The sequence below is a fragment of the Ochotona princeps genome, chromosome 17, assembly GCF_030435755.1.
Source record: "Ochotona princeps isolate mOchPri1 chromosome 17, mOchPri1.hap1, whole genome shotgun sequence".
NCBI lineage: Eukaryota > Metazoa > Chordata > Mammalia > Lagomorpha > Ochotonidae > Ochotona > Ochotona princeps.
Genome location: NC_080848.1, coordinates 46,059,291 through 46,111,308, shown reverse-complemented (window position 1 = coordinate 46,111,308; position 52,018 = coordinate 46,059,291). Strand labels below are relative to the sequence as shown.

The window sequence follows — 52,018 nt, the reverse complement described above, 5'->3', positions numbered from 1 at the left end:
TCTGTCCAATGGTTCACTCCCCAAGTAGCCACAATGGCCAGAGCTGAGCCAATCCAAAGCCAGGAACCAGGAGCTTCTTCCAAGTCTTCCAAGCAAGTGCAGGATCCCAAGGCTTTGGGCCATCCCCTACTGCTTTTCCAGGCCATAAGCTGGAGCTGGATGGGAAGTAGAGCAGCCAGGACATGAACTGGTGCCCTTATGGGATCCCGGCACATGCAATGTGAGGACTTCAGCCACTAGACCATCGTGCTGGTCCCGTCTCTCTGCTTTTCAAACAAAAATAAATAAATGGATTTTAAAATAATTATTTATACACTGATACTATGAAAGTTTGAGGAAACTGCACAAAAATATAAAAAAGAAAATTAAAATCGCCAGTAATTTCACAGCTATAAGAGCAAAGGGATCCCAGTGCATTCTGCTCCAGTATTGTTCTCCGTGGACCAGAAATGTGCAGGCATATTCACAACTCACCGGTAGGCCCATGGCCAATCCCTGGCTCCCCACTGCTTTACCCAACGGGTTTGAAGAACATCTAACCTGGCATGCGTATTTCCCACCCACAGGCCTCTGGGCGGGACTCATGGGGTGTGTGTTTGTTCAAGCCCTTTTCCACCTGCTACATGTTCGAGCGTGAACTGGACACGAGTTACACAGCAGGTAACAGGTGGTGTTGTTTTGAAGATGGGCTCTGCATGATCTCCACACACATTGAGGACTCTCTCTGGGGTGGGAAACACATGGTACAGGCTGGAATAGATGGAAGAGTGTCGCAGTAGGCCCTGCTCCCACCGTGTAGCTGAGTTAACACCTACGAGCCAGGGAACACACTTCACAAATAAGCAACAACTAACCAAAGGAATTAGGTTAACAAATATTTTCCTGTCTCAGTGTAATAGTGTCAGAAAAATTGCAGTGTGTGCCTATATACACAGATTACTTATTTTTTAGTTTTTTTTCCTCTGATTTTTTTTTTCCCTTACTAAAAGATCGCACGTGACCTATCTGTGATTTGTGGAACACACTTCGGAGGATCCCACAGTGTAGGGATAGAGGGTCAAGATCATGAGGAATGCATCTGTGACGACCTGATAGCCCTTTGAATATTTGAAGCCCGAGAGGAGATGGGGAGGGGGTGTGTCGTGGGCTTGGGGTGGGATTGTTGTCGGGAACATTGGGGATAAGTTTGTGGGCATAGCTGTCACCATCAGCTGTACCCAGTTTCAAGTTTTGAAGCCCTTTGGTTTGCCTAATTGACATTTATTTTGTCAAGCCCGTGTTCAGTTTGAGCTCCAGGGTGAGTCAAGTATACAGGACTGTCAGTTGGGCCATCAGCTGATTATTACACAATGGCACCATTCATCGTTGGAACTTATTCCTTTGATCTGGGTTTAGGAATACTGAATGTACAGCGTACTTGGAATGCGCAGCAGCAAGTTTTGTGGGTTGTCATTGTATGCTGAGCCAAGGGAGGGATTGCTGAAGGTGTTGTGATCTATTGACTTGTGGCATTTTCAGGACTAAGAAAGTCCATGTCGGATAATGTCATCCACCAGCAGTAGCTTTAAACCAAAACAAAAGACGACTAGCCTGACTGACTCACACTCCCTGTACTCAACGTGACACTTGGTTTTAGGCACAGGTTCGAGCTGGGCTAAAAGGGAATAAAGAGACCATATCTGCCCCAACAGGTAATGGCAGCATTTCTTTAGCGTCCTCTGTTTCTCTTGGAAGATTAAAATTTAGTGTAGCCAGAGTTGCTTCTTCTGAAAAAGCCTGCTCTCTTGTTGAACCATACTTGGCATTGTCCTAACACTTGGCTGGCTTGACTTTGGGTTCTCCTGTGAAAGGTTTTCTTGACGGGATTGCAATGCGTACTAACTGGTGATTGGAGACCGCTGCTCACCAGGCTTTCTCATACACTCTTCATTGGCAGTCCCCTGCCTGAGCCGTTCTGTGAGCTAACGCCCTCCCCCCACCCATTCTTTGCAAACAGTTGTACCAGTTGTGGAAACAAAAGCACCCGGTGGAGTGATTTTGCCTGATATCATCAGACCAGAGAGCCAGACAACCCGGCTGATGGGCCTGGGAGAAAGCATGCAGTCTGTGGTGCCCCCCAACAGGGAGGTCTTGACAGTGAGACAGCTGATTTTCTACCGTGGTGTGGCATTAGCTGGTGCTGTTACTGTCCTTTTGGTGGGAATTTTTGCAAGAGTTTTCAGTGACCGCGGCCAAAAGACACTCATAACCCATCTACGAGCAACTAGGAATGGTAGTCAGATGGCACCAGCGCAGCATGGAAAGTCATTTTGCCATTTGGTCAATGGTTTCCATGTCCCAGTTCCTAGTACTATGCCTTGGTTACTCTGAGAAAGTACACTCTCCTGAGGCAGTCAGGAACAGAGCCAGCATTTTAAGGAAACTTTTCTCTGTTGAGTCGCTCATATTTTCTAAATCCGAAAGTTTGAGTTTCCCCATTTCCTTTTCCCTTTAATATTGTGTTTATTTAGAAAGCAGAGTGAAAAAAAAGAAGGCGAGAGAGACAGAAAGAGACCTACCATCTGTCTGCTGGCTCATTCTTTGAGTGGCCACAGTGGCCGGGCCTGGCCCAAGTCAAAACCTGGAGCCTGGATCACCATCCAGGTGTCCCACATGAATGACAGCAAGAAACTCAGGCACTTGGCCATCTTCTGCTGCTTTCCCAGTTGTGTTAGCAGGGAGCTGGATGGGAAGTGGAGCAACCGGGACTTGAACTGGTGCCCCTGGGATGCAGGCGTCACAGGCAGCAGCTCATCTGGCCCCTCCTCTTTCTGTGTTGCATCAGTTTCCTCTTCCAGGAGAGTGGCTTCTTGTCCTGTACAACAGGATTGCCAACCTCGTTTAGCTTGTCTTTGTGGGTGAGTGTAGCATCAGTGACGGGTCAAGTCCTGCCCCGAGTGCTTCCATAGAGGCATTTATCAAACATACGGCTTAAAACTGAAGTGTGCCTGGCAATATGTGGAGAACATAAAATCAATTAAAAAAAATCATTTCTCTTTTTTCCCCCTTCTAACAAATTGTTATGGTGATGTTTATTTAATGACCAGAAATGTGGTTTCTGTTCTTGTTACTCAGATCCTATGGTGCTGGCAGCTATGGTGGCTTGACTTTTCAGACAAAAGATAGTAAGAGCGTTTTCTGTAGAATTTGGCCAAACCAAAAGAAATCCCCCCAAATCCCCAGTGTTAGTGTTTAGCGATACTGAGCCTACCAGGGCCTGAGCCCTGGGATGGCAGCAGTTCCATTAGCTTGCTTGACTCTGTCTCTTGAATGTGCCTGCGGTGCTGAGATTCCCGTGAAAAGCCAGTGTAGGGGAAGACCACGGAGAGCCAGTGTGACTGCACTGGGGAGAACATTCCAGGAGATAAAACCATGACAGCAACGCCATGGAACAGGACTCTGTAAGATACAACCTTCAGGAAATTTCACCAAGATGAAACTTACACGGTAGCAATCCAGCCCCACCCAAGTGACGCTCAACACCTTTGTGATGTCACCCATCCACTACCACTCTTTGCTTCCAACGATCTCCTCTGTGCCACAAAGAACCCCACAAGTGGTGACCTGTGCCCCCGGGAACCCCAGGCACACCTTCATCCTTTTTCTCTTTCTTTCTTTTTTTTTTTTTTAATTTTTTATTACAAAGTCAGATGTACAGAGAGGAGGAGAGACAGAGGGGAAGATCTTCCATCTGATGATTCACTCCCCAAGTGACCGCAACGGCCAGTGCTGTGCCGATCTGAAGCCAGGAGTCAGGAACTTCCTCCAGGTCTCCCATGCGGGTGCAGGGTCCCAAGGCTTTGGGCCGTCCTTGACTGCTTTCCCAGGCCACAAGCAGGGAGCTGGATGGGAAGTGGAGCTGCCGGGATTAGAACTGGCGCCCATATGGGATCCCGGCATTCAAGGCGAGGACTTCAGCCACTAGGCCATGCCACCGGGCCCCTCTTTCCTCTTTCACTGTACTGATGTCACCTGATGCGAAGCCTCTTGAGTCCAGTTTTGTTCAATGGGCACGATGTTTTTCCAAGGCTGACCCATTCACTACCACAGATTGGATCCCATTTCCTGTCCATGGCTGACTGGGTCTCCCTGGATGGCAGGCACTTCCTGTTGATGCGGTCATTGCCGTTACCTTTTGATTGCTGTGGTGTGGCTGTGGATGTTCGTGGGCAAGTTCTTGTCTGACTCCTTGTGACTATTTACACTGGAGTAGAATTGTCAGGTCCCACGGTTGCTGTGTGTTTTTGAGGAACCACCAAGTATTTTCCACAGCAGCAGCAGCTTCTATGTTTTCATCAGCCATGTGCAAGATCTCTGTTTCCACCACATTCTTATTGACACTGTGTTGTTGTTGTTGTTGTTGTTTTTTCAAAAGATTTATCTGTTTTTGAAAGGCAGAGTTACAGAGAGAAGGAGATTTTTCCATCCACTGGTTCCCTCCCGGAGTGGCCACAAAAGCTTGAGCTGAACTCATCAGGAGCCAGGAACATCCTCTGGGTCTCCCACATCCTTGTAGGGTCTTAAGGGCTTGAGCCATCCTCTTCTGCTTTCCCAGGTCCTAAGCAGGGAGCTGGATGGGAAGCAGAGCAGCCAGAATACAAATTGTGTTCTGGAATGCCAGCATTGCAGGTGGGGGATCAGCTCACTACACCGTGATGTCAGCCACAGAACATAGGAAGAATTTTTACATGTCAACACTGATGAAAAACCGCCCAATTAGAATCAGCGTGGGGTGAAGATGGCAATTGTTTGGCTCAGGCATTCAACTGGTTCTTAGGATAATTACATCCCATGTCAGAGGGCCTGGATCAGGTTTCAGCTTGGGACAGCCACAATCGCACACTAGTGTGGATGGTTCAGGTCTCAGCTTTTGGGCCGTCAGGTCTCAGCTTTGGGCCGTCTTTCCCAGGCCACAAGCAGGGAGCTGAAGAGGAAACGTGGTCACTGGGACGCAAACCACTGCCTGTATGGGATCCCAGTGTGTGCAAAGCGAGGACTTTAGCCACTAAGCTACTATGCTGGGCCCGTGAAAACCACTTCTTTTCATGCGCTTGGGTATACTAGATTTTCACCAAAGCAGATCCAGATAAAGGACATTGGCAAACTGATTCTGACCTTCCCAGGGGAAGGCCGAAGCTCAGACGAGCCAATATTCTGAAGAGCACGGTTTGAACACTGACTGTTGACCTTTGACATTATAGCGTGCTCTTGGTGAGAAGACATAGATACACCAATGGGAGAGACTGCAAAGGGCAAAATGGACGTGCACTAATGTAATCAACTAATGTCCGCTGGAGAAAAGGCAGATTTTTTGTTTTTTGTTTCAACTCTTTTAAAAAAATTTTAAAGTTTACTTTTAATGATGTTCACATAATTGATTAGGGTGGGAAGGGTCGAGGAATAGAGCAAAATGGGTGAGACAGACCATTGTTTCCATATTTTTCTTTTCCTTCTTCCTGTATTTGTGGGTAGGGGGGAATTAAGGGAAGACACAACACCCAGCCCCCCAACCACCTCACTACCTGGGGATGGGGAACGTCTACCCGATGTCTTGCCAGGGTCCCCAAGGTGGAGCATGCACCAAGGGTTCTGCTCAAATGGTTCAATAGTTCTGAAATGCTGTCAGTCTCACCAATGCAAGGATGAGCAAATCCTTCCAAGGTCCACTGGCTGACATAACCTACCTTAGAATCTTCGTTCACCCAGATGTTTGCTGTCAGCGCTTGGCTGGGGTAGTTTACCAATTTGTTCTGCCCTCCTTCCTCTTCTAAGGTCCCAGATGTTCCCTGCAGGCTCTGATGGTCTGCCAAATCCTCCATGTGGGTATGCACCTACTACTCCGCCTTAGCCACTGAGGAGGCTCAATTCTGACGCGTGCTCTCCACTGTCAGACCAGAGGTCCTGCCTCTCTCCCCATGCTTTGAGTTCTGAGTCTAGCGGTTTAGTTGGGGAGATCCTCAAAGAAATCTTGTCTGAGGTGATCCCAGATCTGACTCCTGTGTGCACCTGCCAGTATGGAGTCCGGCTTATTCTGTCACCCACATCAGCCTACACACACATTGGTAGATACAATCACTAGGTCAGTTCTATCTCCAGCCCCATCTCTTACACAAACCAAGAGGTGCTGCGGCCCAGCCCACCACAGGCTTGGCCCACATGTACACCAGTGATAGCTGCAGCCCAGTCAGTGTGACCCCAATAACTCTCACTGGGCTAGCCTCTAGCCGTGGTTCCTGTGCCTGCCAGCATATACAGTGGACTGAACTGGTCTGTCCTACAATGCATTCAGCTCTTGCACACATCATGGTGTGTTGAAGCCTAACTCCACCCAACTGATTCCACCCTTCAGCCCACACTCATTAAGTGGGTGCCACCACCTGTCTAGCCAGGCCTTTCCCTGGTCCTGGTTCTCATGCTCACCAGTGGGAGTTGCAGCCCACCAGAGAGGTGAAAAGGCAAATTTGAAGAAAAATATTTGTTCACTTATTTGAAAGGCCAAGTTACCAGGAAAGGAGAGAGCGAGACAGAGGGAGAGATCTTCCATCTACAGTTCACCTCCCAGGTGGCTGCAATGACCAGGACTGGGCCAGGCTGAAGTCTGGAACCTCAGACTTCGTCTGGGTCTCCCACGTGGGTGGCAGGAATCCATGGATTGGTCCATCATCTGCTGCCTTCTCAGGTGCATTCCCATGACGCTGGATCAGGAGGAGAGCAGGTGCAATTTGCATTGGTGCTCATATGGGATGTGGGCATTCCAGGTGGCAGATTAACCCACTGTGTGTATTTTTTAAGTGGACAAAAGATCTGAATCAACACTTCTCCACATAAATGCTAAAATGGCCAGGTAGCCCATGAAACCACTCAAGGGATTATCCACTAGACACACGCAAGGGAAAAACCACATTGCACACATCACACGCACAACAGGTGGCCGTGATGAAAAAGAACAGATACAAATGTCAGCATAGACATGAAGAAATTGGAACATTTATACTTAGAGGTTAGAAATGTTAAATAGGGCAGCCCTTGTGGAAGAGAAGTTAGAGTTCCTGAAAAATTAAATACACTTTTACCATATGACTGAACAATTCCATTCCCAGGTGAAGTGGAATATAAACACGTAGAAATGTGTACCCAAATCTTCCGAGTAGCACCACTCTCAACCATCAAAGTGTGGGTCATTAGTTGACCACCAGCAAAACGGGGCAGAGGCTTAAGTAGCCACAGAGAAGTGGCACTATCCTAACAGACATGGCTTAATGTGACAGGACAAACAGCCAGCAACAATCTTTCACAAGCAGCAATGACCAACTGAGGGGAGTGAGGAAAATGTGATTTCTGAAGTTGCCATGTATACTATTTTTTAAAAAAATCTTTATTCTTGGGAGAAAGAGAGAAAGAAAGATCTTTCATATGCTGCTTCACTCCCCAAATACTTGCAACAGTGAGAGCTGGGCTAGGTCCAAGACAGGAGCCAGGATTTCTATCTGAGACCACCACATGAGCAATAGGGATTCATGTACTTGAGCCATCTTCGGCCGCCTCCCAGGTGAACATTAGCAAGGAGCTGGGTTAGATATAGAATGGGGGCTGAAACCAGGCGCTCCAATATGGAATGGGGTATCTCAAGTAGTGGCTTAACTCCCTGTATCACAATGCCTTCCTTGACATATCTACTAGTCAACTTGCTCAGTTTTCAAAACAAAATCATTAGACACACAGAGTCAGGAACCTGTGGTCCACTCAAAGCCCAAGAAGCAGGAGCAGAAACTGCCCCTGGAGACTCTCAGCCAGGGTCTCAAAATCAGTGACAGAAACCATTGACAAACAGCCGAAGGACACCAGGAGTTCTCAGTCTCTACAAACAGCACATCAATAAGAAGCGGGACTCATCAGAAAAGAACCAAGTAACTACAAATGGGAGTTTTTCCAAACCCCCTCAGCTTTGCTAATTCACTACTACAGGTCACAGAACTCTGAAAACAGGGTACTCATAATCACAGCTTTACTGTAAAGGATGCAACCTAGAAACTAACAAATGAAAAAGTCCCATAAGCCGGGTACAGAGGGCAAGCTGACCAGGGGGTTGCAGGCCTTCTTCTCTTGAAGTCTAAGTGCAGCACCTGCCCAGTTGTTTAATATCGTTTACTAACAGGAAGCTCTCCTGGCCATTGTAGTCCAGATTTGCTTTTTTAAAAAAAATTAGTCTAGTATATTTACTATTTTAAAAAAGATTTTTTTAATTGGAAAGTTAGATATAAGAGAGGAGAGACAGAGAGGCAGATCTTCTACCCGCTGGCTCACTCCCCAAGTGGTCACAATAGCCAGAGCTAAGCCGATCTGAAGCCAGAAGCCAGAGCCAGGAGCTTCTTCTGGGTCTCCCAGGTGGATGCAGGGTCCCAAGGCTTTGGGCCATCCTCTATGGCTTTCCCAGGACACAAGCAGGGAGCTGGATGGGAAATGGGGCTGCTAGGATTAAAACTGGAGTCCATATGCAATCCCAGCAGATGCAAGGCGAGGACTTTAGCCACTAGGCTACTGCACCAGGCCCGAGTAGTATATTTACTATTTACCATGTTACTGTTTGTAGGTATAGGAGTCATTCCCTTCCCCTCTCTTTTCTTCCTTCCTCTCCACCCCCTTTACGCTATTATTCCCCCAAAACATCAAGGTAATATAGTAACAGTTATAAGATTAACTTTCTGCTAGTTAAGTGTATCATGCTGTGGTAGGTATAGGCAAAGTTAGAAAAATATAATATCATACTATACAGGTTATTTACATGTTATACAGGTTGTTTATATGACTGTTTTTATTCACGAGTAGAGATGCATACTGCAACATAACTTTACTTCCCAGTATGCTAGTCTTTGTTACACAGTTTATCTGTGAGAATTCATGCATACACTTGATTATCTGTGTATCTATTTATTTCATGCTTTGCATAAAGTCTATCTGATATCAGAGAAAACCTTTCATATTTGTCCACTTGGGAGTAGTCTAGATTTTCATGTGTAGGCCTGAGTGATTACATTATTGGCCCTGTGATTAAAATCAGTCTCCACTTTCTCTCCCTTCCTCAGATGCTGTAGGGTGGGGCTGAAATGTCTAACTTTCCAATTGAATGCTTGTTTTTCTGGGTCATCTCCTTAGGCACTGCCCAGCCCTGTGGCAGAGTAAGTAAAGTTGTGGCTTGTGATGTTGGCTTCTCATGTGGATATCGGTTCAAGTCCTGGCTGCTCCACTTCCAATCCAACTTCCTGTGAATAGCCTGGGAAAGCAGCAGCTGAGTGCCTACATGCTTGGGGCGCTACGTACGTGTGGGAGAGTCAGAAGCAGCTCCTGCCTCCTGGCTTTGGCCTGGCTGTTGTGGCCACTTGGGGCGTGAACTAGGAAATGGAAGATCTCTCTGTCTCTCCCCTCCTCTATAACTCTGACTTTCAAATAGACAGATAAAAATGTTTAATTTTTTTTAAAGGGAAATTTGGCAAAGAGCTTAACCATTCCTGTTGGCAACATTCAATGAAATAAGAACCCATGGGGGCCTGGCGTGATAGCGTAGTGGTTAAATTCCTCTCCTTGCACGCACCAGGATCCCATATGGTCACCAGTTCTAATCCCGGCTGCCCTGCTTCCCTTCTACCTCCCTGCTTGTGGCCTGGGAAAGCAGTCGAGGACGGCCCAAAGCCTCGGGACCCTGTACCCGCGTGGGAGACCCGGAAGAGCTCCTGGCTCCTGGCTTCGTATTAACTCAGCTCCAGCCGTTGTGGTCACTTGGGGAGTGAATCATCGGATGGAAGATCTTCATCTGTGTCTCCTCCTCTCTGTATATCCGCCTTTCCAATAAAAATAAATAAATCTTTTTAAAAAAGACCCCATGGATACTTCCTGAACATGAGATTTTTAAAAATGCACAGACATCCATATTTGCAGCATGCTATTTGGTAGACAAGCATTGGGCGCGCTATCACTGAGGTCCTGAATGTGACTAGAATTTCCACTCATATCAGAGGCATTAGACAAATGAAAAAAAAAAAAAAAAGAAACTAGTGCTAAAACCAACCAAACAAACATAATGGAGGGGCTGGTGCATTGGCTCAACAGGCTAATTTTCTGCCTGCAAGTGCCAGTATCCCTGGGCTTTAGTTTGAGTTCTGACTGCTCCATTTCTGATCCAGCTCCCTGCTTACGGCCTGGGAAAGCAGTGCAGGACGGCCTAAGACCTTGGAACCATGCCCCTGTGTGGGAGACCCGGAAGATGCTCCTGGCTTCAGGTCAGCTCAGCTCCTGCTGCTCTGGCTGTTGCAACTATTTGGGGAGTGAACCAGTGGATGAAAGACTTCTCCCTCTCTCCTTCTCTCTGTAAATCCGCATTTCAAATACAAAAGTAAATCTTTAAAGAAAAGCTGTAAAGGAGCATATATTAAGCTTTTTTTTTTTTGCAAACTATTGTAAGCAAAAACAGGAATCCAAAATTGTAACAAGACAAAAATTCAGTTAGAGTGCAAAAAGAAACTTTAGACGGTTGGGAGTGAAAAAAAAAAAAAAAAACTTCAGACAGTCGGTATTCAGCAACACTTATTTGTACAAAGAATCATTCACGAATTGGGCTGCGTCCAACCCGATGTAGAACTCCACCCCACAGCAGGAACAGAGAGCTCCTCACAGAAGCAAACCCCGCCCTCAGCCAGGCCTGCCTTGCCTGACCGCAGTGGGATGAGGTGTTACCCTGTTGGGGCGAGGTATGATCAGCTGGCTGCCTGTGATTGGCTGAAGCTCAGACACTCTCGATTGGACACAACCAGGCCCGCTTGTCACAAACATTCCTCACTTGGGCTTCTGTTTGTGGAGGTGCCAAGTTAAGGCTCTGCAGTTCATTGTGTGAGTCAGCCTCTTGGGCATGTACCCCCAAGACGGTGCATTGCAAAGGAGAGACCCTTGTCTCCGTGACAGGACAACAAGCTCTAGGGGTAAACTTGGAGTGTGCACAAGTTTTATGAGGAGCTCAGAGGCCCCAGAGAGTCCTCCGTGTGCAAACGCACCAGTGACCTCCAAAGGGGCGGGGGGGGGGGGTCAAGATTTTAACCAATGATGTTTGCGTCTTCCTTTCCAACTTAGATTTTTTTTTTCTGTCTGCCCAGCTGCTCTGTCTCGAACGTCCAGGGCCGTGATGCATACAGGAGACAGACGCAGGCATGCTTGCCTTAATCCCGTCTGGGGGAGAGCTTTGCTTTCTGCATGTCCTATGATATTCAACTGTCAGTCTTTGAGTTACGACCCTCAACATGTTGCAGAACCTTCCATATTTTTGAACAATTCATACTGACTTTTCCTCTCCTCTTTCATTTTTTTTTTTTATAAACTTGCAACATACACAGAGCACAGAATTTGTCACTGTAACCGTTCATTGAGGGACATGAAGTATCTTCATGGTGCTGTGCAGTCAACACCATCCTCATCTAGGTTCGCGTCATCTCAAATGACAACTGTGTCCTTAAAAAAGCCCCTCTCGCTGCTACCAGCTTCCCTCAGCCCCCGCTCATCATGGCTCAGCCTTCTGTTTCTAAGATTTTGACTATTTGAAGTGAATCAAATAGTCTCCTCTTTGTGCTGGACCATTTTGTCAGACCTCTTTTTTTTTTTTTCTTATATGCCTCACTTACTTTACCTTTTATTGCTTCTCATGTCAGTTAAATCCGTGTTAAGTTGCCATTTTTTCTTTCTGTTCATTTTCCAAGTTTGAATCCCTTATTTGCTCTCTCTCGTTGTCTTTAATGTCTTAGAGCTTTTCTTTTTTTCCTCCAAGGATCATGTTTGAATCTCGTTAAGAGGTGGAAAGAAGTGTATGCGAGCATGCTTATTCTCTGACACAAGGTTTTCACCTCCGCTCTCCACCGCTCCCCCACCTTAAGCGCGTGCGCACTTGTGTAGTGTCTGCAGTGCTGGCTCTGTTTTCTGGCTGTGATAGATCTGTGGACTCAAACGGCTGTATCCAAGCTGGCATTTGCTGAAGAAGTGCTGACGGATAGAATAAAGGATCCAGATATCTGAGGCTTCAGTTCAGGTTTGTCGTCTGAAACACCTGTCATGACATCCATTATTCCTGGCCTGGCTGTAAGCAGACAGGAAATGTGCAAGGGTGCTCGCTATCATTAATAGTGATGGAAATCCAAGTTAGTCACAATGATTTACCAGAATGGATACTTTTATTCCTTTCCTAATAATAATTTTTTTTTTCTTGAGAGGGAGTGGGAGAGGCAGGCAGGAGCCAAGCACTGAGTCGAGGTCTCCCAAGTACATGGCAGGCCCCATGTGCTGCTGCCTCCCAGGGTATGCCTTAGCAGAAATCAAGAGCCAGAGCCAGTGGGAGACATGGGCTTCTCAACCAGAATCTTACTGCCAGGCCCAAAGTCCAGCCCACATCTTAAAAAACCGGTATTGCTGAGTGACCCAGGGGCTGTGGGCTGTGGAGCTCCCAGGCATCAGGTGTGGGGAATGCAAACTGCTGCAAAGATTTTGAAGTGTTGCTTGGTTCCTAAGGTCAGTCACATTTTGGCCTCTGCCCAGATATCGTGCAGAAATGATTGGGAGGAGGCCCAGAAGGATGCTGATAAGGTGTGGCTGGAAGACACACAGGTTGGTTCAGTCACTACCAGTTCATTGTAATTACGTGTCACCCAGCAAAAATGCCCCTGTTACAATGAGAACAAGTCTATGTGCAACATTTAGACCTCTGATCTCTTACACCCCAAAAGAACCCACAAAAAAGAGCTTTCTGACAGGCAAGGGTGAACCAGGCACTGGAAACTGTGTCAACCTCAGGAGGGCGAGACCGAGAGTGTGCGCTCAGGAGTGCTTCTGATCTTGACTGAGCTTTCTAGAAAGGTGACTTGCACTCTCTTCACTGCCTGTCGACAACATTTCTAGCCCTAAGATGTTCCATTTCCTCCTCTACCTCAGCAGTGTGAATCTGACGAATGGATCACACAACTGGCAAATGTCTCTGTGATAATCTAGTCTCTCTTGATGGCAAGTGGCAAACAAACGTTGGGTCTCTCACCAAGTGTAGATCATCTTATCAGGACACTGCTTCCGAGCTCTGCTTTCTTCTTTATCAGCTGGTCTCAGAGGCTCATGTCCTTCTGAATGTCAACAAAAGTAGGTTACAGGGGCTTTGGGGTTATACCAGCCACAAAGCTAGTGTCCCCATATGGGAAAACATGTCTGTTTCCTATAGTTTGAACAGAAGTTTCCAGGAGGATAAGGGACACCCAAGCCAATCACAAAGGTTAGGAAAAGCAGATTCTCTCGGTACCTAAGCGTGAGGCCCACAGAATCAATGAGGTTGCAGGGTAGACGGGTCATGGAGTGGGTCACCCCTTTAAACTGAAAAGGGAGTAGGAATAGCAATGTGGACAGGGACACTAAAATTACCACTTTTTTTTTTTTTTTTAGAGAGAGAAGTAGCTACAAAAGACTCCTGTATCCCTGTGCCCTGATATGGTGATTTCATTGGCCCCTAGCCACTTAAAGTATGTGGCTATCTATCAACAATCAGACACTGAACTTTCTACTGTCGTCTATACCTACAATGTCATGATACACTTAAACGGCAGAATGATGGACCCATGACTATTATTGAAGAATTATACTACTGTGATAAAAATAGTGACTGAGAGGGGCTACAAAGAGGGTGGAAAGAGAAATCCCTGAGCCTATGGAACTGTATCATGAAAAAATAACAATTAAAAAAAAAAAAAGTTAGGCCCAGTGCAGTGGCTCAATTGGCTAATCCTCCTCCTTCAAGTGCCAGGATCCCATGTAGGTGCTGGTTCGTGTTCTGGCTGCTCTACTTCCCATCCAGCTCCCTGCTTGTGGCCTGGGAAATCAGCAGAGAATGGCCCAAAACCTTGGGACCCTGCACCCGTGTGGGAGACCCAGAAGAAGCTCCAAGCTCTTGGCTTCCACCTGGCTCAGCCATGGTTGTCGCAGCCACTTTGGGGGAGTGACCCAGTAGATGGATCTTTTTCTCTACTCTGTTTTTCACTCTGCCTTTGAAATAACTAAAGCTTAAAAAACAAAATAAGCAAGCAAACACAAACAAACAAAAAAACCTCAAAATATGATCTTTTTTGATTAAAGCATTTGGATTTGGCTTTTAAAAACACATATATGCCCAACAAAATACCATGAGTGGATTTTACCAACTGTGCAGAGAGGTCAACTGAGCATTCAAGAAATCTTCATATCTGATCCTCAGCAAGAGACACAGCTCTTTGCTACTCAGGGAGTAATCTTAGATGATACTGTTAGGTTTAGAGGCAATTGGGAGAGAAAGGCTTTTGGTTGAGGCAGAGTTTTACTAGTTAGGGTGGAGTCTGGTAGGAGACAGCCTTGGGACCAATAGCAGTGCTCACAAAGATTTATTTATTTTTATTGGAAAGGCAGATATACAGAGAGGAGGAGAGACGGAGAGAAAGATCTTCTGTCCAGTGATTCGCTCTCCAAGTGACCGCAATGGCCAGTGCTGAACCGATCCGAAACCAAGAGCCAAGAGCCTCCTCCAGGTCTCTCTTGTGGGTGCAGGGTCCCTTCCCAGGCCACAAGCAGGGAGCTGGATGGGAAATAGGGCTGCCGGGATTAGAACTGGCGCCCACATGGGATCCTGGCACATTCCATGCCAGGACTTGAACTGCTAGGTTACCACTCCGGATCCCCAGTCCCATTTCTTCAGCACCAAGAGGCCACTGGGCAGAGGGAAGCATCGGGTGCTTTTGCTTCCTGAGTGAGTGTAACCCAGAAGTTGAATTCAAGTGAAGATGAGCAGGATTGTGACTGGGGGTGACAGACTGTGAGTACAGCCTTCTCTGAGGCCAAGTCAGCGGGAGAAAGAAGGCCTCGGCTTGCACCCTGAAAACCTAGAGAGGCCTCGGGCTGGAAGGAAAACCTGCAAGAACATAGCGAACTAGGAAAGAAACGTCTCCAGCAGGTTGCACCCATCAACAGTGCCAAGGCTGGTCCGGTCAGGGAGAGGCTAGGAGATGCGGGGACGGGTGGGACTTCCGGAGAGCTCCTGCAAAGGGCAGCAGAAAATGGGAATGAGGGGCCAGCAGGTTACACGCAGCCAGAGGGTTCTTTGACGGAGGGCTAGGGGAGGAACTTCAAAAAGGCTCCTGGAAAATGGAACCGAAAGATAAGCCTCGCACGCACGCACTCTTTCCATTAACTCTATTCTGCTGCAGACGACCCATATCGTCTGTCCTCGGCCCCCAGGGGAAGCCTCCGCCTCCTCGGAGGTTCAAGGGTTCGGTTCCCCGCACCGCACGGGCGCAAGCAGCCGATTCCCCCTCCTCCCCGCAAGCAAGGCGAGAACCGGCGAAAGGCCGGCCACATCTGAGGAAGCCACGGCACGGAAGAAGGGGGGACCTTCTCCGCACAGGCGCTTCCGGCCTCACTGCCCTCCGCGCCCCAGCTCACTGCTTTGGGGAGCCTCCCCAAGCTTCCTGGGGCGTCCCCGGGACTTGGGGCCCCCCGATTTCGGTCCCCCAGCCCCGCAGACCCGCTTTCCCGAGCCGCGCGCCGTCGGCCGCCCCTCGCGGAGCCCGGGCAGTGGGCGGTGTCCCGGATCGGGCGGTCACGTGGGGCGCCGGGGCCAATAGGAGCGCGTCTCGGTGTCGAGCCCCGCCCTGCCGCGCCCGGGGTTGGGGGACGGACAGTTGGACTTGGCCGGGGTTGAAGTCCTGGCCGAGCGGGCGCCTGAGTCCCGGAGTGCTGCAAGTGGGTGGCGGGTCGGCGTCGGCGCAGGGGGAAGGCGCCCAGGACGGAGGAGGGAGGTCGGCTGCGCGCTCGGGACCCTCGGCCCGCCACGGCCCCCGCCCTGGCCGCGGCTCCCTGCGGGACCTTGTCGTTTCTCCCCTCAGGGCCAGGCCATGGAGCGTGAAGTCGAGCGGGTTCGCCAGGCGTTCCGATCCGGCCGGTCGCGGCCCCTGCGGTTCCGGCTGCAGCAGCTGGAAGCCCTGCGGAAGATGGTGCAGGAGCGCGAGAAGGACATCCTGGGGGCCATCGCCGCCGACCTGTGCAAGGTGCGCGCGGCCGGAGGAGGGGGACCGGGGGCTGCATCGAGGGACCGCCTTCTGTCGGAGCTCTTGTTTTTCTTTTTCTTTTTTTTTTCTCCTCCTTTGTGATTACGCAATCCGGGGGTGGGGAGTGTCCCCCGACAGCAATATCGATAAAGCAGAAGTGCCCGGGGAACTTTCCTCCAAACCTTGCTTAGTTAGCTCCTTAGGCGTGCTTGCCTGGATCGCTTGATCCATTTCTATTTTCCTGTTGCGTTCATGTTCACTTCCATATGCTTTCTAGGGCCGCTGTGTGTTCTAGGTATTATGCCCTGGGTCATTTCTTGTCTTTCAACTTTATTTACGACTTCTTTTGCAGAAGAGGTTTTTTGGTGGTGGTGGGGAGGTATAAAGGTTGCATTCTCATTTCCCCTTCATGACTCTGTGATTACATTTGTGCTCCTCAAACTCTGGGGATCTTGTTAAAATGGGAATTGGTGCTCAGCGGGTCTGGGGGCGTGTGTGAGATAAGACGCAGGCTGTGCTGTCTCCCGCGGACACACGCTTTGGGTAGCAAGGTCGGAAGTTGTGCACAGGATTGTCTAAGGCACCCAGCGGATGCTGCACCAGGCCCAATCCGGAATCCCAGAACTCAGTCTGTGTCTCCCAGTGTTTGGGTAGCAGGGACCCAGTTACCCGAGCCTTCACCTGCCGCTGCTGGGCGCTCTGCAGGAGCAGGGAGCTGGGAGGAGACACGGGCATCCCAAGGAGCATGCCAACCACTGTGCCAGGAACACCTACTTCTGCCCTGTATTTTCCACTGGTGCTGCTCTCACCTTGTTTCTGCTTCACTCGAGGTGTGGCAAGGCCTTGCTCTAGTTTTGTGAGTTTCCCTCCGAGAAGGTATTTGTAGGAGTGGTAGCCCTGGCGATTGTGACACTGCTGTGGTAGTAAATCAACAAGGTGGCATAATTAAGAGTCCAGGAAGTCTGAATGATTTGTTTGCCAACATCAAATATGTAACGTGTGTCTAAAGAACTACTAAAGATGTGATTAAGGGCCCTGCCTTGGAGATTTAAACTTGATCAGGAACCAGAACATCCACAGACAACGCGTGAATATAGTTAGAAAGCAATTTACTGAGGGTAAATAGTAAGCTACAGGTCAAGAGACTGATTGCTGTGGGCTCAGAAGTGTGACTCAGGCAAGTCAGCATTAATCAGGGAGTTCTTCCTGAAAGAGGTGGTGCTTAGGCTTGAGGTAGAAGGCAGGACTCAATGGAGAAGCATTTGGAGGCATTGCATAGCTTTCGGATCGCCCATGCTTGTTGAGGGTTTGGAGTCTGGAACACAGACCAGCCGTCACGGCAGGGGCACCTGGCCTGGGAGTTTTGAAAATCGGGGCTAAGTGTGTCCTCCTCCTTGTGTAAGGTTAACTGGGCTTCTCTTACCACAGAGCGAATTCAATGCCTACAGTCAGGAAGTCATTGCCATCCTTGGGGAGATCGATTTTATGCTGCGTAATCTTCCCGAATGGATCACTGCCCAACCCGTGAAGAAGAACCTGTTCACCATGCTGGATGAGGCCTACATTCAGGCAGAGCCCCTGGGGGTCGTGCTGATCATCGGAGCCTGGAACTACCCTTTCGTGCTCACCATGCAGCCGCTGATAGGAGCCATCGCCGCAGGTCTGTGCCGCTGGCTGCTGCGTGCCTCTTGAGAAGGGGCTTGTCTCTTATAGCGTGTGTAGGTTTGAGCAGCTTTGGTTTACAGCAGCAATATGCTGAGAATTTACGTGTGTGTGTGTTTTAAACGAGCTGCTGAGATTTCAAATGATTACTTTTTAATGTCGATTTTCATGTGTGAATAGCAGAGCAGCAGAGAAAGAGAGGGAATGTTCTACTCCCTGGTTTTCTCTTCAGACGCCCTCCATAGCCAGTGCTTGGCCAGGCTAAGGCAGGAGCCTGGAATTCCATCTAGAACTCCCAAGGCAGGGTTAGGGGCCCAAGCACTTGAGCTATCATCTGCTACCTCCCAGGGTGTACATGAGCAGGAAGTTGGACCATTAGTGGAGGTTCCGGGACCAGAACCACACCTGAAATGGGATGCAAGCGGAGGGTCACCCATTGGGATACGGCACCCACTGCAGCATGGCTGTGCCTCATCGCCGCCTGGGTAGCGAATGAAGCTGTAAAGGTGCAAAGCCTTTGGAGGCCGCAGGCCCGGGAGTTTGGAGTCAGGCGTGCTATGGTGATGTGTGGCTGGCTCTGGTCCTAGACAAACCATGTGATTCTGCTTGACCAGTTTCTTCATTCAGGTAAAGACTATGAGAATAGTTCTACTAGCTTGTGGATAGAGCAAGGGCCAAGAGATTAAGTTGTCATTTTGCAGGATCCTGATCAGCAGCCTCTGTTGATGCAGCCTGTTTGCCCAACAATTTCAGGGTAGGAAGGAAAATCAAGGACTTGAAGGAGGAAACTTCCAGAAAGCTGGAAGAGGTAGGACAGGCTGCTTGAGCCTGTTGCCAGTGACCCTAATTAGAAGCAAACTGTTCATGTTTGAGGACAAAGTGAAAAGGAAGAGGAAGATGATGCTGAGTATGAGGAAGAGCAGAAGCAATTGGAGCATCCAGCCTGAATTCCCCGCGTGAGCACCGTTTTGGTAACTATTAAAGTTACTCAAGAATCGATCTCCTCTGCTTTGTACTTTGTGTAGGGAATGCCGTGATTGTCAAGCCCTCCGAACTGAGTGAGAATACAGCCAAGGTCTTGGCCAAGCTCCTCCCTCAGTATTTAGACCAGGTAAGAAGGTCTTGTTCCATCAGGAGCGTGTTTGTTTATTGTGGAAAGCACACGTTGGCTTTCCTGCTGATGCATGTGATTGTTGGTCAGGCATCTGTTTGCTATTTTGTTGAGTCCCCACCAACCAGCTTAATATAAGAAGTCAAGTTCTAAAATACCCTATGGAATAACCTAACATGCTGGTTCCACAATATATGTAGGCCCCTGGCTTCACTGGCCCTGCAGATGTTTATGGCTCTCTTGCCATTTGATATTTTGTCTTCGTCCTTATTTACAGTAGCATAGGGTTTAGGTGTATTCATTTAGTGGGTTTGTCAAGTGAGAGGCTGGTAGTGTGCTGGATGCCAACTCTCTCTTCTATCCTAACAATATAGTTCTGTGCGATTCTGTAAGAATACTTCTGCTTTAAAAAAGAGGGAAGGGGGAGCATGTTTATGGTATGAAAACTAAGAAAGAATGTGGCCTTCTGAGAGAGTGCACATGACCGTCGGGGGTAAGGTGTCAGCATTTGAGAGTACTGAAAGCTGATTGCATGGAGAGGAGGGTGATTCATCTCTGAGTCAGGGTTCTCCTGTCTGCCAGGGCGGAAGTGTGGAGTGGTGGCTGTGAGCTCCAGGTGCAGTGGCTATAGGGAGGAATGTCACTTAGTTTTCCTCAAAAGACAACATCAGAATTCCTATCTGTGCCTCACTCAGGTTAACCTGCACTGGCCTCAAGGCTGCTTCTGGCTGTTGGAGTAACATTACCGTCTTATCACGGTTCTGGCAGCCCTGCGGCTAATTGTGTTCTAATAGCTGTGGTTATCCCGCCCAGGAGGATGATGTAAAAGCCAGCGAGAGGTCAGGGGTTGTGGAAGAAACCCCTGGGAATCAAAACGCAGAGGACTTGGCTGCACCGCTGCCCTTTGCCTGGCATTGAGATTGCCAGTAGTACAGATCAGGCGGGTGATCCCTGTGCCTGTGAGTGTCCTGGGGAGGATGAGCCACTCACAGCCGTGGCAGTTCCATCCGGGCTGGTGAGCTCCGGCGCCAGCAGTTCTGGCATCCGCTTGTGCCTGGTCAGCCCTCCCACCCTTCACGGGGCTTGACATTCTCCTGGTTTGACTCGGTCCTCGTGTTTACGTTGGAAAAGCTGCCGGTGTTGACTTGGCCACGCAGCGTTTATTTGTCTTTCTCCCAGGATCTGTACACGGTCATCAATGGTGGTGTGCAGGAGACCACAGAGCTTCTGAAGCAGCGGTTTGACCACATCCTCTATACAGGCAATGCTGCCGTCGGGAAGATTGTCATGGAAGCTGCCGCCAAGCACCTGACCCCAGTGACTCTTGAACTGGGAGGGAAAAGTCCATGTTACGTTGACAGAGACTGTGACCTGGACACTGTTTGCAGGTGAGGCCTGTTCTCTGGCTTTCTGAGCTTTCCCGGCACTTCAAAGTTTTTCTTTATGCCTGTGTTCAAATGCCACCAGGACACACCATGAAGCGGTGGTGGCTGCTGTTCTCCAGAGAGAACAGAACTTCCACAGACAGCCCCTTGGTGAACTTAGGTCCCTACATCACATGGTTGTCCTCAAGAATAAACTTTCTCTTAGGCCTGGCACAATGGGCTAGTGGCTAATTCCTCGCCTTGCAAGCACCAGAATCCCATGCTGGCTCTGGTTCGTGCCCAGGCTGCTGCACTTCCCATCTAGCTCCCTGCTTGTGGCCTGGGAAAGCAGCGGAGGACGGCCCAAAGCCTTGGGACCCTGTGCCCACGTAGGAGACCAGGAAGAAGCTTCTGGCTCTTGGCTTTAGATTGGCTCAGCTCAGGCCATTGTGGCCACTTGGGGAGTGAACCAGTAGATGGAAGATCTTTTAAAAAGATCTTTAAAAAAAAAGCCCCAAACCCAAATTCTGTTAAATACATGGCAGGTGAATCTGGCAAGAAGTACTGGCAGAAGACCCAGGAAGTAGATAATGCCGAGTGTTGTGTGTACCTAATCAAACCTTAAGTTCCCAACTTGAAAGGGCATCACGGGATCTCTCTCTCTTTAAGATTTATTTACTTTTAATGCAAGGTCAATCTTACAGAGAGAAGCAGAGAGAGAGAAAGATCTTCTATCTACTGGTTGATTGATTCCCCAAGTGGCTGTAACAACTGGAGCTGAGCTGAGCTGAGCTGAAGCCAGGAGCTTCTTCCAGGTCTCCCACACAGGTGCAGGGTACCAAGGCTTTGGGCCATCCTCGACTGCTTTCCCAGGCCACAAGCAGGGAGCTGGATGGGAAGTGGAGCAGCAGAGTTATGAACCAGCACCCATATGGGGTCCCAGTACATACAAGGCGAGGAGTTTAGCCAGTAGGCTACCGCGATGGGCCCTCACGGGATCTCTTAACTGAGACCCTTTGTTGACGAAAGTAGCATTATTCACCTGTGACTAGCATCTTGAGTCTGAGAACTAGGAAATCAAAGGTTTCAAATTCTTCCTATTGAGTCAAGTTGAGCCTACACAAAGTCCCCAACACAGGGCTGACACTGTCCCCCAGGTGGTGTGGCTTTCTCTCCCTGTCAGGGACAAGGCAGCAAAGGTAGGGGAGGATGTGGGGAGTTCGGTCAGGATTCCAGGGTTGGTTTCTTAGGTAGCATGTAAGGACTTGCACAAGAGACCCTGAGTTAGTGAATGCCGAGGCTGTGAGGTTCTGTCTGCACAGAAAGGGCTTTCCAAGGTAGAGAAGGACTCAGAGGAGAGTGGTTTGGTTGGGGAGGGGACACTGGTGGTCATCCTGTTGTACCCCCGAGCATTGTGCCAGCAGGACTCAAAGCCTATACCCAGCTCCTGTCATCCAGGCAAGCCGTTGGATGGAGCAGGAGGTGGAAGGGGCTGCTGGACGGCTGTGTCCCTGCAGCAGCCTGCAGCCTCCCTGCATGTCAGAAGCTGCTTCCCCTCAGCTGGCTGAAGAACCCTCCTGCTGCTACGAATCTTCAGCCTCAGTGGGAAAATGAATTCTGAGTTCCAACCGACTGATGAGGGGATGTTTTCATTTTCTTTTCCAATAGTGAAGTAAACACATGAGGGCGTTTCAGTTGCAAGCCTTTTAGACGATGCACAAGTGCTGAACGGATGAATATTCAAGCAGGTTTGGGTGCTGTTGTTTTTTTCCTTCAGACGTATAACCTGGGGGAAGTACATGAACTCTGGCCAGACCTGCATTGCTCCCGACTACATTCTCTGTGAAGCCCAACTCCAGGACCAAATTGTGCAAAAGATTAAGGAAACTGTGAAGGTTTGTGTTCAACACATCTCATGGCACTGGTTCCAACAAGGGTGAGAATCAGGGTGAACGTCTGTGGGCAGCATCTCCATTCCCTCTTCCAGGAAAATTCCAGTGGCATTTGCAACTGAATTAATTTCCTGGCTAATCGGAAATGGTCTGTGCAGCTTTCCTAGGATATGTGCTAGAATCAAGATTAGGCTGTTGTTAAGTCCACTTTGAAGTCTAATTGATTTGTTGTGATCGATTATGGCATATGCTTAAAAATTAGCTGTGCATCTATGATTTCCAAGAGAATATTGCCAATCTCTTACAAATAAACAGGAACTCTTTGGTATATCAGTCTTTGCCTATAAAGGATGTCAGTTCTTACGTTTGGAGAGGGCTAGAATAACCAGAAATTTGAAAGAGTGAGTCGACTAGATATGCCCTTATCATTGACCCTTTATATGTTGTCTATCAGGATCTTTAAAGATCTATGGCTAGGAAATCAAGGAAGGCTGCTTGGTAGTGTCCTAAGCTGAGATGGGAATGAAATGTAGAATTGAGATGGGTAGAGAGGAACAAATGATCAATGTGAATGAGGTCCATGGTGGGAGGGGGCCACTCAGCCCCCTGGGTGAAAGAAAGTTCTGGAATGATCGTTATTCACTCAACAAATCTTAACTGAGCACTTGAGAAAGGACCAAGAATTGCCAAAATTGTGTGCCATAGTTTTGTGAGATGCTTCATGATATGTTCCAGGCAGGGTCCTCAGGGTGAGGTGGGGTCTTGATAGGGGAGTTGGGTGTTCTGGGTAAGACTGAGAGTGGGTGCAGACCAGGAGACCATGAAGGGAACTGTGGGATGGGAGAGAGGCTGGCCGGGTACCTGTGAAGTGGGGCACGCTTGGAATCACTGGAGTAATTTTGTGATTGTTTTCATAGTAAGTGTTGTGTTCTTATTGAGGTTCTTTTCCCATGGCGATTGACCAAAGCTGTGCTTTGACCCTATGAAGAGTGATCTCATAGGTCAACCAGGGCAGAGAAGATAGAAAAGCGAACAGGACAAAGGTCTGTAATGGGCAGGTGGCTGACTTTGGGGTTCCTGCTGCCACTATATGCAGCTTATTGAAGGAGAAACAGAGGTAGTATGTGAAAAATGAGTGACCTACCCTCTCCCCCAGCCCTGCCCCAGCAAACCCAGGGTTAATGGACTGCAGTGGACCCTTGGGAACTTTCTGGAACTATGGGAAATGATCTTGCGGTCTGTGTGTGTGGAGGGATGGTGTTGAGGGGGAATGGGTGGATTTACTTTCTTGTCGTTGACCTGCAAAAAAGTTTACTCTTATTATCTTAATACAACTGTCAAATTAGTTGTGTGTGTGTTGGGAGGTGTTTGGGGTCACTGTTGAATTTTGCCCCTATTAAAGTAAGTAAAATTTGAGGGAGCAGTCAAAAGTCCATGAAAAATTGAGTGTAAAGGTAGGTTTTTTTGGATGCAAAACATTTCAAATATATGCATTTTCTTTCATGATATGCAATTTCTACAGCTTTTTTTGAAAAGTCCATGCATGGGGACTTTGTGACATGTAAATGCTCATATTGTTTTAAATAGGAATTTTATGGAGAAAACATAAAAGAGTCTCCAGATTATGAAAGGATCATCAATCTTCGTCATTTTAAGAGGATACAAAGTTTACTTGAAGGCCAAAAGATAGCTTTTGGTGGAGAGACGGATGAGGCCACGCGCTACATAGGTAATGGGAATTCACATTGCCCTAAGAGAAGCAGGGCAGTCACTAGGTCTCCCTGACACTACTTCTGCTCAAAGACCTCAGGGGGGCTTTTGGGAGGGTGAAGTTCATTTCCATCGACAGGGGTTACAGCTCAGGATTAGGTGGTCCCATCACACTGTGTCTGCAGAGGCTGTGTGGCAGCAATGGAGCCATAGTTGCACCAGAACCAAGCGTCTCTCAGGAGCTGCCCTCTAAGGGCACACACCCAGGGACCAGAAGGTTTCCCACCAGACCACCTCTCCACTACCCTGCATCCATCAGCCGTTCACAGGAAGACTTCAGAGTTTAGATATCTGCCTGAGATTTGCCAGAGCAGGGGAGTCATGTGCAACCCCTAACACTACATACCGACCCTAAAGAAGCTTGAATATGCAGTGCCTGGTCACTAACCCGTGCAAACAGTGCTTTCTGGTGTACCGCCTTTAAACAGGCTATTTACAACTGTGTATATGTAAACGTGTTTTATTGCATCACCTGAGTGATTTACACAGGTGTGATATAATTGCCTCTATTCCCAACAACCCTGAGAGGCTGAAGTTCTGTGTGCAGTTGTGTCCCATTTACGGATGGACGAACAGCACAGTTCCACACCCCCCCACCCCCCGTGACCAGGCCCATTCCGGAAATCATGTCCTGACCTGTCATGCTTGAGCTTACTATTTGCTCATCTTCTTTGTGTTCTTAATTCTTGTTTTTGTTGTGAATCTGTATTAGTTTGAGTTTTAAATTCAGCTTTCTAAAAACACATGCAAGGTGATATAAAATCACAGATATGTTCGGCTGGCAAAGAAGCCAAATCAAAATTAGCTTCACTTATCCCGTCTTACCAGATAGGATGATCACCAAAAAGCCTAGCTTAAAACAAAAACAAAAACCAAAAAAACTATAAAACTTGAAGGACTTAAGTCATAAGAGAACGCGTCTCCTCTTACGGTGAGCCGCCTCGAGGCCCTGCTGGGCTGGAGAGGGTTTGGTGGCGGTGTTAATGTGCTCCACAGAGGCACCGTCTCTGCTGCGTGTGGCAGAACCTTCAGTTTCAGATGGGTGTGGCTGTGTGCAGGATTAAATGAGGAGGAGGTACTTAGGTTCGCAGCTTTCCCACCCCCCCTCAGTCACGTACTTCGGAGACAATATTTGTGTGGTTTCACCCACCCACTCGGGACTTTTCTCAGGAGACTTCACTTGAGGGGGCGTGGGAAAGGGTAGAACAAACAGGTGAGGCACACAAAGAAAGAAGGGAAATGTGGGACGAGCCTCCTGTCTTTTTTAAGCCCTCCACTGTAGCGTTTCCATGTCCTGTGTTTTCAGCTCCCACAGTCCTGACCGATGTCGATCCCAAATCCAAGGTGATGCAAGAAGAGATTTTTGGGCCAGTTCTCCCGATAGTGCCCGTGAAGAATGCAGATGAAGCTATCCATTTCATAAATGAACGTGAGAAGCCCCTGGCCCTCTATGTATTTTCTCATAATGACAAGGTAAGCCTGGCGGGGAACGGCTCAGTGCTATAGTGACTGTCCTAAGTCATGTTCCTTCTTCGCTGCTCAGCAAATGATGAATCTTGTTGGTGTCCTGCCACCGTGCACCAGGGACGTGGTGTTTGTAGATGGCTGTCTTGGGTAATGAGGCCCCGGGGTTATCACTGAGCCTGCTCCCCTGTTCCCTGGGGTGAGACCTTAGCAGCGAGACTCACAGACACCTGCTGTATGATTGAATGGGAGACTAGAGGACCCAGCATTAGACACTTCTCTCATGTTAACTTGCAGGGCCCTGTAGCGTATGAAGCCGCCCCATATGGCGTTCACAAAGATGGCATTCACAGTCATTCAGATGGGGCTGCATGGGCCTGCTGTGTAAACAGCAGTGGCATCTGGGGTTCCTGCGTTGTTGGCTGGCACACCTCACGGGTCTCGGCAGGTTGGGCAGCTCTGCCCCTTCCTCAAGGGGTCAGATACTGAGGTCACTGAGTGACTGCTGCTTAGGGACACTGGCCTCAGAGTGGGCAGGAACAGGACCAGCTGAAGGGAGTCAGGATGGCTTCTGGAGCTGCAGTGCCATCACACGTGGTCCCGATGTCTGGACAAGACCAACATGTGGCCCTTGGGGAAGCGTGGCTGTGTACAAAGTGATGTTGTGACACTGAAAGTGACCTTAGATGGCAGCAGGCGGAAGTCTCCCGGCCAGGTGCAAATGGATAGGGAACACGTCCCAGCAGTGGGTCACCTGAGTGGGTCACTTCAGTCCAGACTTGAGCTTCGCCTTTGTGTTCTGACGCGTTTTGCTACAATAGGCCGTAGGTTCAGGGCTGCCTCCCCTTTCTGCCCTGCTTGCGACCACAAGTGTGGTAGATCGCCTCAGGGTTTGGAACACATGCATATGCATAATGAGGCATCTCAGGGGTAGAAGCAAAATCTGGACACACAGCTGGTTGAATGTTCACATGTGCAGCCCAAAGGTAGTTTTATGCCGTGTTCTGTGGCGCTCCTGTGTTTCCACGGAGACTGTCGAGTAAACAGGAGAGCTGTCTCCTGTTAGGGAGCTCTCCTGTTTTGTAGACCTTTTATGTAACCGGGTATGGACTTTGCACGTGTGGCGTCATGTTGGCACTCAACAAGTTTTGGATTTCAGACATTCGGATTAGAGGTGATCTAGATGTATCTGAGTCAGGTATGCTAAATTAGCCACATGGGGTTGTTGATCTGTTTGGCATGGTGTCCTCCAAACCAAGAACTCTTGCTGGCACACAAAGCAGGTGGGGTTGGGGAGAGTAGATGGTCCCAGGGCACACAGCCCTCTGTGTGGGCAGTCGTGAGTGCCCACTTAGACACAGTGCAGTGACCTGGACTCTTTGGTCCCTCCCTTAGCTCATCAAACGGATGATCAATGAGACATCCAGCGGAGGTGTCGTGGGCAATGACGTCATCATGCACTTCACGCTCAACTCCTTGCCCTTTGGAGGAGTGGGTGAGTACGGCTTTCCTCAGCTCCTGGAGAATATTCTAGAAGCACCTCCTGCTTACGCGTCAGGCATAGGCTGCTAAGGACATTCCCGCTGCTTCCTCTGGGTGCCATGGGACTGTCCTCTCCCGACAGGGCCTCACCTGGCCCTTCATTCAGTTCCCCTCATCCCTGCTCTCTGTCTGGCCTCAGTAGCCTCTTGATTGTCCTTTCAGACAGAGGAGGCCAGGAATCAGGTCTCTAATTCCCTAGTAAGCTCTCTGATTGTTCCCTATTTCTATTCTTTTGTAAATGAGGCAGTGAAGGAATGTGAGAATGCCAGGGACCTGAGAGCAGTCAGTGGGATTTCTACAGACCCTTTGTTTTCCAGGCAAACAATCCTTTAGTGAAAACAGTCCTCCCTTGGCCTCTGTGGAGAGGAGAGGCCTGTCCTTCAACTCTGTGGTGGGAGATAGAGTGTAGGAACCTTTGTCCTGGAAGGGCTGCCCAGGAAACACTAAGCTCCCAGGCGGCCCTGGGGACACAGCCTATTCCCGGGGGGGGGGGGAGGGGGGGGATGTGGCCCGCTCCTCCCGCCTACTCCTGAGAGGGGCCCCCTTGGTCCTCATCGCTCCTCTGGGACTTGGGTGGCAGGCTTGCCTGCTTGCCTGACAGGACTATTACAAAACAACAGATTGTCACAATTCTCACAATGAAAACCAGCTCGGACAAGCGCCGCTCCGTGATCCTGCCCCCTCCTAGGGCACTGTAAATCGGCTCTTCTGCAGCACAAGGCGGAACAGTGTGGCAGGACCAGCCGTGCTGCTTAAGGAGACGTTGACCTGTACCAGGGCTGGTGAGCGCTCAGGTCCGCTGCTGGAGTGTAAGCCTGTCACCAGCACCCACAGAATGCCTGACATCCAGGAGCGGGCTGGGGAGAGGCCAACACCACGGATCTGGGCTTTCAGTTGGAATGACTTGAGTTGTACAGCCCAAATTCCTTCCCATCTGCCCTTTTAAAGATTTATGTACTCATTTCATTGAAAAGCAGAGTTACCAGAGAGAGAGAGAGACAAAGATCTTGCATCTGCTGGTTCAGTCCGCAGATGGCCACCAGGGCTGTGTCTGGGCCAGGCCTAAGCCAGAAGCCAAAGCTTCATCTGGGTTTCCCACAGGGGCTCAGGGGCCCAAGGACCTGGGCCACACCCTGCTGCATTAGCAGGGAGCTGGGTTGGAACTGGAGCAACCAGGAGAAAGACACGGGATGTTGATATTGCGGGCAGTGGTGTAACCCATTATGCCACAATATGTCCCTTACCCCCTGGTTTTTTTTGTTTGTTTCAATATTTGCTTATTTGAAAGTCAGAGTTATGAGAGGAAGAGACAAAGAGAGAGATCTTCCATGTGCTGGTTCATCTCCCAGATAGCTGCAACGGCCACGGTTGAGCCAGGCTGAAGCCAGGAGCCAGGAACTTCTTCCAGGTCTCCCACATAAGTAGCAGGGGCTCAGGTGCTTGGGCCATCCTGTGCTGCTTTCCCAGGCACTTAGCGGGAGGCTGGATTGGGAGTGGAGCAACCTGAACACCACCCCCTGATGCTGGTGTCTTAGGTCACAACTTTACCCATTTTGCCACAACACCCATCCCCACAGCCCAGGTTCTCCAAGGATTGATGTCTTTTGTTGCTTGGGCTCCCCACGGGGTCCTGGCTCCCCTGGGTTGCTGGAGCAGGTGGCTCTGTAGTTGTGGGTGGGATCATCAGTGCCCTCGTATTGTACAGTCAGGAACGTGGGTTGTGTCCTTGTCCACTAACATCACTCAACATTATCCTCCTTAAATCAAACAAACCTTTCCCCACCCAGTCTTTTTAAAGAAAAACTGTGAAAGACAGAAGAGAAATCCAAAGGATTAAAAAAAAAATTACCTTTAACTGCGGTGTAAAGAAGAAAAATCCTAAGGTGCTCATAGCACCTGGCAGCTGGTGTATGGCTTCCTGCATGTGTCTGCCCAGGTGGTGGCTGGACTCCGACAGCGAGGTGTCCTGCTGCCTGCCCTGCCCTGCCTGGGTGTCACAGGACAGTACACTGTCCATGGCAGTGTGCCTGCAGGGCAGGATTTAGTGACTGCACACTGTCCCTTTGTGGAATGTGGCACATGTGCATGACACACTTCTGGTATAAGATTTTGTGATTTCAGTGTTTCTGGTTTTACAGAACATACATATCTTTGTGCAGCGTGGCATTAATTTTCTCAGAAAAGTATCTGAAAAATTAAGTAACTGTTAAAAGCAGCTTACACGTTTTCTGAACAAAAATCTTTCTTTTCCTTCTGATTCTAAACACTCATAAAAGCTCAGTGGCGAATAAATAAATAAATGAATAAAATTTTTTAAAAAGTGCGAAGAAGCAGAACACTATAGAAGATAAAGATGGGATGACTCCGATGTGTGAGCGCTGTTCCTATCTTAGTGTACAGCTTAGAGCTTTTTCTTTTTTTTTTTTTTCTATTCATTTAATCATTAATTACATTGTATTACATGACACAATTTCATAGGTACTGGGATTCTCCCCTCTTCACCCCAAACCCTTCCCCCATGGTGAGTTCCTTCACCTTGATGCATAACCACAGCTCAAGTCCCGTTGAGATTCCCTAATTAAAAGCTCACACTACACAGAGTCCAGCATCCCACTTGTCCAGTCAAGTTCAACGGCCTCTTAGGGAGGCCCTCTCAGGTTTGAAGGCAGAGCCAGCAGAGCGTCACCTCGGTCAGTTAGAAGCTCCAACATATCATCAGCAACAGTCCAGGTATGATGAGGCTGGTGCAGAGTCCACTGATTGACATAGTCCATCTTAGAGTTTCCCCTTGTCCAGTTTTTCGCTGCAAACATATAGCTGAGGTGGTTGATTGATCTACTCCATCTTCTGTCTTTTCTTGGTTAATGTTTTGATTCCTCCATTTTGTTCAGGGGAATCCCCAAAGAAACTTTGAGGTGTTCCCAGTCCAGGCTCCTACATGCACTACTAGTAAGCACAGTGCCCGCCACAGTCCATCACTCCGATCAACTGGTGATTGTAACCCCTGGGTTGGTTCTGTTCTGAGCCCTGACCTCCATTGGAACCAATGAGTATTGCAGCTCTTCCCGGCTCTGCCCATCACACACTCGTCCCTCACCTAAACCAGTGGGAGGTGTGCTGGTTGGGTGTTGCATTCCTTACTGACACAGGCCATTTCACCTTGGCATTTTGTGTTTTGTACTGTTTTTATCGCAACCAAACCTGGCCAGGCCCCCACACAGTTCCAGCACTCGGATTTGCCAGTGGATGACGTGAACTGACTCAGCCTGGTCTGCCCCAACCCGAGCCAAGTGTATTCCAGTGGGTCACTTTCCAAAGCCTCTTCTGGGTTGTTTACCTCCATGCTTCCTGCGTTTATTTGTAGGGTCAGTGTCCTGTCAGAGGAACTGTTCAGATTCCTCCATCAGACCCCTTCCTGGTGTCAGGCTTCATGCATACCAGCAGGTCCGTGGGCCAGCGCTGTAGAGCTTTTTCTTTAGGAATGCCTGTCTTCCTGGACTTTCATAAAGAGAGGATTTATGTATGTACTTATATGTGTTTGAGAGGCAGAATGACGGCGAGGAGAGAGAGAGAGAACCTGTCAGCCACTGGCTCACTCCTCAAATGGCTGCAGTCGGGCTGAAGCCAGCAGCGCCATGCAGCTCCCGCACGGGGGGATCAGGTTCCTGGGCCAGCTCCCACTGCTCCCCAGGCCTCTAGCGGGGAACTGGGCTGGGAGCAGAGCGGCCAGGATGGGCACTCAGATGTGGGGTGTGGGCATCCTAAGGGGCAGCGTCGCCTCCTGCAGCACAGTTCCTGCCCCGTCTTCATGCCCCGTTTCTTTCTTGTAGAAACTGTGCCTGGCAGAGGGCACCTCATGCTCCCATGCGTCGTGTGTGAGTGTCCACAGGCTGATCTGTGACCACCTTGCTGGCCAAAGCAGGGCTGTTACTTAGATCCACATTCCTTTAGTTATTACTGTGGTTGAAACATTGTTAGTTCTCCTGTGAATTTTCTATGAATGCCCTTTGATATTTTTGCAATGTTCAATTCTCCCTAACGATGTGTGACTTTTTACTGTAAGAAAATAAATGCTTGCTGGCATCTGTAAGGAGCATTTCTCCCCAGATTCTAACCTCTCACTTTTCCCTGTGATTTGAAACTTTTAGAGAGCTGAGCCCTGAGGTGTGTGTCCTCATGGCTTCTGCTTTGGAAAGCAGCCCAAGAATGGCTTCCCTGCTGTGACATGGCAATACCCAGCTGCGTTTCCCTTCACCGTTTGCCCCTTCCTCCCTTCCCTTTTTGTTTTTTAAAAGATTTATTTTAATTTTACTGGAAAGTCAGGTGTGCAGAGAGGAGGAGAGACAGAGAGGAAGATCTTCTGTCCATTGATTTACTGCCTAAGTAGTTTCAATGGCCAGAGCTGAGCCAATTGGAAGCCAGAGCCAGGAGCTTCTTCCGGGGTCTCCCACGTGGGTGCAGGGTGCCAAGGCTTTGGGCCGTCCTCGACTTCTTTCCCAAGCCACAAGCAGGGAGCTGGATGGGAGGTGGGGCTGCTGGGATATGAACCAGTGCCCATATGCGATCCTGGTGTATGCAAAGCGAGGACTTAAACAACTAGGCTACCATGCTGGGTCCCCTCCCTCCCTCCCTGCCTCCTTCCCTCTCTCCCTCCCTCTCTCCCTCCCTGTTCCGGCCCACTAGGCCAGTAACGTGGACACAGCGAAGGATCTGGGGATGAGGCACCGACTCGGAGACCAGAGATGGTGGAAGTGTCTCCCCCGCCTCTCTCCGAGGTCTGCTTTTATGGCCTCCTCTCTTGACCTTTCACCTAGTTCTTGTTTACTCTTTCCCCCACACCCTCATTAGCAGAATATTGGATACAGCTGAGATCCATTAGACCAGGTGCTTTCAGCCCCAAGCCCATTCCCTGTAGTGCTCAGCTTTACCAGTGCTAACCAACTCCTTAGCCCACAACACCTCCCTCCCTCCCTTCCTTCCATCCATCCATCCATCCATCCATCTTTTATTCCTTCATTCCTTCCTTTATTTTTAAAGATTTATTTTATTTTTACTGGAAAGGAAGATTTACAGAGAGAAGGAGACAAAGAGAAAAAGAGCTTCTGTCTACTGCTTCACTCCCCAAGTGGCCACAATGGCTGGAGCTGGCCCAATCTAAAGCCAGGAGCCAGGAGCTTCTTTTGAGTCTCCCATGCAGTTGTAAGATCCCGAGGCTTTAGGCCATCCTCTACTGCTTTCCCAGGACACAAGTCAGGAGCTGCATGGGAAGTGTAGCGGCTGGGACAAACACCAGTGCCCATATGGGATCCTGGCGCACACAAAGCCGTTGAGCCCTTGTGCTAGGCCCAAGTTTTGCCTTTTCTTTAAACATTTAACCAACAATTTTATTTGGGATGTTGCAGAATGTAAGAGTCTCCCTTTATCCTTTTGTTATTCTTTTTCTTTTAGTTTTCATCCTTTTACAAAATTGTGTTTTATTTGAAAGAGATACACAGGGAGACAGGGACACGGATCTCCCACCTGCTGATTGACTCCCCACATGGCTGCCACCAGCAGAGTGGCTGGTCTGAAGCCTGGGGCCAGGAACTCCTTCAGGGTCTCCCATGTGGTTGCAAAAACCTTGGGCTGTCCTCTGCTGCTTTCCAAGGCCATTAGCAAGGAGCTGGATCAGAAGTAGAGCATCCGAGATTAGAACCAACACCCATATGGGATGCCAGCGCTGAAGGTAAAGAATTGGCCTGCAGTGCCACCACAGCACCTGGCTACTCTACCCCTTTTATCTTTTTATTTTAAAGATTTATTTATTTGGTATTGGAAAAGCATATTTATAGAGAGAAGGAGAGACAGAAAGATCTTTCATCTGCTGGTTCACTCCCCAAGAGGCCACAACGGCCGGAACTTGAGCAGATCTGAAGCCAGAGCCTCTTCCCAGTCTCCCACGTGCATGCAGAGTCCCAAGGCTTTGGGCCGTCCTCTGCTGCTTTCCCAGGCCACAGGCAGGGAGCTGAATGGGAAGTGGAGCAGCCAGGACATGAACCTGTGCCCATATGGGACCGCAGCATGTGTACGCCATCGCACTGCCCCAGCACCACTTTATCTTTTTCCCCCAAAGAGTCAGTCCATCAGTTCACCCCATGTTGTAGAACCATCCTTAGGCACTGTCTGTACTCAAGAAAACACCTGCTTGCGTAGGTTTTTTTTTTTTTTCTGATTTCATTATCTCCTTTATTTTTTCCTGTGCCAATAGCACAGTTTTTATCACAAAGTAGTTTTATGGCTGGCATTTAGCATGAGCTTAACCAGAGCGGGACCCTGTGCTTAAATCCCTAACCTTGTAAGTCAGGTGGTGGGGAGTCCCAGGGCCGTGAGCTGAGCCGAGTCGCCTGTCTAAAACCCGCACGGTCTTTTTTTTTTTTTTTTTTTTTTTTTTTAAGGTTACAGCGGGATGGGAGCTTATCACGGAAAACACACTTTCGACACTTTCTCTCATCAGCGATCCTGTTTGTTAAAAAGTTTGAAGGGAGAAGGTGCCAACAAGCTCCGGTACCCTCCCAACAGCCAGTCCAAGGTGGAGTGGGCCAAGTTCTTTCTGCTCAAACAGTTCAACAAAGGGAAGCTGGGCCTCCTGCTGCTCGCTGTCCTGGGCATCCTGGCCGCTGTGCTGATCAAGGTGAGTGCTCCTTCCGGTAGGGCCCCTAGGCCCAGGCCAGGCCTGGCGGGGACCGTGCACTGTTCTAGTGCTTGCCTGCAGCTCTGCTTCTGTACACGCATTCCATCAGGGCCTTGGGGGAAACTTTCAGGGTCTGAGACAGGGTCAGCCAGAGTGTGCAGTGATGAGGCAGTGGGGGCCAGGCTGACCCACAGGCCTCTCTCCGGCTGCAGCTGCTCCTCCTGCTGCAGGGTCAGTGGGAGCACCTGTGGCCCAGGCCGAGTGTCAGTGTGCTGACCTCTGGCCTGAGCCTGAAATGCCTGGAGCCTTGGCTCACAGCTCCTGTGCTAACCAGCCCTCTGCTCCGTGCTGTGTGTGGCCTTCCTGTCCCTGTCGAGCATGCTGAGGGGACGGAGTGGCGAACCATCCTTGGCGAGAGCTGTGTTCTCAGTTTTGGTTCTGCAGAGCTGATGACCACGTGCAGTTGGTCGCCATAGCGATGGCTCAGCAAAGGGCTGCCTCCATACCCTCACCCTCACACCCAAGGGTGGTTTGTGTATCTTTGGGGTGAAGGAGGATAGGAGAGTGACGGAAGGGAGAAAGATGACTGTGTGCTGGGAGTGCTCAGCCAGCCAGCCCGGGACACACATGGCAGATGCTGACAGCGTCAGTGGGGGAATGAGACACGAGAAGGAGGCACTGATTAGAAGCAGCTCGATGACACATCAGGGCTCATCTCACGTGTGGTGGGACGGGAGCTGGCAGTTGCATGTGAAATCATTTGGGTTTTCTCAGAAATACCAAGCTGTGCTGAGGAGAAAGGCCCTGTTGGTTTTTCTGGTAGTTCACAGCCTGCGTGGGTCCGGCAAGCAGTGATGGACAGATTTCAAGGGCCAGCTCTGTCTGTGCGAAGTGAGGTAGGAACCCCTTGCTTTATTTCGCTGTGTGAGATGGGCCAAGTCAGGCACCTGCTTGGCTGTAGGAGGAGGGCCAGGGGCTGCTGGGAGGGGAATGCTTCTTGGCCCAGAGAATCAAGCTGCTACGACTCCACCTGCCCACAATTCTAGGACACGACTCTGGGTTGGGGTGTCGCTCAGGGTCTGAGAGGCAGCGGGGCAGTGCCCGTCATTTCCTGAGAGGACAGCCCGGTGGGAGCCTCAGTGCTGAACCTGTGCACTCGGCTCCCGGGTGGATGTGCGGCCCCTCGGCCCCAGGCCGCCAGCTAGACACTGAATGCAGGGTTTGGAACCTGAGAATAATCTGAAAATCTCTGAGTGGTTCTGAGGTGCTTGGTTTTGAAAAAAGGTTAGACTGTGGAATTCCTAGTAGGTGGTGTAGTGAATCAAGCCTCGTATGACTTCAGGCCTTACTGCGCTCACGTCTTTTACATTATGTTATTATTATTTGAAAAATCTATATGAGTGGATCTTACAGTTTTCATGATACAGATTAAGAAGCATAGGGGTTCCACCCTCCTGTAGCCCTCCCTCCTTCCTTCCCAAATATACACTTATTTTTCCCCCAAATGACTGAGGCCGAAGAATGGCTGGAGGCAGGCTTGGGTCTCTGTCCCGTTAACATTACTCTCCGAGCCCGATCTGCCTCTTCTTGCCTGGAATTCCTCAGCCTTGTGCAAAGGGGCTGAGCTGGGGCTGAGCTGGGGCTGAGCTGGGGCTGTGCTGGGGCTGAGCTGGGGCTGAGCTGCCCAGGCTTGCTGTGTGCCCGGGGCACTCCCTCAGATGCCAGGCCCCTTGGTAGCCCGTGCTGAGATCCCTAAAGGGGCCTTCCATCAGGGCTAGAGAAACAACACAGACAAACCCTCAGCTGGGATCAGGAGTGCGTGGCTTTGGTCCTGGCCGTGATACTGACCTTGCCACGCGCCCTCGCTTGTCCCAGCTGTTCCCCGTCCACAGAGCGAGGGAGTTGGCATCAGTGACTGCCCAGGCCGCCTTCCAGACTCCTTCTCGGCCTCATCCCTGCTGCCTGATGCCTCCAGCATGATGCAACCTTTTATTATCATTATTTTTTATTTATTCTGGGACTAGGGAAAGTTTTATTTTCCTCTTTGCTGGTTCTGTGCACTTTCCTTTGAGCGTTTCAATCCTGTTTCTTGCCTTTTATTTTAAACGATTCTGAAGAGTACTGCAGGGGGAGCCAGCTTTCTGAAATGGCGTTTCCGCACTTGCCAGCTTACCCATTTGGTTGTGTGTTTGGGCTTCATTTGACCCGTGCACCACCCAGTTAGAAAGGATTCAGAGCCAAGTTCACCAGCGCACCGGCCCGTGGCGGATCCACTCGGCAGAACCTGCTGTGGTGGGGCGGGTCTGAGAGGCAGAGCCGTCACAGGGCTGTCACCCCCTGAAGCCGTGGTGGTGACCACAGATGTACTTGTTTAGCTTCGGCGGCATCGATCAAGTCCATGACCACTTCTGACTCTCAGGAACAAAACCACAGGGACTTCGGCTTCCTTATGAAAGGCTAGGATAATAACTGCCTGCTTTTTTTAAAAAATTAATTTATTTATATTAATTTTATTTATTTATATATTTTCATTATTATATTTTGACAATCATTACTTAGTTAATTACAGTAAAAAGGTTCAAGGGCTATAGGGAAGTGGGTAAGACTATTATGTCCATATTGTTTCCATCATGTATCTGAGGTAAAAGGGGATATTGAGGGAGAAGCCCCACCCAGTTTCCCACCCACCCCAAGTCCCAGATGTAGGCCATGCTCTGAGATACTTGCTCAAGCGGTTTTGATAGTTCACCAGTTATGAATCGCTGCCAGCCTCACCACTCCAAGCACAATGAGGTCGTTGAAGAATCCACTGCTTGACATAGTCCATCGTAGAGTCTCCATTTGCCCAGTCTTTCGCTGCCAACATATAGCTGAGGTGGTTGATTGACCTGTTCTGTCTTCTGGCTTTTCTTGGCTAGGGTTCTGAGTCCAACAGTTTGACTGGGGAGATCCCCAAAGAAACTTTGAGGTATTCCCAGACCAGATTCTTCACCACGATCAGCTGGTGGTTGCAGTTGCTGGGTTGGTTCTGTTTTCAGTCCCGACTTCCACTGGAACCAATGGGTGTTGCAATCCAGCCTGGTTCTGCCCAGTACATACTCGGCCCTCACATAAACCAGTGGGAGCTGCAGCCTAGTCAGAGTGACCCGCAATAACCCCCACCAGGCCCGCCCCCTACCCTGGTTTGCCAGTAAGTGTAGCAGATTAGTCCAGTCTGTCCCACATCCCATTTAGCTCTCGCACATGTCAATGGGTATTAAAGCTTAGTTCCATCTAACCAGCTCAACTATCCAGCCCTCATGGATGTTGTTGAGTGCCTCTCTGTCTAGCCACCCCAGCCCCTGTCCTAGTTTTCGTGCCCTCCCGCAGGAGTAGTAACCCAAGAGGGAAGAGCCCACTATTTCCCTCCCAGGTCTCTCTCAATCCCGGTTTATGCACTCTTGGGGTGGTATAACTGCCTGTTTTTAACTCCTGTCCACGGCGATGCCACCTCACTGCTGTCGGACATCACTGCCTGTCTTGTTGTACAAGTGGGTGTGTATGTTTGTATGTTGTTAGTGTGTGTTTTGATGAAAAACGTCCCCTTTATCACACTGCACATCTTAGGGACCCACGGCCTGTCTGCCTCAGTGCATGTACAGTCTCCTGAGTGGGAGCTGCGGGCAGGTCCCCCTGCTGAGCGCATGACACATGGCGGGCTGTGGGCAGGCTGCTCACCCGTGGGGTCACCTGGCTGCCCTCTCCTCCCTGCAGACTGGATACTACTGAAGAGCGGCCCTCGTCCAGCTCCTGGTTGCCTTGCTGAATCGTTCTTCCACAAAGAGGTTAATGAACTTGTGATTTGTAAATCCTGCCCCTGAAAAGTAGAAACTGCTTAAGTGTACCATGATCACCCCGGAAGTCATTGCCACTCTCCGTGAATAAAGCTCACCCTTCAGCCAGACCTCAGCGTTCCCCGAGAGCGAGAGAGGCAGAGAAGCTGTTCTGGACTGTGCTCACCGGGTCCTGGCGCCTGGGCTGGGGAGCAGCAGCTGTTGGGCTGCATCTGTGCCCTTGGGGATGGATGAGGCCACCAGACACCCCCTTCCCCGGATCTGCCGCCTCACCACCTGGCGAAGCTTCTGGTGCTCGGCACTGCCCGTGCAGGGCCAGCTGCGCTCAACAGTCAGAGCCGAGCTGGGGTCTTCCCTGCTGTGCTGGGGGTGGGTCTCCCCTCACCTTGGGGCACCTGAAGGCCTGACCTGAGGCCCTCTGACCCGCTGTCCTGTCCTCTCATGTTCGCACACCCTCCGTGACAGCCGACCGTGGCCATCCACAGCTGCTCCTGCAACTGGTACCACTCAGGGCATCCTGTAACTCCTCGGCTTCCTGAAGGGCCTGACCGTCACACGCAGGTGTCACCATCCTCACAGTGATTCCCCGCTGCAGAAAACCTAAGTGGCCTTTAAAGCTGCAATAACAGAAGTCATTATACAAAACCTTTGCTCTCGCAGGACCACCCCCAGCCCACCCGTGGACAGTGACTCTCCAGGGACAAACCTTGCACTCTGATTTCTGTAGCCCAGGGAAGCTCCCTTCATGACCCCTCGGAGAGCTCCCTCTGACCACACTTCAGGGATTTCTCCTTCAGAAGGAGAGGCCTTGGCAGGGACGACTGGGCTGTCAGCCTCTCAGGGAGATGCAGTCCCGGGGAGAGTGAGGCAGTGGGGAGTAAGCCGAGTGGCCACCCTGACGGGGCTGGAGGGTGGCAAAGGACCTGGTGAGCGAGCGAGACACGGCCCCTCAGCACCTCGGGCGGAAGGCTGCACTGGGCCAAGCAGGGAACTCCGGGGACTGAGGGATTGCGGCTCCTAGAACGGACGGCTGGCCCTGGTGAATCCTCAGTCCCATTAACGCTGTCGGAAACACGTCCCGCCGTCTTCGCAGTGTGAGGTGCCAGCAATTAACCACTGACCTGGCTTAGTTCAACATTGCTTAAACTATCAGAATAATCAGCCGTTTGAAAAAATCAATAACAAAATATCACTGTGGAATTCTCATCTAATATACTTTATCAAATTTAATTCAGCTACATTATTGGCTTACCTCATAATATACTTTGCAAAATAAATCAATTCCGTGAAATAGATGGGAATGCTAACACTGCGTGTGGACCCTCATCTGTGCCTGTGGAGATACCCCCTTGAGCATGAATTTCCTCCCAAATATAAATCTCCTTTTGTTGCCTTTATCTATGAAAGGTGGCGTGTGTCAGCTTTCCTGGTCAACCTGTTCTCATTTACAAAGTCTTGGCCTGGAAGATCTTCTCCACCCTCCTAGGCAGTGTGTGTGTGTGTGTGTGTGTGTGTGTGTGTGTGTGTGTGGCAGCGGCTGGAGCATGTAGGTTTCCTTCCCTAGGGCAGCCTCCTCTTCCTGCTCACCTCAAGCAGGTGCTTCTGTAAGCCTGGTGGAGGAGCCCTTATTGCCCAGGCTCTCACATAGAGAGTGGTCCCCATGGCAACCCTCTGCAAAGCACCTTGCACAGAAAGGATCAAAGCTCATGGAACCTTTGAGGCACCAGTGTGTGATTCCCAGCCCTCCTGGACCGTGGTCCTTTCCGCCTCAATGCCGAAGGACCTCGGAACACACTCGGGGCAGGGCTGGCGTGGGTCTAGCCTTTCCTCATTGCTTTGCTGTGCTGTGCACCCAGCTGTTCTGGTTGGGTGGTGGAAGGTCACTAAGGTGTTGGGTCACCACGACACGGTCTCCCCTGCCTTTCCATGAGAGGAAGCCCCTGAGAGGGACATGGAACTGAACATTCATGTCCAGGGTCACATTTTCCTTGTGGCCTTGACTGATGATCCATTTCCCTTCCAACCTGGCATGCTTCTAGCTAGGGGAGCTGGAGCCGTGGGACAGAGGCAGCTGGACGGTCCCACTGTCCACACTGGATGGCCTGGTGCAGTGGGTGAAGACAGTCCCCAGTCCCAGGCCTCCAGAGCATCTGAACCAGTGTGAACTTCCTGCCCAGGCTGGGGACAGTAACCAGCGGGGTTTGCTCTGCTGGTTTCTATGCTTGCACTCCTGAAGCAAGAAGTGTGGAAGCAGCAAGTGTGTGTCAGAGTCCAGGACAAGGGTCAGGAATGGAGGGGTGGTCAGACCTGCCCTGGGCAGCTCTTGCTGCACCTGCGCCCACAGGGGTTGCCTGGACAGGGCCGGGGCCCCTCCTCAGGAGTCTCACAGAAAATTCACGAATAGATGTGGGCCACAGGCCGCAGCTGAGAAATCAGTGCTTTTTAATGTCACGGTGGCTCTGGTTTTCATTTTGTAATTTCCCTCTTGGTCCATTTACGTCCTGGATACACATGGCAGTCCCAGGAGTCTCATTCCTCTGGCTGGCATTGGAGGAGCGCCCCAGGTCAGAGAAGAAATGACCCGCTTGGGCACAGCACGGTGGTCAGTCTGCCAGTTCAGATCCCTCCAGAGGTACCAGGAAGCCCAGGGACATGCCTGGCTTTGAGGCGTAGGTGGTGCCGGGATCCCCCTGCCCCAGGCTGTGTACCTGTCTGCCCACTCCTGCTGCCAGGGTGCGGCCTCGCATGCTGGTTAATAGCTGGGGGTGGTCAGTGCCCTGACCAGAAGCCCCACCCCCAGCAGGGCTGACGCCGCCCCCAGGGTGGCCCCACGCCGGATGACCACTTGTCTCAGGGACAGGGGACTGGCAGGTGCAGGTGCCACGTGGGCTGCCTGTGAGTTCGGGGAGAATGTGGGACACTCGGGCCGGGAGTACTTCGTCAAGGTGATGCCGGGGTTGCTGCCCGTGGCCACTGCGGGAACAAACAGGAGGAAGCTCAGCCCACCGTGTACACGGAGGGCAGGGGTGATGCCTGGGAATCCAGGCGACCTGTCTGGCTGCAGGTGTCTCACTGCGTGCCTGGTTGTTAGTCCTCAGGCCTTGGAAGAGCAGATGGGGAAAACACCTGCCTCCTTTACCTTCCGAGTCACAGAGGGAAGGTACGGGAAAGTGGCTTCAAGTGGGAGTTGGCTGTACAGCCAGCGCTCCCTGCTAAGGTGCCACAAGGAGCGGTCACGCTGGAATGTGGCCTTGCAGCGTGCCCACCATGTGTGACTTCAGAAGCAGCTGTTGGACAGTTATTTGGTCCCGTCTTACCGTCCCACCCCGCGGGGCAGGAGAGCCCTCAGATTGTCAAGAGCTGGCTTCACTGTTCTGGTCAGGGACAGCCCCAGAAGGAGGGAAGGCCACAGGCACAGCGTGTTCCTAATGGGCCGTGGGCTGCTACACACACGCCTGGCACTCACACCTGGCCTGGGAGGCTGGCTGGGCTGCTACACACACACGCCTGGCACTCACACCTGGCCTGGGAGGCTGGCTGGGCTGCTACACACACGCCTGGCACTCACACCTGCCCTGGGAGGCTGGCTGGGCTGCTACACACACGCCTGGCACTCACACCTGGCCTGGGAGGCTAGCAGGGACCCCGCTGGGACCACCACTTTGTCCTGTAGACATGGAGATCTAGGGAACACGGGCCACTGCAGCTGGTGAGTCGGGCCGGGCCAACCTCCCTGGGCCCACAGCTGGAGGCCAGGATGGCCCCTGGACCTGGGGTGGCATTTGGGAGGCCGAGCTGGAGTCAAATGGGCCACTGCTCACGTCCTCCCCTCTTCCTTTAGGGGTTGTGGGGTGGCAGGGACAGGAAAGCCCCTGGTCTGAGAACGCGGCCGCAGCTGGCTGCATCTCAGGCTCTTGGTGCCAGCCGACCCTCGCGTGCCTGCCAAGTAGGGAGGATGTGACTGGCTCCCTGTGCTTGGGCTGTCGTAGTCACAGACGCCGGTAGACAGCCTGGAACAGATGTGTGTGTGTGTGTGTGTGTGTGTGTGTACTGTACTTCTGTATGTCTGTATTTGTGTGTGTATATGGCTGTGTGTGTGTGTTATGTTTGTGTCTGTGTGTGGGCTTGTGTGTGTGTATGTATCTCTGTGTGGTTGTGCACTTCTGTGTGTGTCTGAGTGTGTCTGTACCTCTCCCTGTGTGCGCATGTGAGTGTGGAAGCAGCTGTGACCTCATTACCTGAAGAGACAGCTGCCCTGTCAGGCCCTGGGCGGGGGGCTGCGCCCTCTGCTCCCTGCTGCTGCAGCCCAGTGTGCTTCTGCGCCTGGAGGAGAGAGAGGAGGCGTGCCTGGGCCAGCCCGCACCCTCCCGCTCTGCCTGGCTCCCGGTGCCCTCCCTGGGAGCTGCGGGGCCTGAGGCAGCAGCTGCACGTGCTTGTGCTTGTAGTCACACAGCAGTGTGCCAAGTGGCCAGATGACGTCATCACGGTGTGAGGTACGCCCTGCCTGGAGCGGCCCAGGCTGCCCGGGCCTGTGGACACGGTGAGGACACAGCCTTGCCCAGGCCAGGGCCCACTCTCAGGGGCTCCTGTGCACTCAGCCTAGCCTGAGCGCTTTGCTTGGCTCCCGGCATGGCGTGTGTGGGGTGGGGGCATGGCGTGTGTGGGGTGGGGGCTATCTCAGGAACGTGTTTGGTTTCGGGGTTTCTGCTTGTAGCTGTTGGATGTGCTGCTTGCCTGGGCAGCTACCATGACAGGAGTGGCCAGTGAGCCTCGGGGGGGGGGGGTCCCTCCACGTCCCCTCCCACACATCCCCCAGTCCTGACAATGCTCTGGGTGTTTCTGCCCATGTGGCCGGGGGCCACCGATCCACTCACCTCCTCTGCCGCCAGCTTCCAGTCCAGCCGGACAGTGTAGACAATGAAGGCGGCGGCTGCCAGGCAGGCACAGGTCAGCATGCCCAGCCAGAGGCCTGCGGGAGGCAAGGGACGATGCGAAGGGCCGGGGGATGGTCGGGGCCCGCCCGGGCCCTCCCCACCCTCCCTCGGGCCTCGTACCCATGATCCTCATGCCCTGCACGAAGGCCAGCACGATGCCCAGGGGGAGGCCGACGATGTAGTACATGATGGCGTTCACGATGGCCCCGAAGGCCTGCCTCCCCGTGCCCCGCAGGATCCCGCCGGACACGCACTGCGGGCAGGGAGGGTGACGCGGCCCTGAGTGGCGCACAGCCCCCTGCCTCGCCCCACCGCCAGACCAGCAGGGCCGCCCTGCTTCCCGGTCCTCCCTCCTTTCCCAGAAGAAGCTGCAGTGGTGGTTGGGGTCTCAGTCACTTGCCCTGGGGGTGCTGCACCAACATGGCTATACTTGGAGCTCAGTCCTGCACCCCCAGGCTCCTTTGGCTCCCAGCACTGCCCGGCTCCAGAGTGAGATCTCTGGGAAGCCCGGCTGACTGCGCTGGAGACGGGCGGCTGGAGCTCACTCAGTGGCCTCCAATAAGCTCAAACGTGCCATTTTCCTGTTCTTGAGGTTGGAAGTTGGCAGTGGGTCCTGCTGTCCCAACACCAAGGGCTGGCTCCTCTGGACGCTCGGCGGTGTCGGGGGGTGTCGGGGGGTGTCTCTGCTTTATGGGGCTCCTAGAACCTGCATCTCTGCAGCCACGGGTCCAACCTCAGCCCCCGACTCTGGCCCTCTGGCTCCGTCAGAAGGATGCTCCTCCCTGACCTTGGGGTCCTCAGGTCAGACACCTCTGCGGGCTCCTGTGTGCACAGCTCTGAGGACAGAGATGCGGACATCTCGGGCCCACTATCCTGCCCACCACCTGCAGCCAGCTACCGTGTGGTCCTTGGAGAAGATGTCTGTATTCCATCTGAAAGGCAGCCTGACAGAGGAAGGGGTGGACAGACGACAGAGCTCTTCCATTGGTTGGTTCACTCCCCTAGTGCCTGCAGCAGCTAGGACTGGCTCAGCCCACGACACCATGGCACTGGCCCCACACGCAGAGCCCCTACAACTCTGTGATACAAAGTGGCTGGGCAAGTCTGTCTCCAAGAAGTTGGAGTTCTGACGGCCAGTCGTCTACGTTTGTTTGGAAATCAGGCCTTTGTGATGGACCAGGCCAGGGGCCTGGGGGTTGGCCCTGGTCTGGGCTGGCTGGGGTCCTTCTACAGAGGGGAGCTGGACACACAGGCAGATACCCCTCAGGGGTGGAGGAGGCCAGGGACATGATGGACCTGCCCAGGCCAGTGGACACTGTGGCTTCCAGAAGGTGGGCAGTGGGCCCAGGACACAGCCATCCCTGATGTGTGCCAGGGTCACTGGGGGCCTGATGACCCCTGGGGCACGAGGCCCGAGCTCCAGGGGCTGAAAGTGGTGCGGATTTATGCCACCCAGGTTTGGGTCCTTTGCCATGGCAGCCCCAGCAGTCCGAGAAGACACTCCTGGGCCAAAGACCTGAAGGGACATTTCACCGAGGAGGAGGCCTAAGTGGCTGGTGTGCATTGTGTACAGTGAAGCCATGCTGGTCACCACGACAAGGAGAGATGACCCAGCAAGTTGGCTTGGGGACATTGGCCACCAGGGCCCAGGAGCACGGTGACGGGTGAGAGAACCTGGATGCAGAAGCCTACAGCTTGTCGGATCACAATGACGTGAAACATGCAGGAGAATCCCAGACTCTCTGCGGCCTGGATTGGCCGGTGATCAACTGATTTAAAGGAACTGAATCGTGCCCTCACAGACACACGGACGTCAGGGAGCATGGATTCTAAATAAAGGTGCAACATGACAAAGTGAGGATAAGGTCAACGGAAAATACACCCTGAGCCTAAAGCAGAGGAGCTGAGAGGAGCCAGGAGAGGTGGGCCCTGCTCCCACTTTGTCCCTCACTTTGCAGAAGGCAGCGGTGACGGCTCACCCATCGGAGCCCCTGCCACCCATGTGGGAGAGCCAGACTGGGTCCAGGCCCCCAGCTTCCAACAGGCCCACGGCCCGGCTGTTCTAGTTTGGGGCATGAGCCAGCAAGGTGGCCCCTGCGCTGGAGGAACCGGGAAGGAGATGTTGGAGATTTTGCTGCACGTTTCTGCCCTCCCATTGTCTGTCCACCTGCCTTGACCGCCTTGAGGAGTGCACAACTCGCCTAGCCATCACCCCGAGTGCTCCCTGTGTGGTCAGCCCGTGTTGCCCCATGGCACTTGAGGGAGGCTGCAGCAGGGATCATGTGCTGGGGGGCAGAGGGGGTGAAGGGTCAGGCTTCCAATCGGGGTCACTCACACAGATAGCCTCAATGATGTGGAAGATGACGTAGATCGGCAAGACCTGGTTCACCACGGCGATGACCTCTCTGCAGGAGAGACGGGCAGGTTGGCCAGCTGTGCAGGAGACAGCTGTGTCCTTGGAGACCCTCCTTCGGCCTCTTCCCACATTCCCACCCACCGTCCTTGGACGAGGGGGCGTCACCCCACACGGGTGCAACCGGCACTCTGAGCCACCTGCACCTGTGAGTCCCCGACGGTTTGTGTGCCCTGGGCTTCAGTTGGCATCTTGTCACGGCAAGCTGGGCGAAGGCCATAGCCTGAGTGCTGAGTGGACAAGCTGAAACTTGGCTTCCTCCCAGAGAGGCCAAAGTTGGGGCAGTTCCCAGGAACCAGGTGTGAGCTAAGTACCTGCACCCTGAAACTTCCCCCTCCCCCCAACACCCAGAACCACTCTGACATTTCCCGGAAGTCAAGAAAGGAAACTGATTACCTACTCATCACTGGTAAAAATGTACCCCAGCTCATCTTTCAGGATGCCCAACAGGGTGCCCACCACCAGGGCTATGCCAACTGGAAGAGACGAAGGGAACAGCGTGGACGGGCCTCCCCCGAAGCCAAGACCCAGCTTGGGTCAGTGCAGTGATATTCCTGCACCATCCGGCTGCTGCCTGACACTCCCGCCTGCTGTGCCGAGGAGCCCAGAGCTCCTGCCTTGCGGTTCTTCACCTGGAGTGATGCCCCTGTGCCAGCCCAGAGGGGCCACCACAGTTCTCCAAGTGGGTGTCCTAGGCCAGCACCTGAAACTGCTTAGGAATTCACACTCCCATGCCCCCCTCCACCCCATCTCCTGCCTGCTGCCTCGGTTCACCCTGCAGCCTGTGGGTCTGGGGATCCTCCGCAGCCCTCCCTCCTCTGTGTGTGGACTGAGGTCTTAGCCTGTCCCAGGACCCCTGCTGCTCTCCACAGCAGGGCCCTCCTGCACCTGCTGGCCTCAGGGAGCCAGGCCGTGACTGGGGGGATGCAGCAGAGGCGTGGAGAGAGGCTCCCCAGCTCCACGCTGGGGAAGGCCCTGGGGGAGTCACACTTCTACCTGTGCTAGGCTGAGTCCAGCATCAGGGCAGGAGGGGTGAGCTGGGAGAGGCACGGGCAGCTGAGATGTTCCCCACTCCGGGAGAGGCTGCTGTTCACGAAGAGAAGCAGCCCAGCCTGCCCAGGGGCCAGCCTGCCTCCCTCATCAGACCCAGGGCCCTCCCCTGTTCCAGCCCAGCTCCAGCATGCACTGGCAGAAGAGCGCCCACCCACCTGTGCAGAGCACGCCCGAGAGGGCGGAGCGCCGGGCCTGCATGGTGTCCGCAGCTCCCAGTGCCGTCCCCACGTGGACACAGACGGCCATGCTCAGCCCCATGGGGATCTGGGATGGGGACGGGGGAGAAGGTGCTGTTAGGTTCCAGTGGGCGCCGGAGGAGGGGCTGGGACCCTAAGCCAGGGTAAGGCCAGGCTGGAAGGGCAGGAGCTCTCCAGCCTGGGCCAGGCAGGAGGAGAGCTGGCAGACGGGGTGACCCCCGGGGGCAGTGGAAGGGCCTCCTGGTGGCTGTGATGGCTGGGATAGGCTGGGGCTGTCCCACGGGCAAACTGATCCCCATCATGACCCAGTCAGCAGAACCATGACAGGCAGGCTCACAATGGAATCAGCCGAAGCAGCACAGGGCTTTTGAAGAGAGGAATGTGGTATTTTTGAGCATGTAGATCAATGTTAAAAAAAAAGAAAACCCTAGCAAAAGTGTCACCCTCAGGGGACATGGGCCTCAGGTGGGAGTGGGAAACTGTCCCCCTGGGATCTCACCATGTAGGTCACTGTGGCCACCTCGTAGATGATAGCCTGGGCAGAGAGGTCCACTACACTGAGTAGGCCTGGGGAGGGAGTGGGGAAGGGCCAACATGAGGCAGGGCCCACAGGTGGGCGCCACCTTGCCCCACCCACGGATTGCTCCATGCTGGGCCCATCCCTCCAGCGGGACCCACTCCATGCTGGCCATGGCTGAGCAAGGGCTGGGATCAGCACCAAAGGCCCAGAGGCCAGATCCCTGGGCGAGGCCCTGCCTGGGGACGTCCAGCAGCCTGGCAGGTGCACAGGGGAATGGACGTGAACCCCTCTCCCTGGGGCGGGGCTTTCTGAGCAGGACACGAGGACCCACTTGCTGCTCTGCCATGCGTGGCCCTGCACACGTACCCATGAGGAAGCTGCCGATCTCATAGGCCCACCATTCCACACACATCATAAGCAAGCTGGGCACCCCCAGCGAGAAGAAAGGGCCCCAGTCCTGCAGGCACTGACTGGACCAGCCTAGAACACAGCAACCGCACCCCCCAGGGGTTGGAGATGGCAGGTATTGGGGCAGGTCCGGGCAGAAGCAAGGAAGGATCGCCAGGGCACACCTGCTAGCTCCTGTTCCCCCAGACGCCCTGGGCGTAAGGCATCCTGGACAACTGCCCCCTCCAGCCCCAGGCCGCCTGCACTGTGCCCCCCTAACCCCCAAGAGGCATCACAGGTGCCTGGCAGGAAGCATGGCGGGACGCAGCACAGCTGGAGGGGCCAGCAGGGACTAGGAGGCCTGAGGTCGGGCTGCGCTCCGCACCTCCCCAAGTCTCCAGGTGCAGCTTCTTCAGCAGGATGTGGAAGAAGAGGAAGGCGGCCTGCACGAACTGTGACACGGTGTTGGCGTAGGCGGCGCCCCTGGCAGAGGAGGCAGGCGGGGCTGGGCTCCCGCAGCCCGCAGCCCCGCCCTGCAGCTGCACCTGCGCAGGTGTCCTGGGGGCGTCTGCCCAGGCCCTCCCTCCCTCTCTCCACCCCTCCCTCCCCTCCTGCATCTCACCCTCTCAGGGCAGGCGGGACTCCATCCTGCCCCACACCCTGTGCCTGCCCCCAGCCCCCTTCCCCGCTCACCTGACCCCCAGACCCAGCACGGAAACCAGCGCATAGTTGGTGACGCCATTGACGCAGTTGCCCACCACACCGCTGAGGACTTGGGGCCACACGATTCCCTGAAACCCACGCCAAACAGGCCTTGCTCGGTCCCCTGGGCGCGTGTGGGACTGGCCTGAGGGCTGCAACTCGGTCCCCTGGACGCGCGTGGGACTGGCCCAGGCCTCTCACTGGGAGTTGGAGGAGGAGGCTGCGAGGGGCAGCTTGACCAACCACAAGCCCAGGGGCCTAGGGGCAGGTTGGAAGTGACCCTTTACAGGGCTGGGTCGCAGACAGGGAGAGAAGGGGGTAAAGCCCCTGGCACCACAACCCTTCCCGACTCCCTAGAGGATAGGACAGCGGCTGTCCTCCTACAGCTGGGGTCCTGTACCTGATTTTGCAAATACTTCGCCAGCAGATTGTAAAGAAAAATCACCTGCAAGCAAGCAAGCAAGCAAAATGAAACAATGACCTCCCCCATGGCTACCTCCCCATCCCCTTACCACACATTCCTTCCCAGGAGGTAGAGCCCCCCGAGTTCCTGCGGGCCTGGGAGCCCGGCCAGGGGAGCTGAGGCTACCTGAGTGTGTGCTGTCTCTGCCCGGCTGGGCCCCTGCTCTGTCACAGGGGCGCCTGAGCAGGTGCAAGGGCCCTGGGAGAGGCTCTCGCCTGCCTGTGTGTGTGGGTGCAAGGGGGCCACCGTCCCAGGGGCCCTCGGTCAGCATAGGAACTGGCCCCAGGCCTGTTCCCACAGCCTGCCCATCCTGCCCTTCCTCTTCTTTGCAGCACAGGACCGGGGGTTGGAGAGGGAGGGAGGGAGGGAGAGAATGAATGGAGCCAGAGCTGGACTGTGCGTGACCCCACCTCTGCCTCTCAGGAGCTGTCCTCACTGAGCTGGGACCGTGTGTGTGTTTACTCACCACCTGACAAACACAGCTGTCCCTGTGACTCGCCGAGGGTTGGTTCCAGGACCCTCCTTGACACCCAAACCTGTCCCTGCTTGGGCCCCTAACCAAACTGGTGCAGTGCTTACCTGGAGCCTGCTCACGCCTCCACACGCATAACATTAAAGGGGAGAAGCAGGTGATAAAACAGGTGCACATGTTTATAAACACAAGCCTACGTCATTGAAAAGTTCAATGAAAAATGTATGCAGATAATTCAAGGGGTTTTTTGTCCCCACATTTTGCTGGCGCCTCCTTTCCCCCTCACACCTTGCAGAGCCCTCCCACGCGCGGACACACGCGCCCACGAGTGGACACACTCCTGGGAAGCAGTCGCATCCCACGCTCTCCCCACGTGGGGGGAGGGGCTAAGCGAGTCTGAAACTTTCTGTCCTGGGCTTTCCGAATATTTGATCACAAACATCTTCCACATTCCACAGTCACAGTCTGCACATCTCCCTGGGCTCCCTCACGCCCTCTCACGTGCCCGCCTCAGCAGATGGGGTGGCTGGGTGGGCGCAGCGCAAAAAGCCAGGCTTGGGGTGTGGCGGGGCGGTGGGGCCGCGGGCGCAGCACCTACCGGGAGGCCCGGGATGAAGAGCAGCACGTACTCCTGGGTTAACCTGCAGGAGGAGAGGACGGGCTGTGCCGGGAAGGCGGCGCCCCAGGACCACCTTCCCTTGAATCCCGAGCCCCACGTGGCTCCAAAAGACAAACCCCAAACGTTATCATCACTAAGAAACAGCCCCAAGAAGCGCACGCCACGTCAAGCGAACAAGGCGGCGCTGTGAGAGGCCATCTCAGCCTAAGGACTTTGCGTCCCGCAGCGGAAATTCGGGCAGTCTTCCTTCTCCTTGGCTTCTGCGTGGAGCCGTGCAAGTCCCGGCTCGGATCATTGAGCTGCTGCACCACGCGAGACCTGGACTGAGTCCCTGGCTCCTGGCTCCGTCCCGGCCATTGCAGACATTTGGGGAAGTGAAGGAGATGCTGAGAACTCGATGCTGTCTTTCCCAAGGTACACATTTTCATGCCTTGCAAACTAAAGCACCTGTGAGGTGTGTCTGCCCCCTGCTGGTCACATCCGGAGTAGCGGGGTCTGAGAGTGAATCTCCCGAGGGAACTCTAAGAACCATGAAGAGGTGTTGGGGGCTGGTGACCACTAGTGGTGCAGAGAGATCCAGGGCCTGGGGGAGGGGTACAGTTTCCCAGAACCTCCCCCAAATCCTTGGCTGGCTGCCCGGCGGGAGCCACGCGGCAGGTACCTGGACACAGCCGGGTCCTGCCTGAAGAGCAGCAGGAGGGGCTGCGTGTTGAGGAAGAGGGCCCAGCAGGGCAGGCAGCAGAGCAGCAGGATGAGTGTGGCCCGCTGCAGGACGACGCCCACGTGCTTCTTGTTGGGGCTGCCGAAGCTCTGCAAAACGCAGCCTCTTGCTGTCCCACGCTGGGTGACACCGCACCGCCTCCAGGCAGCCCCCATCGCCCCCAGCAGTGAGTGGGCAGGGACTGATCCCTGCCCTGCTCACCTGCAGGACCCAGACCCTGCCAAAGGCCATTTCCCTCTTGGCACCCAGCCACCTACCTGGGACATCAGGGTGTCACAGGCCGAGGACAAGCCAAATCCTACAGAGACTCCACAGACGTTGACAAACTGGAGCCACATACATGGAACGGCAAAGCACCAGGGCTTGTGTTGTGAGGGGTTCAGGTGGGGACCCTGAGGAGGGCTGGGGCTCTGGGGAGGCTGCCTAGCAGGGAGATAGTGGCCTGAGACCCTGTCCCTCTGCCTGGCTCTGTCCCCATGGCCGTGAGCACTGTGCCTGGTTGCCCCCACCCCCACCCGTCTCCAGCGTTAGGTTCCAGGCATCTGACCCCACATCTGGGTCATCCTGGCCCCTCACTGGCCACCCAGCAGCCTGGGAACCTGGCGGAGAGTCCCCAGGAGTGGGGCCAGCACGGTACTCACTGCCACACCCAGGGTCACAGATGCCAGCTCCACTTTGCCCAGGTGCCCGCAGAACACAGTGCCCACGATGTAGGTCATGAAGTTAAGTGCCTGGAACAAGAACTGGAAGATGGCGGCCAAGGTCAGGCCAGGGCCCAGGTCCCCGGCCGCTGCCTGCTGCCCATAGCGTACAGGCCTGGTCACTCTAGCTTCGCAGCCTTGCTGGACTCTGAGCCCAGCCCCCATGGGCCTTTGCTCCACAGGCTCACCCAAGTCACTGGGCAGACACCCCCTGCCCAGGCCTGGGAGCCTGGCTTGGGCATCGGCGGGCCCCCCTCCCCTGTCCTGGCTGTGGTGCCTCAATCCAGCCTGACTAAGGCTTCCAAAGGGGACACACAGCCGCCCCCTTTGGGTCTGAGGCTGCCCATGGTGATGCATGGGCAGGCCCCACGACCCCCCAGAGAAGTAGCGTTTTTTGGGGGAGGCTGTTGCGTGCAGCCCCAGCCTCTCCCCACCCCATGCTGCCCAGGCCCCACCCCACTCCTCCTACCAGGGGTCCAGAAAGAACAAAGAGCGTCCGCGCTTCGTCCCAAAAGCCCCTGGGGAGCAGCCTGCGCAGGTCATGCCAGCGGTGCCCTTGGTCCGGGCAGAGCGCATCCTGCCGGCTGTCCATTCCCAGCCCGAGCCCCTGCCGCCTTGCCCACCCCGGCACTCTCCCACTGGTTCTGTGTAGCCAGCTGCCCGCTGCTTGGTGAACCCGTGTGCCCTGTAGCTGGTTAATGAGTAAGGGCCAGAGGAGGGGCGGCTGTGCGGCCTGCTGGAGGTCCCTTCCTCCCAGGCCAGCCAGGCGGCCCTCACCTGCTTGGGGATGCTTGGTGACCAACGTCTCCTGGCATGGCGGGGCAGCAGGCAGATGGCCTGCGTGTCCTGCTCATCATGACTCCCATTTCTCAGAGCCGCGGGCAGCTTGTGTGAGATCCAGGGCCCAGAGCCCAGGGCTCAGTATGCCCAGGGAGACTGCATCACCCCTCAGGCTCCTCTCATTCTGGGTAACCTGGGCTCTGGGTGCTTGCCTGTGATCCCGCAGACGGCTGGGGCCGTGGGAACCACAGGAGACTGAGAACCACCAGGCCACCTGGCCCCATCCTGCCCAGGGCTGCGGTGTGTTCAGCCCAGGAGCTGGAGGAGGTTGAGGAGGAGGGAGCAGCAGGGGCTGTGCAGAGGAGGGAGGAGGGGTGAGCTCCTGGTGCCCACATGCCTCCCTGGCACCCACGGATGTCCCTGCAGGATCCCATGCAGCAACTCCCAGAGCCCCAAGGAGGATGGAAGACAGACCCCAAAGCAGAGGTGTGACCACAAGCTCTGAGCCCACCCCCCCGCTCTGCCACGCCCCCAGCACATCACCCACCCTGACCCACTCACACACAGCCCTTACCTTCCCGCCGAATTCCCAACTCACCTAGTTCTGCTCCTTTTAAAGTTCCTTTG

At 52.9% G+C, this 52,018-nt stretch overlaps 2 protein-coding genes across 3 annotated transcripts; one reads left to right on the top strand and one right to left on the bottom strand.

Annotated features, from left to right (window-relative positions):
- The first annotated feature begins 15,674 nt into the window (after positions 1–15,674).
- On the top strand, positions 15,675–37,539 carry ALDH3A2 (aldehyde dehydrogenase 3 family member A2). Of its 2 annotated transcripts, XM_058675939.1 has the most exons (12): positions 15,675–15,816; positions 15,960–16,121; positions 17,550–17,781; positions 18,809–18,894; positions 20,074–20,282; positions 22,036–22,153; positions 23,738–23,879; positions 25,227–25,393; positions 26,780–26,879; positions 33,361–33,596; positions 34,371–34,492; positions 37,350–37,539. In XM_058675939.1, the coding sequence occupies exons 2-11, from the start codon at positions 15,969–15,971 to the stop codon at positions 34,449–34,451; spliced, it is 1,524 nt and encodes a 507-aa protein (XP_058531922.1). In that variant the 5' UTR covers positions 15,675–15,816; positions 15,960–15,968; the 3' UTR covers positions 34,452–34,492; positions 37,350–37,539. The 2 variants fall into 2 exon arrangements, with proteins under 2 accessions (XP_058531922.1, XP_058531923.1); XM_058675940.1 differs by lacking the exon at positions 34,371–34,492.
- Positions 37,540–39,756: 2,217 nt separating this feature from the next.
- Positions 39,757–51,206, bottom strand: SLC47A2 (solute carrier family 47 member 2). The gene is made up of 17 exons (XM_058676036.1): positions 51,081–51,206; positions 50,552–50,653; positions 50,168–50,236; positions 49,851–49,999; positions 49,169–49,211; positions 48,036–48,080; positions 47,627–47,724; positions 47,319–47,416; positions 46,913–47,026; positions 46,526–46,593; positions 45,985–46,093; positions 45,177–45,252; positions 44,699–44,768; positions 42,484–42,616; positions 42,304–42,398; positions 41,668–41,752; positions 39,757–40,402 (listed from the first exon to the last, which is right to left on the bottom strand). Exons 1-17 carry the CDS (start codon positions 51,201–51,203, stop codon positions 40,182–40,184), a joined length of 1,698 nt encoding a protein of 565 aa, XP_058532019.1. The 5' UTR covers positions 51,204–51,206; the 3' UTR covers positions 39,757–40,181.
- Between the last annotated feature and the right edge of the window lie 812 nt (positions 51,207–52,018).

What these genes read in the sequence shown, in the direction of transcription:
- SLC47A2 (XM_058676036.1), bottom strand. Translation starts at nt 51,203, where the DNA reads ATGGACAGCCGGCAGGATGCGCTCTGCCCGGACCAAGGGCACCGCTGG. An exon ending in TTGTTCTTTCTGGACCCCTG is followed by an intron (nt 50,654 to 51,080) that starts GTAGGAGGAGTG and finishes GCCATCTTCCAG; the next exon opens with TTCTTGTTCCAGGCACTTAA. An exon ending in GGAAGCTGGCGGCAGAGGAG is followed by an intron (nt 41,753 to 42,303) that starts GTGAGTGGATCG and finishes TCTCTCCTCCAG; the next exon opens with GCGCAGAAGCACACTGGGCT.
- ALDH3A2 (XM_058675939.1), top strand. Translation starts at nt 15,969, where the DNA reads ATGGAGCGTGAAGTCGAGCGGGTTCGCCAGGCGTTCCGATCCGGCCGG. An exon ending in GATAGGAGCCATCGCCGCAG is followed by an intron (nt 17,782 to 18,808) that starts GTCTGTGCCGCT and finishes TACTTTGTGTAG; the next exon opens with GGAATGCCGTGATTGTCAAG. An exon ending in CTTGCCCTTTGGAGGAGTGG is followed by an intron (nt 26,880 to 33,360) that starts GTGAGTACGGCT and finishes TTTTTTTTTAAG; the next exon opens with GTTACAGCGGGATGGGAGCT.